This window comes from Chelonoidis abingdonii, chromosome 2, assembly GCF_003597395.2.
Source record: "Chelonoidis abingdonii isolate Lonesome George chromosome 2, CheloAbing_2.0, whole genome shotgun sequence".
Lineage (NCBI taxonomy): Eukaryota > Metazoa > Chordata > Testudines > Testudinidae > Chelonoidis > Chelonoidis abingdonii.
Window position 1 is genome coordinate 254,180,885 of NC_133770.1, and position 72,089 is coordinate 254,252,973.

General features: G+C 42.3%; 1 protein-coding gene across 1 annotated transcript; it reads left to right on the top strand.

The window, feature by feature from the left end:
* The first annotated feature begins 17,064 nt into the window (after positions 1-17,064).
* LOC116838976 (small ribosomal subunit protein mS40-like) lies at positions 17,065-17,910 on the top strand. The gene is given in 2 exon segments (XM_032804587.2): positions 17,065-17,261; positions 17,264-17,910. Coding segments are annotated over 2 exon segments (642 nt in total). The 5' UTR covers positions 17,065-17,095; the 3' UTR covers positions 17,740-17,910.
* The last annotated feature ends 54,179 nt before the right edge of the window (positions 17,911-72,089 follow it).

Sequence of the window (72,089 nt, forward strand, 5' to 3'; positions counted from 1 at the left end):
CCCTGTTTAATAAAATGTTTGATGTTTTTGACGCATTTCATTTTGTGCCAAGTGAGTTTCAGAGAGAAGTGAGATGGCCAAATATCAGGAAATTATGTATATACTGATATTTTTCATGCTAATTTTATATTTTTTTTGTGTGGTTGGAGAAATAGTTTCTTCATAGACTTTAAAAAAGTCCAGGTATTGTCCCTGTAAAGACTATAAATGAGAAAAAGGTGGGATAATTTTTTTCCCCAAATCTCAGTACTCGGGGCTTGTCGTTGCAAAATTCATGCCAGCTTCTAATTAAGTCAATGGAAAGGTTCCCACTGATTTCAGTGGGAGTTGGATTAGGCTTTTTGTACTCAGGAGCCAAAAGCTTCCCATGATTTCTCCATGAAATACCTGTATCTCACTTCTCTTCATAGCTGTAAAGTGGTGTTGGGTGCCAAAGATTGTGGGCAAGGGTGTTGATGGCATTGCTGGATGATGGTCATGTCCAATCATGCCAAATCATATAAAATTCTCTCACTTGGAATTTAAATATTAGATTGACTTATAAATTGTTTATGGTGCACATGAATGTAGAGATGACTTCATTTATGTACTAGGAAAAATAATTCAAAAAAGAGGGTGCATATAAAGTGAACACCTTCCTTTCAGTCTTCCAGTATGTCCTGCCTATCTGCATCTGAACCCTACGGCCTAAGATTGTCATATATCCTCAACAATCTTTTAAGTCAATCGGAGTTGAGGGTGCCGTACATTTCTTGAGAGAGATTCAGCAGCTCATAGGAAGGGAGCCTCAGACTATAAACGCGCATCTCGGGTTGTGTTTGCTCTTGTACATCTCAAACCCCAGAGCTGGTACTTAATAACCTAATAAATAGTACTACTGAATTTGATAGAGCACAACTGACAGTGTGTCGTATAGAGATAATTGCATTTTGTATTTAAATCTGAGTGATTTATAAATCCCATTTCATTAATGTAACTGATGGACACCAGACATTCAACCAGATGTAAAATGAGTTAGCAGTCTCCATGCAGCTCTTATTGGATAACTGTCTGTGTCACGGAAACAACCTCCGAAAGGACAATGACTGGCTATCCCATTGAAAGTCTCAGGAGACAGGCCAAGGACTGGATGGCATTCTCACGCCCAGGAGTGGATCCTCTAGAACTGCCTGGGGCATACTGATGAGGGCGGTGTACAGAACAAAGGTGGGCAAATTACGGCCTGCAAGCTGTTGTAAGCCGGCCTGTGAGCTCCCACTGGGGAGCAGGGTCTGGGGCTTGCCCTGCTCCAGCACTCCAGCTGGGGCACAGGGTCGGGGCCACACCATGAGGCTCCCGGAAGCCTTGGCATGGCCCCAATCAGGTTTCTACATGCTCCAATAGCCCCCTCCAGCAGTCCAATGGGAGCTGCACGGGAGGTGCCTGCAAATGGGGCAGTGTGCAGTGCTGCCTGACTGTGCCTCTGCATAGGAGCTGGAGAAAGGACATGCCACTGGTTCTGGGAGTCACTTGAGGTAAGCACCGCTGGCAGCCTGCACCCCTGAGCCTCTCCCCACACCCCAACTCCCTACCCCAGCCCTGATCCCTCTCCAGCTCTCAAAATCCCTTGATCCCAGCCTGGAACACCCTCCTGCACCCCAAACTTCTCATCCCCAGCTCCACCCCAGAACCTGCACCTCGAACCGGAACCTGCGCGCCCACCCCAATTTTGTGAGCATTCATGGCTTGCCATACAATTTCTATTCCCTGATGTGGCCCTCGGGCCAAAGTTTGCCCACCCCGGGCATTGTTTGCACTCAAACTGTCCCTGTTTAGTGAATAAACCAATTTGTTCAGTATTGTCACATTTCAGCAGGACAAAATTCAGCATAATAAAAAACCCAACTAAAAACCCAGAAGGACAATTGGTTAAAATGTAATAAAATTAAATGAATGAATGCTATTCGTCCGAAAAAACTGGTAATGAAAATCCCCTGGGGTGAGATCAATGTCTAAATGATAGTTTTCCACAGTATAAAAAGGTTTGTAAGTTATTACTACTATATTAGTTATTAGAATAAATAATAAAGAAATCAATATGTAAACACTTAGATGTGGACATTATGTATCATAAGCAATACATGTTCATAAAAATCAGACTATCCTAAACAATGCCAATCGTTTCCTTTAATAAAATTATAAGCTTGATGGACAAAGGTGATGCAGTAAATAAAGTTTACCTATACTTTGGTAAAGACTTTGTATTTGAGTTCTAGGCTAAGATCTAAAATTAGAGGGATGCTGAGCATGGATACAAATGTGTCTCATAAATCAGTAACAAAAAGAGTAATTTCAAATGAGGAAAGGTTAGAAGCTGATTAAACAGAGGGTTCTGGGTTAGGATTGATATTCCTGCCATCTTTGTTAATGATTTAGAGGACAAAATAATATATATTTAATCTATGGGTTTAAGTCTTCTCTCAAACACAATGGTGTAAATCAGGAGTGATTCCAATGAAGTTACACTGGTGTGAAATTGTGGGATCAGAATCAGGTCCTGTCTTCTGGTTTCCAGGCTACGATGGCATAAGAGAGAGGGATGACAAGCAGGACTGATGAAGTGAGAGGAGAACTTCATTATCTGAGGGGGATGATCTTTTCTTCTGCCACTGAGAAGATGTAGAGTTACTTACATTTTATGTGTTTTATTAAATTATGTACTTGTGCCTCAAGTCATACAGAAGGGGATTTTTTTTTCCACAGAGGATCTAAAAAATAAACATTTGCAGATGATACCAAAGTAGGAAAGACTTCCAGAGACTGTAGAAGTTAAACTGAGATGACAGCATGATCTGGAGATCTGTTAGAGATGGCCTTATATAAATAGGTGAAGATTTCATTGAGATAAGAGTGAAATATCATGCTTAAGGAAAAGAAATCGCCTACTACAAATTCAAAATGGGAGAGTGTCATAAGATGCCCCACCTTCAGCATCCTCCTGAAACAAACTGTGACAATGATATGCATACCTACCTCAGTTTCCCCTTGCAGAGTTCCTAGAAATAGTTCTTAGATTTTAAGTATATATAATCCTTTTGGAGTTAACATATTACCTCCCAGGCAAGCTGTACCTAGTGATCTTTGGTTGCAATACACCAAAGATCACAAAAGATTCAGGTTGCTTCCAGTCTCAAGAGACTAGTCACTTACCCCAGATCAATTTGTACCTCAGATCGCACACCAAAGATAACACTTGTAGCCAATCCTAAGGCTTTATTAACTGGGAAAACAAAATGACAGCGCTATTTACAGGTTAAAGCAAGCAAGGATATATACATAAATCAGTTACACCCTATGGTTCCAAAAGGTGACAGAGTTGTAGCAATCTATCAGCGCTGAATGTCTTTTAGGGCTAACATATGGCAAGATGTATGGGGATCTCTTGCTGCTGTTTAGCAATCTTTGCCCCCTGAGTCCAGACAGCCTAAAAGATCCAGTTTCTCCTTGTCAGGCATATTTACCCTCTTCACCCCAGGGTCCAAACTGATGGCATGAGTTCATGCATAGGTCTCTTCATCCTGGAGGAAGTTAGGAATGCAGTCAACAGGGCCTCTGCCCTTGATGCTACACAATACCTCATTAGCCTTCAATGGGACATCTTATACAGGATGAGCATTTTACCTTGGTTACCGTTTCTCTTCCTGTTTGGTGCATTACACATAGAGCCCTACCAAATTCATGGCTGTGAAAAACATGGCAGGGACCGTGAAATCAGACCTCTGCTGTGAAATCTAGCTATTGGAGGAATGGGAGAAGGACAGGGCTGGGGTCTTAGAAGGATTCACAGTGTGGAAAATGGAAAATGGAAATTAGACAATCTACGGGAAAGATGTGGAAACAACCAGTGATGAGCTGCCAACATCTTAATAACTGGTTCCCTACCAGGTCTTTGGCGGCACTTTGGTGGTGGATTCTTCGGTGCTACTGAAGACCCGGAGCGAGTGAAGGACCCACTGCCGAAGACTCGGAGCACCGCCCAATGAGTACAAGCCCCAGGTGGTTTTTTTAAGTGTTTTTTTTTTTAGTCATCCCTGCTGGGGCCCCATCGAAACTGTTTGAATTGAGCATCGCACTTCCTAAAGCTGGCCCTGGCCGGGGGGTGGTGGGGGCGAGCCTCAGCCACTCTCGTGGGGGCCCCTGCAGGGCCCAGAGCCTGGGCCAAATTGCCCCTATTGCCCCCCACTCTGGGCAGCCCTGGAGCAAACAATCAATCAGTCAATTGCCCCTTGCAGCCATGCCTACCAGCAAGTGCAGGGTAGGGGTAAGGGAACTTGTGCCCATGCTACTCCACCAGACTCTGACCCAGACCCCTATGAGGCCAGTAAACTCCCTAATGGAAGTTCAAGTATCAGCTCCTGACAGATTCTCTGGGTCACTTCCTACCACAAAGCACATCGCAGACATCTCCTTGGCCAGACATGGCTCAGCATCCCCATCATTCTTTGCGGTCGGCTGGTCCTGTCCAGTGCAGTCAGAGTCCACCACCTCTCTGGTCTGAAGAGTCAGTGATTCCTCTGTAGGAGCCTGGGGTACACATCCATCCTCTTCCTCAGTCCACCCACAATGAGCTGAGCTACTCCCTTTTATATCCAGTTGGAGCATGCCCAGCAGAGGTGAGGGAGTGGGGACTCTTCCACCCACTGTGTGCAGTTTATCTCAGTTGGACTGGTACAGAGTAGATACTCCCCATCACAGTGGTGTTCAGGAAAGACAGAAATAAAGGGGAAGGTGGTTGAGTAGCACTGTATATTAATGATGAGGCAGACTCTAAAGAAATTAGAAGTGATGGAATGTATGAAACAGAATGTGGGAATTAATATGAGAATTGAAAGGTGGATAAGGAACTGGTTAAAGGGGAGACTACAATGTGTCATATTGAAAGATTCACTGTCATGCTGGAGGGAGTTCTAATGGAGTCCTTCAGAGACTGGTCTTGGAACCAGTCTCATTTAACATTTTTCATTGACGACCTTAGCTCAAAAGATGGGTGTGAGCTAATAAATTTTGTGGATGACACAAAGTTTGGAGGTATTGCCAATATGGAGGAGGACTGGAATATAGTACAACAAGATCTGGATGACCTTGAAAAGTGGAGTAAGAAATAGGATGAAATTTAGTAATGCAAGGTTATGCATTTAGGGATTAACAATAAGATTTTCTATTACAAACTGGGCCCTTATCAGCTGGAAGCAAGAGAGGAGGAGAAAGACCAGGGTGTATTGGTCGATCACAGAATAACTATGAGCTGCCAACGTGAGGTGGTTATGAAATAGGCTAATGCAGTCCTAGAATGTATCAGGCAAGGTATTTCCAGTAACTACAGGGAAAAGTTATTACCATTATACAAGGGACTGGTGAGACCTCATCTGGAAGAGGTGCATAGAAGCTCTACTCAGATGATCAGAGGAATGGAAAGCTTACCTTCTGAGAAGAGACTCCAAGAGCTTGGTTTGTTTAGCCTAACCAAAGGAAGCCTAAAGGCAGATATGATTGTGCTCTATAAATACATCAGAGGGATAAATATCAGGGAGGAAGAGAAGTTATTTATTTTAAGCACCAATATGGACCAAAAAAATGGAAATTAGACAAATGGAAATTAGGTTTCTAACCATCAGAGGAGAGAAATTCTGGAACAGCCTTCCAAGGAGAGCAGTGAGGGCAAAAAACCTACCTTGTTTCAAGACTGAGCTTGATAAGTTTATGAAGGGGTTGCTATGATGAATCTGCCTATAATGGCGTGAGGACTGTCTGTGACTGCCAGTACAAAATAGGCCTAAAGGCTGGAGACGGGACAGTAGGTGGGTTACTACAGAGAATTTTTTCCCTGGTTTCTGCCTGGTGGGTCTTGCCAATGTGCTCAAGTTTCAACTGATCACCATATTTGGGTTCAGGATGGAATTTTCCCCTAGGTTAGATTGGCAAAGAGCCTGGTTTTTTTTTTGCCTTCCTTTGCAGCATGGGGCACAGGTCACCTGCAGGTTTAAACCAGTGTTAATAGTGGATTCTCTGTAACTTGAAGTCTTTAAATCATGATTTGAGGATTTCAGTAACTCAGCCAAAGATTAGGGGTCTATTACAGGAGTGGGTGGGTGAGATTCCGTGGCCTAAAATGTGCAGGACTTCAGACTAGATGATCATGATGGTCTCTTCTGGCCTTAAAGTCTATGAGTCTGACTCTATATCCTTCAATCCTATATTAATATCTATTTTGAGGCTATTTGAGCTAATAACTATGCTGCAGATCTATCTGATTAAGTTAATGCAAGAAAAGATCTGAATAAGAAATTTGATATTTGGATAGTAGCATACTCTATGCATAATTAGAGAGCAAAACTAACTCTTTCTTCTTGTTTTATGTGTGTTTTTCATTTTCAAAATCTTTTATCATCTTAACCTATTAAGAGCAGATGAAAGTCACCCCAGGCCAATGCATCTCTTATGTTTCATTTAAGCACTCAAAAAAATCTTAAATGGGAGTTTAGTGGTTCATAAGCTTTCTGCTGGCCCTGTGCACAAGGATGAATTTCATCCAGAGGGCAGAGCCTTTCTTTTAAAAGCAAAGCTTGGCAAACAAATAAATGGGATACTCACAATAAACATGTTCCACTCAGTTTCTGTTTGTTTGTTCCAGTTTGGATTTTATATTGTTTCTTCTGTTGTTGCTTTTGAAAGATGTGGAGTGGCCAGGGTCCAGTGACCTGCTGGTTGTGAAGATTCAAAATGTTCTTTACCACGAAAGTCTAACTGAATTACAGTTCCCAGCTAAGTATCAAACATTGATACATATATAATAGGTAGAGCTGGTAGCAACCCTTTTAGTTTAAAGCAACCGAGAGTCCTGTGGCACTTTTAAGACTAACAGATGTATTGGAGCATAAGCTTTCGTGGGTGAATACTCACTTCGTCAGATTCATGTGTCTGACGAAGTGGGTATTCACCTATGAAAACTTCTGCTCCAATACATCTGTTAGTCTTAAAGGTGCCACAGGACTCTCAGTTGCTTTTTACAGATCCAGACTAACACGGCTACCCCTCTGATACTTGACACCTTTTAGTTTAGTTACTCTAACATTTTTCCCTTATAAGACCTCACTTTCATTGCTTATAACTTTGCGAAACTTTAATCATTTGGGCTGAAACCCTGAGGAGACCAGGACTGAGAAGGACTTACCCTGTAGTTGCTTCTCCTTTCTACCGGGGCTGTAATGGCATGGAGTCCTGGAGTTAAGAGCAGGAAGACTCTATCCTGTGTTTTCAGTGTTCCCCAGGAAGAAAAATTGAAAGGAGTGTGAGAGAAGCTATGGGAGGTGGAGAAAGGAGATGAGAGATGAGGATAGGGGGAAGACTGGCACAGGAGCCAGGGTTCGGACAGAGGAGGAAGGAAGATCCTATAGCCACTAAAACACATTCCTCTTCAGAACTTGGAATTGAACCCAGATTTCTTGAGACTCAACATTCCTCTGCTGTCAGCAAAAGCTGTGAAAACCACTGGCAAAATGTGTATCTCATTTCTCTTCATTGGTTGGTGTCTACATGAAAGATCATAACATTTTGTTATAGGTTACTGCAATAGCTCAACTGGCAGAGGTGTGTGTTTTATATGTAAAGGTTCCAACCCTGCAGATGGGTTGACAAAATGGAATTTCTGGATTTTTTTCCATGCCCTTTAAAAAAGACAAAAACTTAGGAAATTGCATTAAAAAACTACATCAAAAATATTTATGTTGCCCCCAACATGCCCTCTGCACTTGATGAGGGCTGAAAAACAGGTGACATAAAGCCAGACATGGAAAAATCCTCAGCTGCCTGTGTAAGCAGCACAAAAGGAGACTCAGGAAGCCAAGGACGTGGCTCCTTATTTTCAAATGCACACTTACAAATTACTGTAAATAGGGTCCAATTTCCCTGCTGGTGTAAACTGGCACAGCTCCGTTGATGACCACGTTTTTTTCCCATTCTGTCTTTATTTCTGATTGCTGCTAAAATAATGTGAAAGTTTTATAACATATTGATGAAAATGCCCAAAAGAACACCAAAGAAGGGATGGGAAGGGAGCTGGGAATATTAGAAGAGTCTGAGGGGTCTCTTACATGGGACTGTGCTATTAATCACAGCAATCCTGCTCACTTTGGGCAGTTGGTGGTGAAGCATCCTGGTACCACCTGTACTTCTGCTCCTCATAAGAATACCAATTTTCCTGGGAAATGGCATTTATGCACCTCATTACCATATTGTGGGCCACAGCTCAGTATTATTATTCATGAAACACTCAATCTCTTCCCTACAGCATCCTCTTTGGGGTGCTTTACACTCAGGAAGAAGACAGGAAAGGCACAGACTCCAGTACATTGTGTGGAACATGGTGCTCTGGATTTTGAATGCACTTGCTGGCTGCCCATCTACTGATGTTGCATATGCAGCACTGCACATCTCTCTTCCACATAAAGCAGGATTGTGCCTTAGATTAACATGCTGAGGTAAAATTTTAAATGTGAAGTAAGTGAGTCAATTACAATTTTTTTACTTTTCTGTGACACTGCTGTGATTTGAAACCCAGAGACTTCATCCCGCTTTTCTCTCTGAAAGCTGGAGACTTCATCCTGCTTCTCTCTGAAATACCACGTAGCCAGAAGAACTGCATTCACACCAAGGGATTTAGAACAGTAGTTCTCAAACTTTTGTACTGGTGACCCCATTCACATAGCAAGCCTCTGAGTGTGACCCCCTCTTATAAATTAAAAACACTTTTTAATATATTTAACACCATTATAAATGGTGGCAAAGCAGGGTTTGGGGTGGAGGCTGACAGTTTGTGATCCCCCACGAAATAACCTCACAACTCCTTGAAGGGTCCCAACCCCCATTTTGAGAACCCCTGAGAACAAGAAAGCAGACTACGGCAGCAGTGACAACAATGCTGACAATTTGCTGCTGTCCCTTTATACAGTAATCAGCACTTTCTTGCAAGGCTTTTATTGTCTTGTTTAGATAGCTTCAAATTGCATATTTGCTATTATGGATCAAAAGGATGAATTCATAAATATAGATATTTTTTCATTCTGTTGTTTCCGCAGTAAAAGTTAGAAGCATATCAGATACCTTAGATATGAATATTATCAGTAAAAAGATTTAAAAAAAAAACTAAAAGCTCATAAGTAGCTCTCTATTGTTGTAATTAAAATAAATTATGTAAGAGAATGACAGACTTCTTTTTATTATCAGTTATGCATAATATTATATTTTCCTCATAAGCCATTATATAGCCATGATGCTGTATTTTATATAAACTCTAGTAACATTTTACATGTTTCTCTTTAGAAATAAAATCAAACTTCCTATCTCATTGTGTAGAATATATATTAAAAAAATAGAACAAATGATCCTGAGAATTATGTATCACTGGTTGTACACTACACTGAAAATTGCTTTCCTGTCATTCCAGTATTCTCAACAAACTTTGTCTTGGTGCTATATTGTTTCACCACAAAGTAATTCCAGTGGAGCTATTGCAGTATGAGGAACCCAATAACTAGCATTAATTCAAATAACTTATTTTTTTAAATATGTTAACTTCCCCCTGTTTAGTTCAGAGCACTCCATACTGATCTTAATCTTTGGAATCCCTATTGTTTTATTCACTTTAGACTTCAAATCCCATCACAGAGAAGGCTACATCTTCTGGATGGATGGGATACTCTCCAGAAGCCATAACTGATTAGATATTGGAGCAAATTGAGGCTTAGCATCTCACCAACCTAGTTAAGAAAGGTAAATCCAAGAAACCAAGGGGAATCTGTCATGTATCAGTGAATGCACTTTTTATCTTGCAGTATATTTCTTGTCAGTAGATCTCAAAAATACTTTATCTGAATTGTTTTACAAATGGGAAAAATGAAGCACACAGCAGGGAAGTGACCAGCCCAGTGTTACCCAGCAGGCCAATAACAGAGCTGGGACTAGAACCTAGCTCTTGTGGGTCTAAGGCTAGCGAGCCATCTACACAGCCTATCTGCAACAAATTCTATATATCCAAGTTAACTTTTATATAGCACCTCAGTATGACCCCAGATCATACTTTTGAAGTGTCTGCCTTGGACTATAACTTCTCAAAATAGAGGATGAAAGCCTATAATCAGACAGCTCAGGCAATTACGATAAATCTAATAAATAATGGCTGCTATACTTATGCTGATCTTAGCTATTCAGATAACATTATTTAACACTTTCTATTTCTGAAAGGCTTTACCACCTTGGCTAACTGCCAAAGCAGCTGGTATTAGTGAAGGTTGAGATTTTCAAGGCAGTGTAGTGGATTAATTTTAAGTGAAGATGTGTGACTAACTCCCCTGCACTACTTTGAAAGACTCCGCCAAAGCATATACTTAACTATGTCATTTAAAATAGAGTACGCTGAATCCAAATGACAACTCACAGTAGGACTTTCTCAACTGGAAATCTGCTGGCGTCTCCCTGGTCTCACTTATCCATCAAAGACAATTTTTACTTATGTGGGCTATGGTGCTCACAGAGTTCGCTCAGAAAGTACTGTCCCACTCAAGATGCACAGCAATAGTCATTTAATTTTTAAAAATGTACATAATCCTTATTTATATTGGAAATTGAATAACTGCATGTAAATCATTGGTTACCATGATGGAACCATTTCAGAAAGTTGTTATACAATGGTGCCTTCTCAATACTTCTTGCTTACATTCTTGCAGTAAATACATGGGATGCTGAAATATAAATGTTGATCTTTTTTGCCTGCATAGGTTACAGACCTCTGCACCGACAGTTACAGCTCATGGCAGGTACAGTTGCTCTATTTTTTCACTATACCCAGAGTAGCATCTAAAGGAAATCAGTTGCTGCTCACTTGTCCTCAGCTACCCAGCCCTATCAGATGTTAGAGCAGCAGAGGGCCTCTTATCATCTGGAACAGGTATAAGCTCTGTCTCAGAAGACAATAGGTGGATGGAAGAATCATTCAGCTCCTCAGCATCCTGCTGGAGAAATGGAGTCTAACTGCTTGTTCTTTTACACCCTTTACAATTGGGTTACATCAATTCACATTTTCAAGGCTATCTTTTCAAGGAAAAAGGCTAAAAACTTAATTAACTTGTTTAACAAAAAAGGAAAGATTATAGTCTCCTTCTTGGGTCTAATGGCCAGCTCTGTGAACAAAAGAGGCTCACAGTAGCCTCTTATGGCTCATTCATGCTCAGTGGTATTTATATGTTTTATCCAACTCTCTGCCTAAATGTGAAAATCCAGAAGGTAATCTTTGTCCATTGTAACATATTTCAAATTGCTTTATGACTATAATATATTAATAAACCAGGTCTCGACAGAGCACTGCCAATCCTCAGTATAGACCCATCAGTAAGTGACAGCTTAGCAATGCAGAGTCGCAGGAAAAGTTGTGTTCAGCATTTTTTCCCCCTGATCAAACATCTGATATAGCAATTTCAAGTGAAGAATGAGAGATCCATATGCCTGGAAGGAGGCAGACAGCAACTTTAGAAGATTTTCATAAAGTATGATTTTGCTCTATACAAAAGTAAGGACGGAATGTTAAAATACTAGCAGTTGTGATTTTTATGTGTTTGATATTTCTTGCAGCAAGAATTGTGGTTACATTCCCATTTCTTTGTTTAAAATTTGCCAGTATGTTTTTCAAAAATGAATGAGCCCTCCCTCCACATTTTAGCTGTCTGGCTTAATTCTTTTTTTTTCCCCCGCTCTAATGGTTAGTGGTAATCTGGGAAATAAATGTATGCTCTAAAAGCTGATTTAAAATGAACTAAAAGACTAAAACACCATTTTAGTGATACAGACAAATTCGCCTTATTTACTGTTTTCTGAACCAAAAGTTATGGCCTCCCTTAATAGCAATTTCTCTAAATTATAAAGGAATAACAAAGAAGCCCAAGCAATAAATATACTAAAAGCAAAAGTAAAGATGAAGATTTGTTGAGCCAAAACATTAATCAAGAGTGTTAAATTATGCTGTATATTATCAGTTCGAGAGAAGAGACTACAGTATGTTGAAAAAGAAACATTCTCACATAGAACCAACCCATGGCACCACTGTAACACATAAAAACCTTAGTATCTGACTGACTGAGAGATAAAGGATTATGGGTATGTAGGATCTCTTTTTGTAGACTAAACTTAAGGTAACCCACAAATGTGTGTCTGCAAACACAAATCTGTGCAGTGTCTAGACTAGCATTTACAGTTCTGTTACTTGACTTGAGTTAATTGACAAGCTTTTAATTCATGTTAAAACAAGAACACAACTCAAGTTTAAAAGAATCTTAAGGGCAAAACACAATACCCATTAAATCTCCACACTAAAAAAATAAGGGTTTTTTAAGGGTCTTCCCCCATGTAATGAAATATAATTTAGAAAATTGTTGAATTGAGAGAGCCTGATCTCGGAGTCCTTACTGAGGTGGAAAGTACATTGATTCAAATGAATTAGGACTGAAGGATAGGTGCTAACAGAAATTAAAGTATAATGCTCAAGAAGATCAAGTAATTCCTTTTGGGATTATTAAGCAAGAAGTGATCACATAAGCACATTTACATCATTGCTAGGCTGCAAAATTTGCCCTCCCCTCACCCAACAAGTTTCTTTATTGTTGTGATTCTCCCAAGACATGCTCCTTACTTTTGAATGGTCTGATTCTCACAGTAAATAATTGTGTCTGGCTGCAAGGAGCTCTCATTTTAGTACTTTCTGTGGTGGATATCCCCAGAGTTGGCATATCTACCCCATTTCCCCTGACAACATTAGACTTTTTCGATGGCTTTGTACTGGTATAACATTGGAATGTGTAGTGGGGAATCAGGCCTAATGTCTGTTCCATGTGTCAGCAGTTGAATTCATTTAGGGGAGGTAAATTTCCTGATGAAATGTTGTGATGTGATAAGAAAATGAGTGGCAAGTTGTGAAAGCCAAAAGTTACCACCATCAGGTTTGACAAACTTCTATTGGAAACTGTTTCAGATACCACAGTAAAGTGTAAGTTCTCTGAAATATGTTAAGTGCTGAAACACAGAGCTTACAAAATACAATGATCTCAGCGGATAAGAAAATTAAAACCACTTCTACTAAAATGGATAAGTGAGTGACAACTACTGAAAAACTTCATGGCACTGAAGAGTTTACTCAGGATTTAAAGAAAATTATGCAAAAAACAAGATATAACCAGTTACAGATAAATCATTTGACCTTTGAACAAAGAATGAAACAGCTCGAAAAATCAGATCTGGACAAGAAATACAGGAATGGGGAATTCCAACTGGCAAAGTGTTACTGGACCCAGTGACTTTTGCCAAGCGTTTAACTAGATCCATTTTGAGACATATCACAAGGATGTGTTGCACTTCATGACTTAAATTATTAGGTTTCCTCCCTGCAAAAAGTGTAGAAAGGGAACTGAAATAACCACAATATCTGACAGTAGGGTTAGGGTCTGAGCTCTTTAAGGAATGAAGAGACAAGGAACTCCGGTAAAAAAACTTCCTTCCTGATTTTAGGCCCAGACACCAGGCAACAAGATGGAACTGGCAAGTGTTAAGTTACTCAGTGAAGACTGCACACGAAAACTAAATATTTATATTCATTGTGTCTTCTTTCATACATGCCACCACTACCTTCTCTCTCCCCCAACAAAGAGTATGGAGTTGACATCAATTCTGTACTGAGCACTGGGTAATGGTCAGTTTTCACAATGGAAAGAGGATCCTCCAAAGATCTGTATTGGGATTTGTGCTGTTCAGTATATTCATAAATCACCTGGAAAAGGGGTAAACAGTGAAGTGGCAAAGTTTGCAGATGATATAAAATTACTCAAGACAATTAAGTCCAAAGCAGACTACAAAGAGTTACAAAGGGATCTCACAAAAGAAGCTGAATTGGCAGCAAAATGGCAGATGACATTTAATATTGGTAAGTGCAAAGTAATTCAAATTGGAAAACATAATCCCAACTATACATACAAAATGATGGGGTCTAAATTAGCTGTTACCACTCAAGAAAGTGATCTTGGATTCATTATGGATAGTTCTCTGAAGATATCTGTTCAGTATGCAACAGGTCAAAAAAACATTAGGAAAAGGATAGCTAATAAGACAGAAAATATCATCATGCCACTTTATAAACCAATGGTATGCTCACACCTTGAATACTGCATGCAGTTCTGGTCACCTGAAAAAATATATATTAGAATTGTAAAAGATACAGAGAAGGGCAAAAAAAAAAAATGATTAGGGGGGCAGAATTTTCCATATGAGAAAAGATTAAAAAGACCAGGACTGTTCATCTTGGAAAAGACATCTAAGCAGGGATATGACAGAGGTCTATACAATTATGAATAGTGTGAAGAAAGTGAAGAGGGAAGTGTTGTTCACAGGAGTAACATTTACATAACACAAGAACCAGGGTTCATCCAATAATATTAATAGGCAGAAGGTTTAAAAATAATATAAGGAAGTACCACTTCACACAACATACTGTCAACCTGGGAACTCATTGCCAGGGGATGTTGTGAAGGCCAAAAGTATAATGGGGTTCAAAAAAGAATTAAATAAGTTCAGGAGGGATAGGTCCATCAATGATTATTAGTCAAGATGCATACAGTCCCATACTCTGGGTGTTCCAGGTCTCTGACTGCCAGAAGATGGAACTGGATGACAAGGGATGGATCACTCAATAATTGCACTGTTCTGTTCATTCTCTTTGAAGCTTCTGGCACTGTCCACTATCAGAAGACACAATACTGGACTAGATGGACCATTGGTCTGACCCACTATGGCTATTCTTATGCTCTTATTGGTGAGACCATTCCTGGAATACTGTATCCAGTTCTGTAAAAGCAGCAAAGAATCCTGTGGCACCTTATAGACTAACAGACGTTTTGGAGCATGAGCAGTTCTGGTATCCACAAGCCACCGGCATGCAGTAGAATATCCAGGCCATCTCATTAGAGATAATTAATTAGAGGTCTTTTAATCTAGGGAATAAAGGCATAACAAGTTCCAAAGTTTGGAAGTTGAAGTAAGAAAAATTGAAACTTAAAATAAGATGCAACTTTTAAATAGTGAGGATAGTTAATCATTATTAATGAGTCCGAAGGATGTTGCAAATGCCCTTAATCTTCTTGTCTTTGAAGCAAGAGTGGGTTTCTTCCTAAAAAAAAAAATACTCTCTTTAAGCCACAACTTAGTACGCTTGATAATGTTCATTTATATAGCAGGGAAGAATAATTCTCTAGACTGAAGAAATTACTAGGTGAAAAATCTATGGCCCGTATTATGCAAGAGGGCAGTGGACAGTTATAGTGTGTCTTCTATTATAAGAATTCCATTGCAAATGATACAGTTTAGAACTCTCCAGCTGTAAGCACCTGGCAACTTTTCTTGTTGGTAAGCTCAGCAGAGGTGACAGGTGGAACCTCGACTATTCTTTATCATTCATTATTGTAGCTATGATTATTGCTTCATGTAATTTAAGTCTTGACAATGGGCTTGACATTGTACTAGGCACACATAGAGACAATCCCCATCCCTGAGTTAACAATACAAACTCCTAGACATTGTTCTGCCAGATGAGAGCTGAGGCACATTGCAAATCATTGTGGAGAAATTTTCATTACCGGTGCTCTACTGGATCAAAGGACAAATAAATTACTTAATTCTCCATGACTGTTTGGCTGGCACATTTCATGTTCATTACATTGACATATGCACACAATTAATAATTAGAAAGTAGCAGAGCAACTTTATTTAAAAATCCATAACATCCTCTTATGAGCTAGCATTCTGGAGGTTGAGAACATAAAGAAATAAAACATTAGAAGATTACAGTTGTGGATCCTTTTTTTCCATTCTATGTAATTTTTCATTCATCTTTTTCTTGAATTTGGGTTTGGGGGCAGTTAATTTTGGGGAGTTTGCTATGTCGATGATTGTAAAGAAACATCACAAACAAAATAAAGAGGTTTTCACATGAAAAATCAAAATATCGAAGTTCCCACTTATCTTTCCTTAGAGTCTGAATTTCTATCTGCTCTTACTGCTGTTCCCAACTAATATTACACTGTGATCAGAACTGAAAAATCAATATAGCACTTATTGCAGAGAACGGCACATCTACTGCCTTCAACTGAATATACACTGACTATTGGAGATACATGGCACAGTATAGACATTCAAATGGTTAAACTTTTTATAAAAAAAGGTATTTAGTGAACCAAAAGAAGATAATGGTGCCATCTCTTCTCTATTGATAACATTACAGATAAAAAAACCCTAATATCTAATCATTTAAAAAGAAATCAACACACATTATGGGCTTTATTCCCCTCCTGCCTTGTATCCTGTGTGTGAATGATTGTAAATGTGCTACCATTTTTTTGGTAGTGTTTGCATTCACTTCACACTACTGTAATATCAGGGCTTTATTATTATTAAAGACGGCGGCATGATTCACACAGCAATATTAATGGTGGAACTGAATGAATTGATAGATTAATAGAATACGTTTATTTTCATTTGTCCTTGACATCACTGCAGAAAATGTCACCAGGATTTCAATATTCAAAAAAGGAAAGTAAAAGTACAAAACATAACGGCCTTTGTCACGCCAATTATTCATCTTTTCTCTAGAAAGATTGAAACAATGTTTAAATAATAACATGTTTTTGCCTCCAGATTAAATCTTTATTCCTTATGGAATGAAAGAGGGTTTTCTAAAGGGATATTATAGCATGCTCAGAAAACTGCCACTGAAACAAGCCTTTGAGTATTTTAGAAATATAAAATATAAAAGACTTTTTTTTTAAATGGAGTGCGATAGTCTTGGTTTTCCGATTTGTCATCCTTTTATATCCAGGGTTGTTACTGTGTGAGTGCTAGGGTGCACAGCTGAGCAGGACAGATCAGAAAGAGTTCCTTAAGGGCTCAGCAGTCACTGTGATGTGTAGGCTATGAATAACTAGATACAAGAGTTGCCTTGCTCCTGCGGCTCCAGCGCCCGCTGCTCTGGATGTTCAGCACAGAGATGGACCCAGCTGCGGGAGCAGAGCCAGTTGCCTTTGCCACCGAATCGTGCTTTAAGAAGAAACCCTGGGAGTATCTAGAGATGGAAGAGTACATAGAGAGATACGGCGACAAGCCCATCTGGTTCGGCTATCGGCGTAACCACAAGGGACCCACCCCCCTCAGAAGACCCGCAAGACCTGCATAAGAGGAAAGAAGATTGCGGGGAACCCCTGCCTCATCTGCCGAGACCAGAAACTCCATGTGGACTACAGGAACCTGAAGCTTCTGGAGCAGTTCATCTGCTCCCACATGTGTGTCATCTTCCATCCCACACGCACAGGTGTCTGCATGAAGCAGCATAAACGCTTGACCCAGACAATTAACCAGGCTCGTGACCATGGGCTCTTGAGCTTCCACATTCCCTTGGTGACGCTGCAGGGCAAAGACTACACCAACCAGTACCAGGCTGTGACCAAGATGCCCCCCACCCCCTCCATGCAGAGCCAGACACCCTGGTACCTCTGGTATGAGTGGTAGCAGCCACCTGAAAAGGACATTGCCAGGATCTGCAGGATATACAAGGACTATCTGAAGGAGGAAACCAGCCCGGCAAGAAGGCCCAGGGCAGAACTGGATGGAGTGTCCTAGGGTATGGGGGATGGGCAGCTCCTGGGGGAGCTCAGGCCTTCGGCCTCACCTGATGAGCTGGCCCTAGTCCCAGCCCCTGCAGGGATAGCACTGAAGCTGCCCAGCTCCCGGCCATGACTTGTCCAAACCTTCAATGGGGAATAAACTGGAAGATGCTGAAAAAAAAAAAAACCTAGATAACTTTAGACAGATATACACGTAGGGAGGTAGCTAGATCTGATAAATAACTTGGACTTCTGAAAAGAGTTGGGGAAGAAATCATGTATGCCTCATTTTCAGAATCTGCACAAAATTTAGGCCAAATGCATAGCTGGCATAAGTCAACATAGCTCTGCTGACTTCCATGGAGATATGCCATTTTACACCATTTTAAGAATTGGCTCTCTCTCTACCCCAGACTATTCTGCAATACTGTATCCAACCAGCCTTTGAACATCTCTACATTCAACACCCCTAAAATGTGCTTAATTTCTACATTATGTGAATGTAACCCCTATACCTTTGCACTATTATATCAGAGACTCAACTGCCATTCAGAGTTAGGATTAATACGATATGTTAGGTGCTCTCAAAACACTAAAGAAACAATTTGTGTGCTAAGACACTCATCATCTAAGGACCAGGAAGTAGACAGCCCTTAGGGACAAATGACCTAGAACAAGAATTAGCAAATTATGTATAATTTATACACAAGTCCACTACATTAATTGTTTTTAAGAGCATCTTAAACATAGTCAGGGTAAGGGCCATGTGGATGAGCTCAGGTGGTCATACTAAGTATTACAGAGGCTCGCTGGAAGAAAGCATTGACGTGATTCTGTGAGAAGCTGCTGGCAAGCAGGTGTGCAGGGAAAGGCTGGGAGCACGTGTGTGTGTGTCTGAGGAGCAACATGAAACTTGAAAACACTGGATAAGTAGAGAAAGGCTGAATTATGCTGCATTTTGAAGACAATGAGAAGCTTAAAATTTGATATGATGGTGGATATGGAGCTGCGGAGAGATTCAAAGATGAGCTGTAAACTGACAGTTTTACTACCTGCTCATTTTTTGTGCAGTGTGTTCAGTTTAGAGGGTGGTATAGTCTGCCCATAATAGCACCTATCCCGGGCTCAAGGCACCTTTACAAAGAATTAAAAATATAATCAAATCGAATGTAAAGCCAGCAGCTCCTTCTCACTCCCCAGCCAAAAAAAAATGAACAATAACAAGGAAATCAAGTCCAGAGACTTTCTCCTTCCCCCATAGACACCAGCCTTCAATGTGCCCTTATCTCCCCAAAAGAGATGGGCCTGCAGCATGCCCTGAAGGCTGTCAACTATTAGGATGTCGTTTCCTCAATGCAGATGCCAGATGCAAATGAATCCAGCTGATTAAAATACTTTACAGAAAGGTGGAGGGGAAAATTTGTCTCCATCCCAGGAAAGGCAAGATGTGGAGCCTTAATTGCTGGATGGAAAGGATGCCTTTCCTCAGGCAGTATGAGTTTTGTAGTTGTAGAGGAGGGTGGGGGTTGTGACGCTGCATCCCACACTCTGCCTCTCCTGCAATCTGTTCGTACTAGGACTTGCCATCTGTTTAGTCTAAACAGCCCTCCAGTTGCTTATATGTTTCTTCACAGATGTAAGTAGGAGGTTGACTGCAGGTTTCCAAAACTCAAATCCAAGATTATGAGACACATTTGCAAACATGCTTGCATACAGCAGAGTCTTATCTTTGTTCTGGGAAATGACCTATTGTTTGACTTGCTAATCTTTTCCATTTAAATTGAAACATGGTGGTGATACATAAACCTATAAAATTAAATCTGCACATATCTTTTTAGTTAGGTCAAGAACCACAAAATATACAATGACATAAAACTTTAAGGACAACATCCAGATAATCATTATACATAACAGACGTTTGAAATCAAATTTATTTGAGTGGAAATGAAATTCTGCAGGGAGCAAAGGAAAATTTGCATTACAACAAACTTGGTCTTCCTCCAAGGAATCTACAAGACCTAGAAATAACACTGTACTTTTCAGTTGACTCCCCAATAATACTTTACATTAAATCAATTACTGTATGGGGGGCATAGATCAATGTTCATGTCACACTCCCCATTAGTACCCAGCCCAGGCCAGGGAATCTAATGATCCAACCAGTGGACCAAGGAACGTGCCACTCGAGGAATGTTGTGCATATGTTAAATACAATTAGTGCATTTTATCAATGAGTCAAATCCTGAGGCCCTTTCTCTGGCAAACTCTCACTGATTGCACCAAGGAGGCAGCACTTTAATTCCCATCAGGACAAATTCTGAAGTCCTTACTCAGTTTCTCTCAGTCCTCAGGCAAACTCCCAGACCATCTTGTTTTTCCTCAGACAAGCCCTGATTGGCTGGAAAGTAATCAAACACAACAGAAATGTTACAGAACAGAATGCACCAAAACCAGACTGTCCTGTTTTGGCATGAAGACAGTTAGATACCATAATATTTTGCATATGTAAAGCAGAAGTTTCTCCCCACTCTACCAACGGTTGTAGATTATAAGATTTCAGTCTAAAAGTAAGATTCAGGACCACTTACCTTCATGGCTGTTCCAATAAAGTTTTTGAAGTTTTGCAGGAATAGCCCTTAGGCTAGGTCTTTGATTATTATTATTTTAGATCACATATAGACATATTTCATTGGGTATAACTACTTGATCACTGAATCATAGAAACGTGGGGTGTCCAATTCATTCCTGGACATAAAGACTGTGTCAGGAATGAGGGCCTGCAGCTGTGCTGGCCCTGTCCAATGAGTGCAGCTGGGTCACAGAAGAACCACTGAATTGGCTAAGGCAGTCAGATGACTTGCTCCTAAGCTCAGCAGCTGCAAAGGGCTAGTGGCTGTTCAGTATGTGTAGCTGTGGGCTCTCTGTCTTGCTGTGCTTGCCATATTCCAAGCCCTGCACCTCTGCTGCTCTAGCCTGAACTCTGACCTCCATCCAGCCTTGCTCTGGCGTGGACGCTGCCCTGCACCTGGCCTTGTCTCAATCCTTGTCTCAACTTTTGTTCCTGCTTTTATTTGTGCATGGTGGCTGTCACCCAAATGGTATCACAAAATGAGTGCAATCAGGGTGACCTAACTAATTACTGTTATCCACAACAAATCATCTTATACAGGAACTGTGCATGATTTTTTGGGTATGAGGAACAACCACAATGGCGTAAGAAAGGGTAAGGCCTTTGAGAGACTTAAAAGCAAATAACTAACCTTGAAAATTAGTCCTATAATAAACAGGCAGCTGGAGTTGGCATTAGAAGTTTTATTGAATTTGGAAAATAAAGTGGAGCAGAGGGAAGTTGAACTTTCAGGCAGTCCAAAGAAAAGTCTGTTAAGGTAATTAAAGTGTATGAAGGCAGAGCACAAGTTTTATAATATAGTCCAAATGGAAGAAGCAAACCTTGGCAACATTCAAGCGTGGTCCTACACTGAAATGTGACTTTGCAAAAATTGCATTTGGACTAGTTCAATATTTATATTTCATGAAATCCAGATCAAATCCAGATCAAATTTCCCTGATTTAAATTAGAAAAAACAAAAACAAAAACAAAACACACACACACAAAACGTATTCCAATTCCAGCCCTGAAAATTCAACCTGGAATCTATAAGTCAGTCTGAGTACCTTCTGGCTCCTGCATCACCAACATTAAATGGAACTTTGGTAATGTTTCTTTTGATATTGCATGAACCAGAATAAAATTTGCTTCAGTCTCCAATAAGTGTTGCTTCTGCAGTGTTAAGAAGAGTAAAAAGCAGTAACAACTTATTTTAATCAGTGAAGTAGGCAGATGTGACTGTCAGTATGCAGCAGGAGCATATCAGTTAAGTATACACCAATGGTAGTTGCTCTTTAGGATAAAACCACATTTTAAGAACATATGGGACAGATCCTTAGCTTTACCTTTACACCATTTATTTCAATAAAACTGTCAGCTCATATCTGAGATCCAAGCCCATATGTTTTTAAAGACAAAGATCTGAATTTCTCATGATATCCTAGTTTCTTAACTTACAGCTGTCAAAATGCACCTTAATATCAGGCATCCTTTCTGAGATCTGTAGTGACAGTCAGGCTTCTGTTTAATCTGCATTCACCTGGAGGAAATTTTCTTAAAATGCAATAAACAAAATCAATGAATAAGCGTAATGTATGGTAAGTTTTTTGTTGCAGAGATATGTGGAAACTTTTACAGTTAATATGCCCTGAAAACCAGTAAAATTTGCATCTCTGAAAATAGTGTTCTTTTTGTAAGAAAACAGTGTATATTTCACATCAGAGGGAAGGGCTAAAGGTCAGTGATGAATTCTGCTTTCTGAAGCATATGGTCTCAATCTGAATCTTAATGACATGATCAGCAGAGTACATGCTGCCAACCAGAAAAGTTAGGAGGTAGCTATGAATCCAACAGGATAATGGAAAAAGAAAATGGTAAAAGAGACTATCAACAGTGAATTGATGAAAATCAACTTCAAGATAGGTTTTAACTTTATAGGGTTTCTCTCTGCTTCCCCCTCCCTCCCCCGCATTCCCAGATGGAGTTAACAAAAATCTGAAAAGGAGATTGAAGTTGGATGTGATTGTGGCAAAATGGAAGGAAAGAGAAACCCAAGAACTGGTAAGAACAATGTATTTTCTTTACCAGTGCTAATCATGGCCTCCAGAAGAAAAAGGTGTGCTTTCAATTTTATGGAGACACAAAAGGCAGGCAGGAGCAGATGCCAGCAAATAGAAGTAAAGTAAAGGAGTAGTTACACTGGTGGTATTAACCTGAATGCTGTTTTGGAATCAGCATGAGCTGATAACACCTTTCCTGGCTCTTGTACCTGTGCAGCTAACAGTGCACAGGTGAAAGCTAGCGAAGATTGGTCAAGTGTCAGTTTCCTCTCACTTGAGAGTTGGAGGGAAGAATCATGGTGTAATGTGCTGCTATTATATGAATGAGGATGCCCACCGAAGATATTGGACCCACTAGAATTGGGTGGGAGGAAAAGATAGGAGTTGGAACTTGAATACAAAAGTTCTAGTTGTGGTGAGTGTGTGATGGTTACAACTGACCAGCAGAGTGCAGGACTGGAAATGGCAGAAATATGAACGTGTAGGAAGGCAAGACATTAGTTGGAAGACTTGTGAGAAGTCGGGGTAGCTCTTATTATCTGTTGCTCTGCCTTAAGAGTCAGGCAGAATTTAAAGAGAATGGAAGGAAACAAAACCTATACTTACTAATAGAGCTAGATTAATGCCACAACTTTTTTAATGACTACTTATTCAAACAAAACTCTGAATTAGCCTCCCCTGTGCTCATGTCCCTCTTTACATTGGCTTCCTGCAGATATTTATTGCTAGAAAGTTTGCAGAACCAGTGCACTGTAATTATATTTTAGACAATGTTTGCTAGGAGTGAAGTTTGGATTTATAAAGGTATTTGCACCAGAAATTGTTATGCTCATATTGTCAGGGAACAGAAATCGACGGAGTTTGAAGTTCAAATTCTGAATAGCACATTTTTGGAACTGCCTACAGGTTACAATCCAAAAATTTATTTGTAAATATTATTAGGTTTTCCTTAAATGTATTTAGAGTTACCAAAGTTTCTTCCAGACATTTTTGGGAAAGTAAAATGAGAATTGGAATAAACTATGCTATGAATTATTCTCTCAACTTATTTACCATTTTATATTCTAAAGACTCCCTTGCATGGGTTGTCAGCAGGGTTTGAAAACTGGACCTTCATCATTTCAGTAGACCTGCATCACTTGACCTAAGGTGTAATTCCTTTACCTGGTAGCAGTAGTAGACCATTATCCCCCTTACTGGTTTGCTTCCTAGAGGATAAAACATGCTTTCAGATGCTTTGACATAGAGTGGCACTGCTAGAATTAACTTAATCCTCTGAGAAATGTTAATATGGATGTCTGTATGGGTATCCTGAAATGTAATGTTGTCTAACTTCTGTACTTGTCTTCTAATCTTTATAATAGAGATATCTCAGTGGACAGGGGACAGATAGCTCAGTGGTTTGAGCATTGGCTGGCTAAACCCAGAGTTGTGAACTCAACCCTTGAGGGGGCCACTTAGGGGTCTGGGGCAAAATCAGTACTTGGTCCTGCTAGTGAAGGCAGGGGGATGGGTTTGATGACCTTTCAGGGTCCCTTCTAGTTCCATAAGATATGTACATCTCTCTCTATATATATTTTAGCACCTCTGATGTCGCCATGCACATTGTGTGTGGGGGGGAGCAGTTGATGTGCATTATATTTTAGTGTTTGTTTTTAAACAGATTTGTAATTTTCAGTTGGAACTTCACTTGTAGAAACTGTTCCTACTATAAGGCATGAACTTAATATTGAAATTTTCTTGGTTTCTTTACCTTTAGGTAATTAATAATTTAGGTTACAGGAAGGTTTATATTTAAAATCTTCAATTGTCATGTCTAATACACATAACTATAGAAATTTAGGTAGAGTATGAAGGATGTGCAGAACTTATTCTTCAATATTAAAACTACTGTCCTTATCCTGTCATACTGTAAGGTGAATAGGTGCGTTCATTAGCACACATGTATGGTATACTGCTGATTTTGTTTGGAACAGCTCAAGGTTGAATCAAAACATCAGTACATACACATATAAAGTGTCTTTCATCCGAAGGCTCTGCACAAGAAAAAAGTAATACACAGCTGGCTGTGAAGGTTATATTTGTACGTCTTTGGTAGCCTTCTGGAAACATCTATTTGTTAGTGCCTTAGTGGTTAACACATTTTTGTATAAATGAAGCCATCAGCTGATGCCAACCCTACTTAAAGTGCTTCCTTTGGTTAGTCAATAACATAGAAATGTCCAGGAATCAGGACATGAGAAGACTTCTGAATACAGACCTGGGGATGAGAAATTAAAACAGACAATGTTTACTTAAAGCTGTCTACAATAGCTGTTTACTGATTTTACCTATTGGAGCCACAGAAGGAAACAATGAGAAATGCTTTCAAGAAACTTTATGATAAGAATGCTGCACTTACTGTCACTTACTTAATGGAAGAGCAGGAATGTTATACTGTGTGTTAAACTGATTGTTCTAGGAAATGATTGTCATTCCTATCTGTAACCCTCATGCTTAAAATAAACTGATTTTCATTGCTATAAACTGCACCTCAGTCTTGTATTAAACATTTTGGTACCTAATGTAAATTAATTCACAACTGTTAAAAAGGGCTATTGTACAATAATCTGTACTTTCCCTAAAGTGTTCTAATGGTGATACACAAGGGAGTGCTGCCAGGGGCCATTACTGTACCAAACAATAAGGTATTTGTTAAAATAAAGGGTGTGACCTACTGAATCATCAGTACCCACCTTCCTGTAGCATCTAAGGGCCTACACCTCACTTGTGCAAAGTGAGCTTAAAATGTTGTGGCCCTCATTGTGGGATGGGTTCTAGCTTCTTACCCTGTTCTAATTGGATAGTTAGGGAAATGCCTGGCCATTTTCTGAAAGCATAGGGATGGCATAATGTCAGGTGGTGCCATCCAGTATAGAGTTGGCCAGAGTATTCTGCTCTCCAGCTATTCTCAATTGCTTGAGTGGCCTCTAAGCAGCTGTGTGGAGCCACTGTAAATTAGGATGGACAGCCCCAGGCAGCTGAGCAGGTCCCTACCATAGCTCAGAATTCAGGAGTTGCACAGGTGTTCCTCCTGGGCTGGTGCACTCCTGTGTTGTATCTCCTGAGAGGTGCAGCTCAGAATCAGGTCCACTCATTCTGGTTAGGTTTTCTTTCATGTAGGTATAAACGGCTACACAAGGTGCAAGACCCGTGGAGAATCAAGTCCTAAATGTTTGTCGCCCACCCATCCAAGTACTGACCAGGCCCTACCCTGCTTAGTTTGAGATGTGGCAGGATCACTACATAGGTCAACGTGGCTGTTCGCTAATACTGATACAAACAATGCTATGCAGAACTAAATATTAAGTAGCACAGTTCTGTTAAAAATGCATTAATTTAAAAGCATGTAGCCTATGACAGCAATTTTTGTAGAATTCAGTGGTCTCTTCTTTCTGACTTGAATAAGCTAAAAACCTGTGAGTAGGCGCTGGAGTCTCAACTCTAGCATGCAGCTCTTTCACAAACTACATCATGACAGTGACATGATGATGCTTTTTTAAAGAAAGCACAGGTGCAGAGCACAGAAACCTTCCACCATTCAGCTTCTAAATAAAACCGATATGTTTGGGAACTAGATGAAGCCAACTTCAGCATGGAGTCAAACAGCCTTTACATTTTTCTTGACTACACATCTTCTCTCTGTAATAAAAGCAAACCTGTTCCAAGGCACCTTGGAGGGCAAACAATGAAAGAGGATCTGAAACTGAGGCCAGGTCTACACTACAGACCTATATCAGTATAATTACATCACTTAGAGGTGTGAAAAATCTGCATTCCTGAAGCAATGTAGCTATACTGATCTAACTTCCAGTGCTGTGTTGACAGGAGAGCTCTACCACCCACATAACTACTGCCTCTCGATTAACTACAGTGATAGGAGAAGCGCTCTCATTGGCTTAGTAGCATCTTCACTAAAGTGCTTCAGCAGCACAGTTGCGCTGCTGTAATGCTGTATGTGGAGACAAGCCCCAAGTGACAGAGGCATGAAACAGTCAAGGATTATTTGAGGAGATATGTTTACCTCCCACATTAAAATTTCTAAAATCAAACTGGGATCCAAAGACCATGTAACAAATGGTCAAACACATTGTTCCCGGGCAACTTTTCCTTTCACTGTGTACTAGGACTTTTATTTTTCACTTACAGAAAACATTTTTAACTACAAGTGCTCCCCGACTTATGCAAGCATTCCATTCTGGAACAACTTGCGTAAGCTGAATTTTGCACAAATCGGGGACGTATATCTAACAATTACACACAAAAAAAAAACAAACCCAAAACCACTTATGAAACTTATGGAACTTTTTCTGTAAGTGCAGGTTTATGTAAGTTGGGTTTGCGTAACCCAGGGAGAGTCTGTATTTGAATGAAGATTGGCATATAGGCATGGGACAAGTAGATGTCTCTACGTTTGCTTTTTTTTTTTAAACAGTAATTAGCAATGCTGTAAGCTCAATTTATTTTCTTAGATGCTCTTGGACCAAGAGGTCTTTACTCAGGACCCCATGCTTCCTCCACAAGAAGAAAGGTGTCTGCACTAGATGAGTTCCACCACTGAGGCATGTCCCCCAAGCCCACCAATCACCTTTCTAGTTGATCTGCAGTATTTCAGCTCTATGGAGGTGGAGGGAGCAGTGAACCCAGTAAAGTGTTGGGTGGTGTGTGTGGTGATCCAATAATACTGAGTATGGACCCCTCAAATTCAATAGGTTGCTTTTAAAAAAACAAGACAAAAAAACCCAACCAAAAACAATTATTTGCTATTTCCATTAAGCAGAAAAGTTACCTATTTGACTAGGCATTGATGTGTGCTCTTGTTACATACACAACACTGCTCTTCTTGTTGTAAGGCATCTCTACGCTACAAAATCAAGTCGACTTAACTTGCAGTGGCATACAGCTGCCACAGTAATTACATCACTTGTGTGTGTCTACACTTTGCTTCTTGTGTTGGTGGTGCACGTCCTCACCAGGAGTGCTTGCACTGATTGAACTGTCAGTGTGTGGCATTGTGGGATGGCTTCTGAAAGCCAGCAACAGCCAATATAAGCCATGCACTGCCTACACTGACACTGCATCGACCTAACTACATCAACATTGACTATATGGCTCTTATGGACTTGGAGTTACTAAGTTGGTGTAGTGGGCAAGTTACACTGGTGGGAGTGAAATGTTAGTGAAGACACTGACATAGGTCAACATAAATTTCCCTGTGTCAACCTAACTTTGTAGTGTAGACCAGGGCTTAGACACCTTTGCATTGTTATAATTATCTCTTCCATTTGTTTACTCTTATCTGTATGCCTTGGTATATTTTAATTAGATGCATTTAATTTATTTTGCTCCTTGCTAACACTTTCTTTTGGGAAGCAGAGTTTCCACTAGTCCTCTACTTATTGACTTTTTTGAAAGAAACTGAAGTTTTCCGTGTCTTTGTTTTTCCCTGGTTGATCAGTTATACAACAAATAACATAGTTGCTAATTAGTCCATATGGTGTTCCTGTGTGGATCTCACAGTGCTTGAAATGTTAGCATGGCTTTGTCTAGCACTTTTCAGTCCCCTTCATGCTCCCATTGGAAAATCCTTTAGATCTCTAATGCCTTTTTGCTGAAGATTTAGTTTTTGTTCTAGCACCATGTAATAAAGGGGTGACACACAGGACTCCTAGTAAAAGACTGTTCATTACTTCTTGAACTTTGTCATCAGTCTGGTGGCATGGGTTACAGAAGACTGTAAATGGGATTTTCAAAGCAGGCTATGTAAGTTAGGAGTCCAAATCCTTTACAAACTACTGGGATTTGGGTGCTTAAATCCCTTCAGTATAGGCTGGGATTTTTCAAAGAAACCTCCCTTGCATGAGAGGAGTCAATATCTATTGACTTTAGTGGCTTCTCTTAGACGGTGCTTTTTTAGAGTCAAGAATGCTGTTAGACCCTTACAGTTCAAAATGAGCAGAAGCCAGTTGGTGCAGCAAAGAAAAGGGACACCTGTGCCAATTTCATTTGCTTCCTAAAAATCCCTGACATCCACTGAGGTCATGGAGATCTGCACATACAGGAGGGCAATCCCTAATTTCTTCCATGGGGGCTGGAGTGTTTGGCAGCCTAGCCCCAGAACAGAATAAGTCAAAAGAAACTTTCTACATTGTAGGATAGAGAAAACTGAAAATACACACATTTCAAAGTTAATTCTCACGTAGGAGTGCATAGAAACCTTGTTTTAATTCCATACTTACTCAGGCTATGTCTACGCTACAGCCTATGTCTGCATAACTTTTGTTGCTCGAGGGCGTGAAAAAACACCTCCCTGAGAGACATAAATTACATTGACATAAGCACTTATGTGCACAGCACTATGCTGGAGGGAGAAGCTCTCCCGCTGACCTAACTTCTGCCGCTTGCGGAGGTGCTTTTATTATGCCAATGGAAAAGCTATCTCATGTTGGCATAGAGTGTCTTCGCCAGACATGATATGGCTGCGTCACTGCAGTGCTGTATGTATAGACATGGTCTTTGTCCCACTAACTTCTTTAGGAATGTGCCAGAATAAAGACTGAATAAAAATGATACTGGAATTTTCAAAAGCAATTAAATCACTGAGGTGCTTTTGCAAATCCTGCCCTAAGAAAGAATTTTAGGCTCAGTATTACAATCTGACTAAAATATTGGAGTGTTTCATGGGTTACTAAGAGGAACCAGGGCAGGAATAAATAAAGATGGTATACATTTATTATAGAAGCAAGGGGTTCAGAAACAGTGGGAATCATCTAAAAATAGGGGTGGGGGGAACTCAGAACTTCTTTACCCCAGAGGTTATGGCTGTCTCTTGTAATTGACAGTGATGATACAGCTTCTTGTGGGTTCACTTGTGGCTGTGTAGTTCAATCTGCAAGGAGTAAGGACATAACATTTTTTATGGACATGACATTGTAACAAGGATGTTATAATGGTATATGTAAGTGCCAAATGAAGACTAGGAAGGATGATTTGCCCTGTTTAAGATGTGTTTACACCATGGGCGGCAGGGGTGGCTCTAGGTATTTTGCCCCCCCAAGCATGGCAGGCAGGCTGCCTTTGGCGGCTTGCCTATGGCAGGTCCCTGGTCCCACGGATTTGGGGGTGCGCCTGCGGGCGGTCCGCCAAAGCCGCGGGACCAGCAGACCCTCCGCAGGCATGCCGCCGAAGGAAACCTGCCTGCTGTCCTCGCGACAACCGGCAGAGCATCCTCTGTGGCTTGCCGCCCCAGGCACGTGTTTGGCGTGCTGGTGCCAGGAGCTGCCCCTGATGGGCGATGATCATATAGAATAAGTAACCTAAGATAAGAAAATCAGATTGAAACAAACTTAAAGAAGAAGATGGCTGAGTTGTGGTAAAAAATTAAAATAAAGATAACCAAAAAAGGCCATCTGTTCCTAAAATCTGAATTTTCCTGTATGTCATAAATATATACACACAGAGATATTCTGAGGGGACTGCCTGGAAGACTGTAGGTAGAAATACTTTACATACTCAGACTGGTGATACGGTGGCTGCTTGTAATTTTTAGCATTATCATTCTATGCAATGACATCACAGCACCCACCTATGCTGACTGACAAACTCTATTATCACATATGGAGCAACCAACCAATGAATGTTTTTCTGAGCCTGACAAAAACTGAGTGTGGCCTTCTGCTGTCTGGTGAGCCATTAGGAAAGGATCATAGCCATTAATGGCTTGAATAATGGAGAGAAAATTATGCTTATAATATTTGCACATGACAGCAAGGTGGGTGGGGTTGCAAGCACTTTGGATGACAGGATTAGAATTGAAAATGACCTTAATGAATTGGTCTGAATTCACAAAGATGAAATTCAATAACGACAAGTGAGAAGAAAAATCAAATGCACTACTACAAAATGGGGAACAACTGGCTAGGTTATAGTACTGCAGAAAAGGACCTGGGAGTTACAGTGAATTACAAATTAAATGAGTCAACAATGAGATGCAGTTGCAAAAAAAGGCTAATATCCTTTTGGGGTGTGTTAACAGGAGTGTCGTGTGTAAGACACAAGAGGTAACTGTCCTGCTGTATTTGGACCTGGTGAGACCTCAGCTCAAGTCCTGTGTCTGGTTGCTGGTGACATAGTTTAGGAAAGATGTGGACAAATGACAGAGAGTAACAAAAATGATAAAAGGTTTAGAAAACCTGATTTATGAGGAAAGATAAAAAACAAAACTGGCCATAAAGAAGATTGAAGGGGAGGGACCTGATAAATCTTCAAATGTGTTAAGGTCTTCTATAAAAAAGACAGTGATCAATTCTTCTCTATGTCCACGAAGGTAGGCAAGAAGTAATGGATTTAATTTGGAGAAGGGGAGATTTAGGTTGGATATTAGGAAAAACTTTCCAACTATGTGGGTAGTTAAGCTCTGGAAAGGCTTGCAAGGATGATTGTGGAATCTCCATCACTGGAGGTTTTTAAGAAAAGGTTTGATAAACATCTGCCATGGATGATCTAGGTTTACTTGGTCCTGCCTCAGCACAGAGGGCTGAACTAGATGACATCTGAAGGTCCCTTCCAGTACTACATTTTAATGATATTTTAGAGGATTTTTTGGTCAGTCAGGGAAGATTGTTAATTGGTCCTAGCCCATTTTGGGATTAGTCACACATTCTTTCTACAGTGCTGATAGCAGTGGGAAAAGAGGCAATGGACCATCCAATAAAAGAAAGGACAAGACGAAAAAGAAGTTCTGGTTTCAAGGCGGGATAGAGAATCTCTCTCTCTTGTTCACAAGTCTTGAGGTGAGGCTGGTTGAGGAAAGCATGTTGTCCAACCCACTTTTCCCATACATTGGAATACTTGGTAGCATGACTACATGAGTAACTGTGAATTGTAGGTTACACATAGCATTTTACACCCACCTTGCACAGCTGACATTGACTACACATGATGCAAGGAGAGGTAAAATCAAGCCTCTGATCTCTTTAAAGATATGTATAGATGGACAGATCATGGAGTAGAAGTGGATATCCTTCTAACTATGACTATCGACTAACACAGTAATGCATATCGCACTGCTAGGGTGACCAGACGTCCCGATATTATCTGGACAGTCTCAATTTTAGGGAACTTGTCCCGCGTCTCGACCCTTACATCGGTCAGGATGCCCTTTGTCCCGATATCGGGGACTGACCGCAGCCATGGCACAGCAGCCATGGCGCTGCCGCTCACTGCTTCCTGGGGCAGCTCCTGGCATCTGCCCACCGGCAGGAGCACTGTGTGCTGCAGGGGCGGTGTTTGCAGGTGTCACGAGCAGGCAGAGAGCCCTCTGCCCATCCCCCAACCCAACCCATGACCCTAGGAGCCAGAGGGACCAGCCTGCCGGATGCTTCCCGGGATGGGAGCTGCCCCAGGTGAGCACCACCGGGACTCCCCATCTCGCCCCCTGGCAGGTCCCTCAGGCTCTTGGAGGGGTGGGGCTCTGTGTGCTGCTGGCACCTACAAGCCCTGCTTTTCCCAGCCAATTGGAGCCACAGAGCTGTGTTTGTCGTGGGCGCAGCTCGTGGAGAGTCTGGAGACTTCCCTCGCTGCTCTCATCCTAGGAGCCAGAGGCCTCTCAGCAGGGCTGGTGAGTGTGGCCAGGAAAGGGGGCAGGGTGAGATGGAGTGAGTGTCTGGGAGGTGTGTGTGGGGTGCTGGTGTGTGATGGTGTGGAGGGTGCTGGGCGGTGAGGGAGGTTTGTGTGTTTTGGGGTGCTGGACAGTGGTGGTCTGTTCGGGGGTGCTGGGCAGTGGGGGAGATCTGTGTGTGTCAGGGCACTGAGCAGTGTGGGTCTATGTGGGGCATTGTGTAGTTGTGGTGGTGGGGCTGTGGGGAAGAGCATGGGGATGGAGGAAGGAAGAGAAGGAGGGGAAATCTGTGTGTATTGGGAAACTTATTTCTTGCAATCCAGTCCCCCTACACACTGCAAACTGTGAAATGGAAATGAAAGAAACCGTGGTTCCATTCTTATTTCTGGGGATCAGCATGGGGATGGAGGAAGGAAGAGAAGGAGGGGAAATCCTTATTTCTGGGGAAGGGCACGGGGATGGAGGAAGTGTCCCTCTACACACTGCAAACTGTGAAATGGAAATGAAAGAAACCATGGTTCCATTCTTATTTCTGGGGATCAGCATGGGGATGGAGGAAGGAAGAGAAGGAGAGGAAATCCTTATTTCTGGGGATCAGCATTGGGATGGAGGAAGGAAGAGAAGGAGGGGAAATCCTTATTTCTGGGGAAGGGCATGGGGATGGAGGAAGGAAGAGAAGGAGGAGAAATCTGTGTGTATTGGGAAACTAGTAAGTGAGAGGTTCTGTGTTGGGTGCTGGGCAGCTGTGGTGGGGCTGTGGGCAAGGGGATGCTGGGCGGGGTGTGTATGTACAGCACTGTGCATTTGTGGTGGAAGGGTTTGTCATAGGTCTCACCCGCACTCTGAACTTTAGGGTACAGATGTGGGGACCTGCATGGACACTTCTAAGCTTAATTACCAGCTAGATCTGGTCTCGCTGCCACCATCCAGAATTTCTGAGTATCTGGATTACTCCCTTTCCCCAAAAAAACCTTCCCCTCCCTGGGTAGCCTTGATAGACTCCTCCAGGAATTCCCTAGTGGACACTGATCCAAATCCCTTGGATCTTAAAACAAGGAGAATTTACCCACCCCCCTCCTTTCCCCCCACCAATTCCTGGTGAGTCCAGATCCAATCCCCTTGGATCTTAAAACAAGGAAAAATCAATCAGGTTCTTAAAAAGAAGGCTTTTAATTAATTAAAGAAAGGTAAAAGAATAAAACCTCTGGGAGACAGCATACAGCTGACCTCACAGACAAGAGATAAAAAACACAGGATGTTCCCCTGGGCAAAAATCTTCATACACACAAGAATACCCAATTTGATAATTCCCTTAATGGCACCAAGACAAGTTACAAAGAAAATAAACATAAACCTATTTATTCCTTTCTAAAACGTACTACTCTGATAAGAGGCTGGTTCCTTGATCTTTTTCACTCCTGCTGAAACTGCAAACTGACTAAACAAAGGAAACTTCCCTCCTTCCTTTTGAAACATTGGTTCCTCTGGTCAGGTGTCAGCTAGGCTAGGTGAACTTCTTAACTCTTTACAGATAAAAGAGGCATTAACCCTTAACTATCTTTTTATGACAGGATTCTAGGGGGACTCTGGGCAGGGGAGCTGTGTGGCACATCATGGGCCCACCTCCAACAGGAAGGGGTACGCTGGCAGCACGGGGCCAGGCAGCCCAGTGTGCCTCTAGCTCCGATAGGGGCTGTTCATCTGTGTCAGTCTGTTTCCTCCCACTGCTCACCCAATGTGTCCTGATATTTCACTCTTGCAATCCAGTCCCCCTACACACTGCAAACTGTGAAATGGAAATGAAAGAAACCGTGGTTCCATTCTTATTTCTGGGGATCAGCACTGTGACTTGAGAGCTTCACAAAGTTTCCCTGTAACAAATTAGCAGGAGGAAAAAAATGTTATGCTGAATTGTTTCCAACTGTTGAACTAGACAGCTCTGACTCATTACATACTCAGAGCATACTGCTCAAACATCCACCATATCATGGCTAAACATTAACTACAACCTTGCAATCATCACAGTCATGACCTTAATCCATTTTCATTACTCTCTTGATAGAGGATGTTGAAATGCTTAAAGATCTTACACTATATGGATTATTAAGTAACACTTTAGATTTAAAATGAACATTTCCTCTTCTTTAATTATGTAGAGAACTAGACTAGAGTAATTCTGGGGAAATTCTGCACCAAAAAATTCAAAATTCTGCATACAAAATTTTAAAATTCTTCAAAATTCTGCATATTTTATTATTTGAAATAACACAATATAATCACTCTGGTTTCATTTATTTCAGTAATTTATTTAAACTACAATACAATGGATGGATAATGGGAGCAGGGAGCACTGAAGAAAATCCCCAGAGCCTGTCCCACACATACCTTCATAGAAACATCCTGAAGCCCAGCCCCTCCATGCCAAGCATGCTGAAATAGTGAGCGAAGGGGACAGAGTGTCTCTCTCTCTCCAATGCATGACTGTCCAGCCTCTCCCAGTAGTAATTTACATTTCCACCAGGTACTTTGGGCATCCAAACCAACCTGCCTGCACTGCCAGGGAGGGCATGTGACTGCTTTTGTGTCTTCCCTTTGCTTCCCTGTCAGAAGTCATTTTTCTGCAGGGCAGCAAAGAAATCTGTGGGGGACATGAATTCTGCACAGGCACAGTGATGCAAAATCCCCCTAGGAGTAACTCCTGTTTGGGTGAGAATGCAATGGTGCTTCCCCTGTCAACACTTCCTTACCAAGATTTTTCCCCTTCTCCAGGGCTTACCGCAAATACAGTCCCTATTAATGTCCACTGAGGTGAAAAACACCCTTAAATGTGTTTATTTATGCACATTTCTATTGTGAAATCATTGACTATAATAGTCATTTCTCAATGTATAATGTTTTAAGTCTTGCATAAGCTAACTAAGTTGTTCTGAAATTAACCCTTTGAATAAAATCCTAGTTTTAGAGAAGCAAGTAAACTTCTGATGACTTCAAACTGATTATCAGAATTTTGGCAGTGTCAATTTATATAAATATCATAGCTGAGTCACTCTACTTCATGAAAATGTGTCTCAGCATAATAGCCTACCTAATTTTTAATTAAATTTGTACTCTTGTGCACTCTTTTCTTGACTAACTCTGTTTTATCTGGGTATTGCAGGGGACTTTGAATGGTGAATAATCATATATACTGTACAATCTAGTAAAGCATATGCTGCAAAGCAGACTTGGATCACTAGTGTGTTTTCTCTTAAATGATCACTCATGTCTGCTTTACACTACCAGCCTTCAGCCTTGCGGCTTTATGTGCAGCTACCTTGTTCTCTGTGCACTACTGGAGGAGACTCCCATTACAATCCACCAACACACCTGCTGCAAGTTGTCACTTTTCTGCCCACAAGGTGATCAGCATTTGTAGCTTCAGCAAGTGAGAGTGGGAAGTGCATTTGTATCTCCTGCATGGAAGTGCAAAACACTGCTATTTGGCTACTAAGTTGGTCTGCTGATGCTTGTGTTTATTGTCTTTAGAAGCAGTGATTCCCATAAATATGATGAGCTACAGGAGTAGTCTGACCACAGATTCACTTGCAGTTAACTATATTCTAGCCACCTGAGTTAGTAGAACTAATGAGAAATGAAATTGTGAGTTCTTTTGTACAGATTTTCTAGTGTATGTTATCAAGCATCACATTTGAAGTTAATCATGGTTCTCTTAGCAGAATCATAGACCTGCCTGAAATCTCATGCAGAAGTGGGTTGTCTGGACCTGAGCAGTGTTTTTGCTGCAGTTTCTTCTTCCATCTATTAGATATTGTTGTTTCAGTTGCTGCTGTGTTGTAGATGGTGCCTTTTTCTCATGATCCCCACACCAGATCCAGTTTACCACTTAGTGCCTTGAATACAACACAGTGGAGAACAGGTGAGAAGGAAAACTGAGATAGCATGAAGGATGTGGCAGACACTGGATGCATCATTCAACTGTCTCCCAGCCCTTGACAGTATAAGCAGAATAGGTTGTAGGGTACACTTTTTAGCAGGAATGAGGGGGAATGAAGAGAAGGAGAACTGTAAGACTGATGGAGAAGATCAATGTGGAGGAAGGTAAGTTTAGAAAAACTGGGCAATGGAAGACAAGATTTGACCATTTGGGAGAATAGCGAAGGGGAGCGAGGACAAAACGTGTCAAAGAGATATTGAAGTACAAGGAGTTCGGAGAGAGACTGGGACTGAGAAAGGAGGAGAAAATAACTGAAGGGATTTTTAAAAAATCAGTAAGTGAGGCCAGATCAGAAAAGGAAGATGTTCTGAAGAGAAAGGTTTTCCCTTTCCAACCTCTTAATTTCTCTAACACAGTTTAAAAGAAAATAAAATTAGGTCTTATCTACAGTAGGCCTTTTTGCCAAAAGGTTTCCTAGCAGTGATCAGCGAGAGCATTAGTACAGATTTAGTTTTTGGAAACTAAAAGTGTGTTCCAGTCAGCCACCAGCATTTTAAGCTCAGTATTGCACAAAATGTCTCTGCACATTTGTTTCTTCTAATTGCATATTGCTATTCCATTCTGCAGAGATCCTTGAATGAAATTTCCTCCACTTGCCATCTATGTGCATTTTTAACAATGAGGTATGGAACATCTTGGAGTCTTGTATAATTTAGTCACTTGAGCATTAAGGCCCCAATCTTGGATGGAGCTCTGCGTGGGCAAACCCTTGTGCCTGGGCAGAACTCTTTGCAGGTTTGGGGCCTTGGTATGGTGGACACCATTTAAAATCACAATATCATCTTGGAAAAAAGGAGGAGGTAATCATTGATAAATGCTGATGACACTAATCACAGCCACTGTAGTTATCTACCTGCTAGTAGCTTGCAAATATTGGCATGTCTCATGAAGTTTAATGCAGTAACAACTGTCTAAGTAAGCCATTGCCCTCTGCTAGAGGAAATGTTAGATTTGCTCACAAGTGTGCAAACAGAGCCAAAGGTCCTGTGTTCTCCCTTGTCACTGTACATGCAGTCTGAATGGGTGGTATCAGAGCTGATTTGCAAGATTTTTTTAAAATATTTTCATCAATTTAAACATTTTTGAAAAGTTTATAAATGTTGTGGGTTTTTTTTAAAGCCACCTTAGAGAATGGCCATTTAAAAAAAAAATCTCAAAATGTTGAATGTTTTCATGCAAATATTCAAACATGGTTTGTTTGCAAAAAATACTTCCTTCAGTTTTCAACCAAGTCTGTGAAAGTTGGTTTGCATGAAATCCTGTGGGGAAGTTACTGGACTTATTGAAATAGATGCTAGAAATCAAACGTCCTTGAGAGAGAGAGCTTACTATACTGTAGCTGAGAAAATATGGAACCTACTGGCAGAAAGTAAATGATAGTCATGCCTTTCCTTCAAAAAATTATGAAATGCCACATCTTCTGTCTCTCTCTCCTTCCTCTCTTTTTAGCTTTCTTATATATTCCCTTTCATAACCAGTTTAAATCAAGAAAGTGACACATGGCATATTCTGCAGATGGATCTTCACCGTTGTGCAGACATAGGGCTGTAGTTCCAAGGAGTGTCTAAGTACCTGCCAGGAAAGTTTTTAAATTATTTTAATTGAAACATTGCTATTCACACTGCAAGGCTGGTTACTTGCCAGCTGCTACAGTATATAGTCAACTCAGAAGCAGCAATATAATACTCTGCAATTTGCAGGAAAAAGAGACACCTAAGAAATTAGTTGTTTACTACTTGCTAGGAGAAATTCTGCTTTTCAGCTGATTTGTTGGATTTAGTTGCTTAACTTTAGCCATCCAGGTTTGAAAATTTTGGCCATAATTCTTATCTTTTAAGTTTGGCTGTATGATTGTACCATATTTTGGCAGAGGCTCATTTCCCACAGATCAGCATCTATACACAGCTTTCATCTGGCTCAAAATAGGTTTTTTAATGGCATTATGCAAATCACAGGAGTTAAGAATCAGTTAACTTCTTATTCTTCTGTTCTATAAACCTTCTATATGGCTTGAGACTTACAGTACAAGTAGGAACAGTAGTAATTAACTTTGCTTCAAAGTAGTGGGGTTCGCTAACTGTATTTCTAGTTGAACTAAGCCAACACTTATTTCCATAAAGCCTCGGGCACTAAGCTTTGTGGTAGAGCAAGTGAAACCTGTAAAAGAAAAACATCCTCTGAATGTTTTCCCCTATGCTTTTAATGCTTCTTGTACCTGGGCACTCCATGCATTCTTTTACTGTAAAGGAAAACAGCATGCTGCTGACCAGAGACAGCTCAGCCTCTGAGCAGTGTCAAATCAACAGTGGTTATGGGTATCTTAGCATTGTGTGTTTGGTTTGCACCCCCAAATCCCAAAATTAACCAATATTCCTACATGTTTATTATTTTTCAAAATAATTGCTAGATGCTTTTTGACTTATTTACACCTCCAAGGTCCCACCAGGCTCTGTGACAAGCCTTCTTTAACAAGACCCTTAAGGACCTGGCTATCACTGAGTTACTGTGTTGTATTCTTTTGGAAGTAAAGAGACCCTTGGCAGTTCTTAGAGCTGGTCAGAAATGTTAGAGTGGAATAGTTTTATGCCAAAAATGCTGATTCAATGTAAAATTATACTTTAGTGTTGTGTCCTGGTTTGGGACAAGTAAATAAATACTGTGAAACTTTTCGTGGGAAGGAATTTCCATTTTCCCCACTGGCACCAGTGGTTTAATTTCCTACACAATTGAAGCAAGCAGGAACTTGAGTCCCTTATTCAGCTGTCAAATTTATTAAAAGGGCTGCCTGCCTAGCAGCCCACTCACTTCAGATAGATTTGTCAGGACACTACCCTTGGGGAGCAGGTCATGGTGGGTCTGGCTTTAGACTCTGCTGCTGCCTCTTTTCCCCCTGTTAACCAGTCTTTATGCTACAAGTTGTTCCTTAAGAACCTTCCCCTTTAGGAAGCCTGGTTTATTAATGTAAAATTCAAAACACCACAGATCTTTCACCCAGCCTCCTGCTGGGTCACAACCTTCAGTGTAGGGTTCTTAGTCCTGTCCTGTCCTGGCTGAGCCTTTTCTCCTCCAAGGCTTAGTCTCTCCAGCCTTCCTTGCTGGTTCTTGCTCTCTGTAGGCTTGCTTCTTACTCACATGACACCCTCCTGCCCCAGTCATGTAGGCCTTTCATTCTCTCCCTCCACCTGGGGAGATCGACTAAATCTGACACAGGAGATTCTAAGCCTCAGACCTCATAAAGAGCCAGTTCCTCCTCCACCTTGATTTGGCACTCCAAGATTGCGCTAAAGACATATTATCTATGTCTTGATAGAACACTTGTTCAGGACAAGCAATTTCTAGGAAGGACTTTTCGTATAACAAGAGTATTGGAGCGTTTTGAAAAGACTGATTTTATTAGTTTGATTATTCCATATTGTTGAAACCTTTCACACAGTTCTCAGACTAGTTTGGTCAGTTCCAGATGGGGCTTTGGGTCGGGGCCCACTCTATGCGATTTGGCCCTGCTTCAGCGCTCCAGCTGGGGTGAAGGGTCAGGGGCTGCACCACGTGGCTCTCGGAAGCCATGACATGGCCCTGCTCCAGTGCTTTAGCTGGGGCGCAGGGTCAGGGGTCACTCCACGTAGCTTCCGGAAGCCGCATCATGGCCATGCTTTTATGTGCTCCAATGGCCCCCTCCAGCACTCCAAGGAACCTGCAGGGGCAGTGCCCGCAGACGGAGCCAAAGAAGGGACATACCACTGCTTCCAGGAGCTGCTTGAGGTAAGTGCCGCTCAGAGCTTGCACCCCTGTGCCTCTCCCCATGCCCCAACCCCCTGTCTCAGCCCTGCTCCCCCTCCCATTCTCCAACGCCCTCAATCCCACCCAGGACCACCCTCCTGAATCCCAAACCTCTCATCCCCAGCCCCACCCCAGAGGCCGCACTCCCAACTGGAACCTGCATCCCTTCCCCCACCCCTTCCCCAGCCTTGATCTCCCTCTCACCATCCAAACCCCTTCATTCCAGCCCAGAGCACCCTCCCACACCCCAAACTCCTCATCCCCAGCTCCATCCCAGAGCCTGTACTCCCAACCAGAGCCCTCATCTCCTCCCGCACCCCAACCCCAGTTTTGTGAGCATTCATGGCTTGCCATACAATCTCTATTCCCCGATGTGGCCCTCAGGCCAAAAGGTTTACCTACCCCTGATTTATATAGTGACATATTTTCTGTCTTAATATCCATCCCTTTCCAAATGCAATAAAAGCTGTTTTATCTGGCACTTCACCAACCAGAAAGCTCTAAAAACTGGCATTTCTGGTCTTCATTGAAATTCTAGTTTATAGTCCAGTTGGCGTGGGCTCCGGGAGGGCATTTGGGTGCAGAAGGGGGCTTAGGGCACAGGAAGGTATGTGGAGCGCTGAATCTAGGGGCTGCTCACCTGTGCTGCCTGCTTTTAGGAAAAGGCGCGGCAGGCGGCTCTCCACACTGCCTGCTCCCCACCCCGAGCACTAGTAACACAGCTCCCACTGGCTGGAAACCACAGCCAATGAGAGCTGTGGGAGCGGCGCCTGTGGGCCGAGGCAGTGCACAGAGCTGCCTACTGCGCCTCCATGTAGGAGCAGCCAGTACAGGTCACTGCTTGTGGGAGCAACCAAAGGTGAGCGGCCCCGGGATATGGCACCGCTCTCCCCGTTCTATGCTTCAACCCGCAGCCCCGAGCCCCCTCTCATACTCAAATTCCCTTCATAGCCCCCTCCTGAGCCCAAACTCCCTCCCTCTTAGTTAACTGCCATTTTTCACTTACTGGCACCCCCCATTCTCCCAGCATGCTCGATAAAACAGCTTTTTCTGTAGTTCCTGGTATTGTTGTCTTTTTTTTTTTTTTACTGCTGTCACTGCACATAGAGTGGATGTTTTCAGAGAACTATCCACAACGACTCCAAGATCTCTTTCTTGAGTGCTCACAGCCAATTTAGACCCCATCATTTTATATGTATAGTTGGAATTATGCTTTCTAATGTGCATTACTTTGCATTTATCAACACTGAGTTTCATCTACCATGTTATTGCCCAGTCACCCAGCTTTATGAGGTCCCTCTGTAACTCTTCACAGTCAGCTTTGAGAAATTTTGAGTAATTTGGAGTATTTAGAGTAATTTTTTGTATCATCTGCAAATTTTGCCACCTCACTGTGTACCTCTTCTTCCAGATCATTTATGAACGTTGAATAGTGTTGTTCCCAGTACAGATCCTTGGGAAACCTCACTATTTATCTCTTTCAGATTGGGAAAACTGACCATTTATTCCTACCCTTTGTTTCCTATCTTTTAACCTGTTACTGATCCAAGAGGATCTTCCCTCTTGTTTAATGAATGCTTAGTTTGCTGAAGAACCTTTCTGAGAGTCCAGATACACAAAATCCCCTGGATTACCTTTGTCCACATTTATTGAACTCCCTCAAAGAATTCTAATAGATTGGTGAAGTATGATGCCCCTTTACAAAAGCCATGTTGACTCTTCCTCAACATGTGTTGATTTGTGTGTCTGATCATTCTGTTTTTTACTCTGTTTCAACTAATTTGCCTGGTACTGAAGTTAGGCTTACCAGCCTGTAATAGCTGGTATTGCCTCTGGAGCCTTTTTTAAAAATTGTTGTGATATTAGCTATCCTCCAGTCAAAGCTAATTTAAGTGATAGATTACATAGCACAGTTCTGCAATTTCATATTTGATTTCCTTCAGAACTCTGGGATGAATACCATCTGGTCCTGGGGACTTATTACTGTTTAATTTATCAATTTGTTCTAAAACCTCTTCTATTGACACAGCACTGTGCGACAGTTCTTCAGATTTGTTGCCCCAAAAGGATAGTTCTGACATGTTTATATCCCTCACATCCTCTGTAGTGAAGACTTATGTAAAGAATTAGCTTCTCTGCAGTGGTCTTATCTTCCTTGAGTGGTTCTTTATCACATTGGTCATCTAGTTGACATAGTCTCTGTTTGGCTTCTAATGTACTTAAAACAAAAATTCTTGTTTGTTTTTTTCATCTTTAGCAAGCTGTTTCTCAAATTCATTCTTGGCCTGCCTTGTTATAGTTTTACATGAAACCAGTTACAGTTTGTGCCCCTTCCCATTATCTTCACTAGGATTTGATTTCCAAATTTTAAAAGGTGACATTTTGCCTCTAACTGCTTCCGTTACTCTGATTTTTAGACATGATGGCATTCTTTTGGTCCTCTTATGGACTTTTCTGATGTGGGGTATGTATTTAGTTTGAGCCTCTTATTTCAAATAGTTCCCATACTGCTTGCAGATATTTAACCCTTGTGACAGCTCCTTTTAACTTCTGTCTAACAAGCGTCCTCATTCTTGAATAGCTACTCTTTTAAAAATCAAATGTTAATGTAGTGAGTTTTTTGGTATCCCCCCTGTAAGAATGTTAAATAAAACTATATTTTTGTCATTATTACTGAGTGGTTCAGCTATATTCACCACTTGGACTAGATCCTGCACTCCACCTAGGACTGGAGCAAGAATTGTTTCTGTCTGAACCGTGAAACCATTTCTGTTTCTGCTCTTAGCACCCGTTGGCTTTCCCCTAGCCTTAGTTTAAAAATACTATTACAACCTTTTAAACTTTGTGGCAGCAATCTGGGTCTGTTTTGGTTTAAGTGGAGACCAACCCTTCCTGATAGGCCACTCCTTCCCTAAAAGGTTTCCCAGTTCCTAATAAACTTAAATGCCTCCTTCATACAGGGTTTCCTTAGCCATGCATTTTGATCTTGCAGTTCTGCTACTGTTCCTGGCCCTTCACGTGGTACTGGAAGAATTTCAGAGACTGCTACCATGCAGGTCTTGGACTTTAATCTCTTAGCCTAAATTTGGCCTCCGGGACCTCTCTCTTACATTTCTCTGTTTACTGTTACCTACATGTACAATACCCACTGGCTCCTCCTTAGCACTAAGTATAATGCTATCTAGATGTTTTGTGCTTCTATTTTTGCACCTGGCAGACAATTTACCATATAGTTCTCCTAGTTACCACAAACCCAACTATCTATATTTCTAATAATTGAATTCCTCACTCTAATAACTGGGGTCCCAGCCCTGGAGGGATATCCTCGGTGCAAGAGGATATCATAATGTCACCTGGAATATGAGTCCTAACTCTGAGACCATTTCCTTTCACTCCAGCTTGATGTTCTCCTGCTCTGAGACTTTAATCCTCCTAATCAGCATGTGGGCTCTTGGACAGGAGGCTGGACCATGCTACTGTGTCCCTGAAGGTCTTCTTTATTTGCTTCTCTGTCTCCCTTTGTATCTCCTGTTCACTCCACTGCAGCCATGAGTTTCTTGCACTGTGCGCGCGTGCACACACACACACCCCACCTGCTCATCAGGCAGATATTCATACACGTTGCACTCAGTGCAATAAACTGAGTAGCCCCCACATCCTCCTGCTGGTTTTCAGCCTGCCTTTTTACTCTTATGGTGTTTGTTTTGATAGCTTAAGTTTCTTAGGTGTATTTGGTTTTCTTTATTCTGTCAGTACCTTTCCAATTGTTAAAATCCCTCAGCTGCACTCTGACTACAGCCAGACTCTCCTTACCTTGTCAGCTCAGCCTGTCATTGTGCTCTCTGTCTGCTGCAGGCTCTCTCTGCTCAAAAGGGCTCTGATAGGAGACTTCTAAAATTTATACCTGTGGCTAGGTCACTCATCCTTCCCACCTCCTATACATTACATGAGTCCTGGTCTTTACAGTCTATCCTTTTGATCCATAAGTATCGCTAAAGAGTCACTTACTCAGCTGCCACAGTGCCCAGGCCCTCCCAAGAGTCTTTGAATCACCAGGCTTGGAAGTTAAAATTTTGATCTAGGTAAGCCTTTAGATTTTAAACTAGAATAAGGTACAAAAGATTGTCTTCTTTCAGCAACGCCCCAGTGTGATGGAGTATGAGTAGTCTAAGGCTGCCACCACTTGGCAAGTGTCTCCATGTGGGCCAAAATGAGCAGATAAGTTGTTAAAGACTGGATGAACCAGAGAAGCCTGCAATCTCAGGGATGTGCGATATCTGCCTACGGAGAAGGTAAAAGTCTTATTGTGGGGGAAAGGACTTATATAAAATACTATAAATGAAGTACTTGGTGTTGAAGTTGCTATTAATATGAGTCCAGCAGGAAGGAACCCTGTCTTGTGACACCTATTATGCCCCATTAACACACACAACTTTACTCTGCCAATCTAAGGTCACTATATATCAGGTTCCCGAAGGGAGGACACTGCTGAAAGTGCGGGGGGTGGGGGGAGAGGAGGTGAAGGGAAAGGAGAGGTGCTGGAGGGAGTACCTGTGGTGGTGGTACTCACTGGAGGTAGGGGGCAGTGTCGCTCCTGGTCACAGTGCCAAGGCAGCTGGGACACACCCAGGACAGTGAGAGCCGTCAGCTAGTGCCTTCCTGCAGGACAACCTCCCCAGAGTTGGCAGCTGGGGCCTGGGTGGGCTGGGTCTGGCAGTTGTGGCTTGCAGGGGAATGGACCGATCAGATGCATGGGAAGAGACCAATCAGGAAGTGGATCAATTGGGGCTCTTCCTGGGCTGCAGATTCTCTGCCCTGCAAAAACCCAGGATATTTCCTGTTTGAAAAATTTGCCCAGGAAAAAAAAGGAAGCTCAAAAAAGAGGCTGTGTCCAAGAAAAACCCAAATGTATGATAACCGTACGCCAACCCGCAGTTAATGAAGTACGCAAGCTCTGCCTCTCCTCTTACAACTCATTCAGTATCATCCACAAGATTCCATCAAACCCTACTAAAGGACCAGAAGGGGAGGAGCAAAAACAAACCAAGAAAAGATTACCCTCGCCACCTTCCCTCTCTTCCACTGGAGCTGGCAGTAGCCAATGGGAGTGATTTGCAAACACTCCAGGTGCAGTCAGTGTGTTGGGTCTACCTGTGCCAAGCAGGGCTGCCCAGAGGAGGGGGCAAGTGGGGCATTTGCCCCAGGCCCCACAGGAGCCCCCACGAGAGTTTTTGGGGCCCCTGGAGCGGGGTCCTTCACTCGCTCCAGCAGCCCCGGAAAACTCTTGTGGGGCCCGGGCCTCCAGAGCTTCTTCCGCTCCGGGTCTTTGGTGATAATTCGGTGGCAGGGGGCCCTTGTGCTCGGAGACCCACTTCTGAAGTGCCCCGAAGACCTGTGGCAGGGGGCCTCCTGCCGCCCAAGACCCCAGGCCCCCTGAATCCTCTGGGTGACCCTGGTGCCAAATGGTGGTGGCAGTAGTTGGGCCTGCTTGGTAATGGTGTTTTTGTGATATAGGAGATGTGTGGAATACTATGAGATATATGACAGAGCTGTGATTATGTGAGGAGATCTATGTTTTGTACCCTTTGATGTGAGAACAAAGAGAAATGCTGCATGTGCATCTTCAGGATCCAGTATGGATCACTTCAATGCAGAACTGCATATGTTATATAATTAGAAGTATGTAGGGCTTTTATTACAAAGGGCATTGTCATTAGTGGACTGTGATGTAAGAGTACTGTCAGTGTTTAGTATATCTGCATGCTTTCTAGGTAAAGTGAGTGTGGCCAGTATCAGGTGTAACTACCCTGGAAGCAGTAGTTAGCTCTGCTTGGCAGAAGTGCATTTGTAAGATCGATGGATTACAGGTCAGTCCCACACTTTAAGGTAATAGTGATATGAGGAGATCTGTTCTGCATCCTCTTACATGAAGAAAAAGAAGAGGTTCATATGTTCCTTCAGGATATATTGTGTCCTACATAATTTAACGTAGAAATGATGCATAAGTGCCGACTCTGTGGGTGTTCCAGCCCTTGAACACTCCCAGAAAAAAAAATGTTGGGTGCTGAGCACTCACTGTCAGCCTCTCATCAATGTCTTTCCAGTGCTTCCTGCCCACCCGCAGCCCCGCTGATCAGCACCTTCCCCTCCCCTCCAGCGCCTCCCGCCCACCATGAATCAGCTGTTCTGCGGTGTGCAGGAGGTCCTGGGAGGAGCGGGATGAGCAAGGACAGGGCATGCTCAGGGAAGGGAGTGGAATGGAGCAGGAAGAGGTGTGGCAGGAGTGGGGCCTTGGGGAAAGGGGTGGAGTGGGTATGGAGCAGAACTAGGGGGAGCCTCCCCCCACCCCCTGGCACATCAGAAAGTCGGGGCCTATGGTGTAGGCTATGTCAGCAATGCACCGGGTTTCCATTACAAAGAACACTGTGAGAGGTGAGATGGAGTATGAGAAAATTCTAACACTTTGATGGGGGTTATGTGAACATGCAGGCTGTGCTGGAATCCTGTCCGTCAGTATATAGGAATTGTTAAAGGCTGTGAAGAGGTTCTTAAACTGTGTGGCATTCTGCCTGCGGAGCTGGCTAAGGGTGGAATTGTATGCAAGGATCTGGAACCTCCTGAATCTGATCTCACATATGGATGCTGGCCCTTGGCACTATGTGTTTTGATGCATTTGTCAAAGAGGGTAGAGGGAATGTGGTGTGGGCAGCCTCTCTCTTTTTGGCCCTTTTAACAGTGTTAAGTAGAATCCTGGTGGGTGAGAGTGACTGGGTTGTTAAAAGAGATGAAGAGCTTGTACATTTAATCAACTGCAAGTGTGGGGATGGCAGAGTAATGGTATCTGTGTTAATGGGTTGCATTGGGGCATTGCTGAAGGAAGGCCGAGTTAAGGCAGCATGGAGCAATCCTTAACTGTGCATTCCCTGGTTTTCAAAAGTTTAAGTCTTGCTCAATTCAGCATTCTTCAAGGGGATGACATACCACCAACCTACCTTAGCTCTGCATAAACATAGGGTTAGGGGGGAGGGAAGCGGTTTGCCACTGATTATATCATTCCCTCTAGTTCCTAGCAAGTTTTATTGTTCTCTGAATTTTGGTTTGGAAATACCTTTGTGGTAAGATGGTGGTCATGAATGAATGAAATATTCCAAGTGTGGTCACACCACAACTATTTAAAGAGACTATTACTTCTCTGCATAGTGACCTGATGACTTTGTGTATGATGCTCAAAAATTTAGTGGACTTTATATTTGTTTTTGAAAGTATATGAGAGTTCAAATTCAGGTTGGATTTGCTGTCTAATAATTTTCTTTAGTCTCTTTAGTCATTACTTTTTCCCAGGTTTTCTTCTTGTCACAAAAGTACATTTTTTTAAAATTCTTCTTCTTCCCCAAATGTATTAGCTTATTATTTCTTCCCTGACCCAAGCTGGAATTACTAAGGAAATACCAAATATTAGTGTGATTTTTGTTTTGTTTTGCTTTTGTTTTTGAGAGCCAACAAATACCTCATGGAAAATGAGGCCAGATTGAGAAATGTCTTGCCTCTAAATTGATCAGAATTCGGTTCTTCTCCAGCAACTGTTGTTGGAGAGACAGACATGTGAAGAGACAACGCTGCTAGAAACTGTAACAGAGATTTACTTAGATGAGTTTATATGCCATCTCCACTTTGACTGAAAGAACAAAACTGTGTAAAAGTAATGAACATTGACAAGACAATGCAGTTCTTAGGTTAGATCCTTTGGGGATGAAGCCAAAGAAGGAAGTGTATTCCAGTGGCTAGAGCAGGGCACTGGGAATCAGAGACTTAGATTCCCCACAGTCAGACTCACCTTTTGACCATGGGCAAATCATCTGACCCATCTTGGCTTCTATTTCCCTGCCTGTAAAGGGCATTCTCACATTTAAAGCACACTCTGATATCTAGAGGAAAGGTGCAATATAAGTGCAAAATATTATTACTACCTTATCCAAGTACTGTACCATGTACAGTATATGACAGCCAAAAATCTCCATGATTCTGCTGCAAGAAAGCTTTGATCAACTGGCACTCTAAGAAGTTTGCAGGAAGGAATCTATTAACAAAGTAGTGAGACCCTAAGGTGATGACATAAGAACGGCCATACTGGGTTGGACCAAAGGTCCATCTAGCCCAGTATGCTGTCTTCTGACAGTGGTCAATGTCAGGTGCCCGACAGGGAATTAACAGAACAGGTAATCATCAAGTGATCCATTCCCTGTTGCCCATTCTCAGCTTCTAGCAAACAGAGACTAGGGACACCATCACTGCCCATTCTGTCTGTTAGCCATTGATAGACCTATCCTCCATGAATTTATATAGTTCTTTTTTGAATCCTGTTATAGTCTTGGCCTTCACAACATCCTCTGGCAATGAGTTCCACAGGTTGACTGCATTCTGTGAAGAAATACTTCCTTTTGTTTGTTTTAAACCTGTTGCCTATTCATTTCATTTGGTGACGCCTAGTTCTTGTGCTATGAGAAGGAGTAAATAACACTTTATTTACTTTCTTCACATCATCATGATTTTATAGACCTCTATCATATCCCCCGTTAGTCATCTCTTTTCCAAGCTGAAAAGTCCCAATCTTATTAATCTCTCCTCATATGGAAGCTGTTCCATACCCCTAATAATTTTTATTGCCCTTTTCTGAACCTTTTCCAATTCCAATATATCTTTTTTGAGATGGGGCAATAAATGAGGTACAAAAACTCAGCTAAGAACCATCTCCATACAGAACCCATTTTCATACCTGAGATGAGTTACAAATTGGGTGAAAAATAAAATTACATTAGTTTTCAACTATCGATTTAGAAACTGGTGTATATAATGTATTCTATGTGATGTCTCAAATCTGTTAGAGGCTAATTCCCAACCTGTGCTAAACCCCTTTCTTACACACAGTCATATATTCTAATATGTTAACATCCAGTAAAATGCTTGCATCACTTCTTATAAAACATCTAGCTTCTTCTCACAAAATCACCATACACATCATTACTGCGACTGCCTGCTTGTGGTTAAATTCCATTATGTTTACAAATCAGTTCTTCATTAAACTTTCAGAGGATATCTGTTAGTCTCTTAAAATGCCTATAACACTTCTGTCACATTTAAATAGAAAGAATTTCATGAAATTCTTTCTATAAATCTAATGTCCTGACACTGAAAAATTCATGAAGCTCTGTCTTCAGGTAATGTCATACTGATCCAGACAATGGTTACTGGACTTCAAAGATACCTTTATCAAATCTATTGTTAATTTTTGGCAGGCCTTTTGGCCCCATGACCTGTTTCCACAGACTAGGAAGAACCTGGTGTCCATTAATATATAACTAGAGTGAATATTTATTGTTATGGACCTTCATTTTTAACTTAGCTGCTAAAATGTCAAAGTATTCATTATAATGAGACTTCAAGAAACTTCTTCTGGCAACACAGATTTTATCATAAATATCAAATTAACTGATACAAAGGGAGAAGTATGCTAATATACAAAGGACAGCTTTTAGTTTCTCTTCTGGGTAGGCTAATACTGCAATAAAACACCCATGGCTGGCCCATGTCTCAGGCTCATGAGGCTTGGGCTGCAGTGCAGATGTCCTGTCTCAGGTTGGAGCCCAAGCTCTGGGACCCTCCCTCTTCATGGGTTTCCAGAGCCTGGGCTCCAGTCTGAGCCCAGACATCTACCCTGCAATTTAAAATACACCCATGAGCCTGAGTCAGCTGTCCCTTGTCAGTTGGTGTTTTATTGCAGTGTAGACATTCCCTACCAGAGTATTGCACATGACTATTACTGCATAGTTCTGGGTCCCTACAGTATCTCCAAGATATTTATTTACTTTGGGTCTAATTTTCATTTACAAGGCTCCTTTTCACTGCAAAGGAACCTTAATATTAATTAGAGTCAGGCTCAGGCCCTTTTTCTTTTAGATTATCTAGGAAGTTTCTCAGTTAAACCGAATCCTTGTCCTCCCAAGCAATAACTGCAAGGTACTAATATTGCAATTCAACAGAGCGTAATTTGTACTAACGCCAACATAAGGTCAAGAATGGAAAAGAGCCCAACACACAAGATTGTGTTTTGGATCCCGACTCTAAAGTTTCCGTGGTATTGGGATGTAAAGATAAAAATATGTGATTAAAGTTCTGCAGCGTTGTTGTGGTTGATAGAGCCTGAAGCTCTAGCAAAGTATTCCACCCCCGAGCAAAGCTTTCACCCTTAGCTTCACAGAGATTATGCAATGTACAGCACGCGGCTATGACCATAGGAATATTATCCTCAGTGAGATCCAACCTGCCATACAGGCATCACCAGTGTGCCTTTAATCTGCCAAAGGCACATTCATTTGTCATCCAGCACCTACTGAGCCTGTTATTGAACCACTCCTTACTGCTCCAGGGGTCCTGTGTAAGGTTTCATGAGCCACAGCTGTAAGGGGTACACAGAGCCCCCCAGGATCACTATAGGCATTTCAACACCCCCTCAATGTAATCTTCTGGTTAGGAAAGAAAGCTGCCATTTTAAGCTTTCTGTACAGGCCAGTGTTCCGTCATGCACCTTCCCAGACAACCCCACGTTAATGTCAGTGAAATGCCCACAGTGATCCACAAGCGCCTGCAACACCATAGAGAAGTAACCCTTCCTATTGATGTACTCTGTCGCAAAATGGTCTGGTGTCAAATTGGGAATGTGTGCGCCATCTATTGCCCCTCCACAGTTAGGGAAACCCATTTCTGCAAAGCCATCCACTATTTCATGCACATTTCCTAGAGTCACGGTCCTTCGTAATGCGTCCAGTTTTGGGCTCCCATTACAGAAAGGATGTGGACAAATTGGAGAGAGTGTAGCCGAGGGCAACAAAAATGATCAGGGGCTGGGGCGCATAACTTTTATGAGGAGAGGCTGAGGGAATTGGGCTTGTTTAGTCTGCAGAAGAGTGAGGAGGGGTTTGATAGCATCCTTCAACTACCTGAAGGTGGGATCCAAAGATGATGGAGCTCAGCTGTTCTCAATGGTGGCAGATGACAGTACAAGTTGCAGTGGGGGAGGTCTAGGTTGGATATTAGGAAAAAGTATTTCACTAGGGGGGGTGGTGAAGCACTGGAATGGATTACCTAAGGAGGTGATGGAATCTCCACCTTTAGAGGTTTTTAAGGCCTGGCTTGACAAAGCCCTGGCTGGGATGATTTAGTTCGTGTTCGTCCTGCTTTGAGCAGGTGGTTGGACTAGATGATCTCCTGAGGTCTCTTTCAACTCCAAACTTCTATGATTCAATGAATGCATTTATAGAACATCAAATAAATCCTGCATTTAATACAGAATTAATTTCCTCATGAGCTTTTCCATGATGTATTTACCAAAGTATCAGAGTGCTTTGAAAAGATGAATGTATTTATCTTCACAACAACATATGAGGTGAGGGGATATTATCCCTATTTTATGCCAAGTCAGTTGTGAAGTGTCAGTGAATTTTGGGTGCCCTATTTGAGATGAGGACCTGATTTTTCAGAGTATTTAGCTTTTTATAGTCCTTTATATGTTTAGAAGAGAGTTCCTATTGACTTTGGCTGCAGCTGTGCGGGCTCAGCACTTCTGCAGATTGAATCCCAGATGGCTCAAATCACATACCCAGAAAATGAGGAATACACAGTAGCTACCTGTGAATATCATGCTTGAAGACATGTACCCAGCATCACATGGGACCACTGTAGCAGATGCAGAGAGAGAAGCCAATTCTCCAGAATGGTATTCAGATATCTTAACCAGAAGAACGTCTTTTCTTTTCCTTCAATTCCCTGCCTTATTCACTGCATGCCTTCTAATTTCTGCAATAAATGAGGGTTCTACGGATAACAGTCTCATTCACTATATAACCCTGATTCATTCCCTGAGCATAGTCTGTCCTGTGCACTGAATGAGTCAAGGATCTTGTGGAAAAAAATAGCGCAATATCATGTAATTAAAGACTATCATAATATTTTAGCCCATTTGTGTATATTTGCACCAGCAACCTTAATTCTGGCCTGTCCTAACTTTTGAGTACTTGACGTTGCAACCTTAACATTGTCTTTAGAAGTTACATTAAAAAAGTTAACATGTTTAAAAAATTGGGAAAAAACCCAAACATTTCATCATGTGGAACCATATTGACAACCCACGTGTGTTGTCACCAGGATTAGGATCTTTAGATTCAAATCATGGTCCTCTACACTTTAGCATTAGATCTACCACTACAGAGGGCTGGAGACACATACTTTACCAATTATCAGAGGGGTAGCTGTGTTAGTCTGGATCTGTATAAGCAGCAGATAATCCTGTGGCACCTTATAGACTAACAGATGTTTTGGAGCGTGAGCTTTCATGGGTGAATACCCACTTCAAGCTCACGCTCCAAAACGTCCGTTAGTCTATAAGGTGCCACAGGATTATCTGCTGCTTATACTTTACCAATGGTTTTCACAGCTAATTGCTAGAGAGCAAAGGAACGTGCAGACTCAGGAATTCCAGGTTCTATAGGGGAATGTGTTCTAGTGGTTAGACATCCCTCCCTCTGAACCCTCAGTCTCTCCTTGTCCTGTTGTGCTCCTATCCTTATTGTCTCATGCCCTGCTCTTCCACACTCTCACTTCTCTTGTTTCCCCTCCCAGCTCTTGTTCTAACTCTGTCTCCACCCTGAGCTCCTGCTGTCTGTCCTCTTCCCCCAGCCCCCTTTCCCATCCCTTTGCATTCAAGTGAGGCAGTTTCCTCCTCCATGCTTTGAATGCTAGAAGAGAGAGCATAGGAGAGATAGTGACTCTACTCTCAGTTCTGAACAGTGGCTCCTGGGAGAAGCAATTGCAGGGGAAGTCCTGCTCAGCCCTTGCAACCCTGAAATGGAGAATGTGGACACAGATAGCACTTTATAGTTTGTTACATTAGCAGAATGGAGGGTAATGATTTCTGTTTAAGTACAGCATAGTGATTGTCAGTATTTATTTGCTATAATGGTTTAAATATGTTGTACTAAAACTATTTTCCTATGTTTATAACTGGTAACTTTTTTAAAAAATCCATTGTGTTTAAAATACTGTGATTCGGATTCTGCTATCAGTTACGCTGGTGAACTCCAGAGCAACTACTGAAGCCAATATTAGTAAAATGGAAGTGAAGTAGTCAATGTACTTACACAGTACAAATGGATTAATATTTGTATTATGGTCTTACCTAGAGGCTGCAGTCAAGATCAGGGTCCCCTTGTTCTAGGCACTGTACAAAGACATAGTAAGAGACAATCTATGCCTTGAAGATTTTACAGTAGATAAGACAAACAAAGGGTAGGAGGGGAATCAGAGGCAGAGAGAGGTAAAATGACATATCTCAGGTCACACAGCAGGTCAGTGGCAGACAGAGCCGTAACTAGGGATTTTAGCACCCAGCAAGCATATTTATGTCCCCTGCTGTTCTTTTCATCTTTTTTTCTGCCCCCACAGCTTTGCACCCTGGATGGCTGCCCTGTTCACCCCACCCTGGTTATGGCTCTGTAACTCTGCCACTTGCCTCCTCTGTGATCTTGCGCAGATCATATGTTTCAGTTTTCCCTTATACAAAAAAAGGATGATACTTAAAGGGATGGTGGGCGGTATAGTTCACTGATGAAGTGAAGGCATTATAAGAGTGCAAACTAGAGTAGTTCATCTCTCCAGAATATGTGCATGGGAAATAAAGGGAAGCTTCCCTCCCATAAACCAGAGATCATGAGTTAGGAGCCTTTACAGAAAGCAATATTCCAATGCTCTGCAATCATATCTAAGGTTAGAGTTTATAATGGAGTCACTACAATGGGATTGTAGTATCTATTTTATAAAGATTCTGTAATATCTATTTTATGAAGTTTTCAAATGTGCCTCTCTGGAATTTAAACCTCCCCCCACTAAAATCCATGCCAATGTGTGGCTTCCAGAGAGACAATCCTGCCTGGTAGTACATGTCCTGGTAACTGGGATCCACCACTGTAGCTGGACTCCAGCTGGGTCCCTCCTACTTTGGTCAGTAATCTATCTTTCCCACCCTAGCTCATAAAAGTGGTACTAAACTCCTTTCTTCTGGGGGACATTCCCACTCTTGTGTCCAGCAGTCATAAAAACCTCTTCCATCAGGCAAAATCAGATCAGTGTTTTGCTTCCAGCAAAGAAAGTGAAAGTTTTATGATGAAAGCAATTTCCCTGTCTCTTGATTAACAAGAACAAACCAAGGCCCACAGGCTGGGGAGGAGAAAAGAGCTTAATTGACTCTTAGTTGTGAAATGGCTTAATGACTAGGTTCAAATTAGCCAGCATCAACTTTTCATCCTGGGGAATCAAAATGAACTGCGATTTTCTACAGCAGTCCAGCTCCACCACTGTAGGGCCTCAGTTTTCTCATCTGTAATTACACTTACACTTGTTTGTGAAGTGCTTTGAGATCTTCCAGTGAAAAGTGTGATGTAAGTGTTGAATATTTATAGGTAGATAAAAAAAGACAGGAATGCTCCCTGGAGGAGCTTACAAAATCAGAAGGAGTGTAAAGATGCCAATGGGCAATGGTCTAGGGAGGAAGAGGACAGCAAGAGGCTGATATAGAGAACAACCCATACTTGTTGCACTAACTTCTTCCATATTACATTGGTTGCCCTAGATTTCTGTTAGCCTGGATATGCTTACCAGGTTTAATTCCAGCAGCTTTGCACCTGACCAGAGAAAAAGCCTTTTAACTGTGGTATCCCGGGGCAGCACTTTCCCTTATGTCTGAGACAAACAGACAGCCCTGCACTGATAAAAATGTTAAAGTCCACAGACACTGATGCTGTCACAACCAAGCTATCAATCCTTGGGGCTTTTAACCTCACTTGAGGACATGCAGGTATCAGTCCATTCCCCTCCTACACCCCCCTTTGCCCCTAACTCCTGCACTCCCTTGTGGTCCTAGCTCCCTGAACCCCCTTCCAGCACAGTGCCCCCAGGCACTTGGTGCAGCTGACCTCCTACCTCCAGCGCATGGCTGCATGCACAGTGCCCTTCCCACCAGCCAGGGCACCCAGAGCCCTGTCACTGCAGTCCTAGTGCTGGAGAGAGCTGTACCCCCAGCAGCTGTGCACCCTGAGTGCCTGTCCTGCTCACTCTGCCCTAGTTATGGCCCTGGTAGCAGAGCTCAGAACAAAACTTGATCTCTTTACTCAGTCTAGGGCCAATGCTACCTCTCAGAGTAGAATGTGAAAGGATTTTTTTTTAAAAGGGGAGAAGGCCAAGGGCAAGGAAGAAGAAGGTCATTATTCTATATTACACTGATGGACCAGAATGCTCAGTCTCTTTCAAGATATTTATAACAACAAATCAACTGACTGTTGAGAAACCATTATTAAAAAGGCATTTTAATGTCTCCAAATTAAAATGTAGATAGCAATAAATACATTGTATAAAACTGCTATATTAGTACTTAGTGTGACAAAGTTCCTCGTTTACCTTGGTGGGTCCTACGCTTATTGGCAGATTTGTTCACCTCAGTGATCTTCCCTTCTTGTGGAACCCACAGTCTGGGTCAACTCCTACTGTGTCTGATCAGGAGTTGGGAGGTCTGGGGGGGAACCCGGCCTGCCCTCTACTCCAGGTTCCAGCCCAGAGCCCTGTGGATTGCAGCTGTCTATAGTACCTCCTGTAACAGCTGCATGACAGCTACAACTCCCTGGGCTACTTCCCCATGGCCTCCTCCAAACACCTTCTTTATCCTCACCACAGGATCTTCCTCCTGATGTCTGATAATGCTTGTCTCCTAAATCCTCCAGCAGTACACTCTCTCACTCTCAGCTCCTTGCCTTCTTGCTCCCAGCTCCTCACTCACACTCCTTCTCCTCTGGCTCCTCCCTGCCTGACTGGGGTGAGCTCCTTTTTAAACCCAGGTGCCCTGATTAGCCTGCCCTGATTGGCTGCAGGTGTTCTAATTAAAGTAGCTATCTCCACTGCCTTCTAGAAAGGTCTTAATTGGCTCCAGGTGCCTTGATTAACCTGGAGCAACTGCCAGTTGGTTACCATGGTCCTAGGGATTTGTTTAGCCTGGGGCTAACATACCTGTTTCTCAGTACTTTACTGTAGCCATCTGGCCTTGCCCCATCACATTAGATTTTACAGATAAAACCCTTTTTGGTACATGCCATTGTGGATATCTTCACTCACACAGTTTATTGTAATATTCTTCTGGAAATATATCCTTTACATATTTTATATAAGGAACAGGTCCATATTTTACATGCTGATTTCTCAGTGATAAGAGTTTTGAACTGATTTCTTATCTTTCTTTCCTCTCTTCTTTTTACCTTTTAATCTCCACTGGTTCCCTCTTGCCTCGACACTGGAGTTTTATCCTGTTTATTACTTGGAATTCTCCTCTCATGCGCCCTCATCCCCTCAGGCTTATTTATGTGATCTTAGTAAAGTGCATCAAACTCTGCCAGAAAAACAGAGGCAAAACCTTCAGACATATCTCCACTGCTCTGATGATGAGCAGCACCCTCAATGCATCTTTAGTCCATGAGCCCTACCCAAACCTATCACAGCATGCGGTGTACCTCATCCAGTGCACTAAATGCCCCAATAACTATGTGAGTGAAACCAGACAATCACTAAGCTCTCAAATGAACTCACTCAGGAAAATGACAAAAGACAAAAACACCACATCAGAAATGGGCGAACACTTTTCACAAAATTATCACTCCATATATGACATCTCAGTCCTTGTCATCAAGGGAAACCTGCACAACACATACAAAAGATGAGCCTTTGAGCTTAAATTCATAACTTTATTATTAAAAATACTGGTTTTAATAAAGACAGTGGTTACTACAAGAATCTGTAAACCATTAACCCCCCTCTTTTTTGTCCTTTGATTGCAGGGATTTTAACAGGTCACTTCACCTAGAATGATCCCTTGAAAACTTATGCTAAACAATCTGTTCCACCTTGTATTTGGTTGTAATACTCTGAGCTCGTCTTCACATACAGTGCTGTAGTACTTTAGGTAGTACTACCGGATCGTCAGGTAGTGATCGATCCCCGAACACGCTCCCATTGACTCTGGAACTCCACCAGGGCAAGCAGCGGTAGCGGAGTTGACAGGGGAGCCATGGCCTTCGATCCCACACCGTGAGGATGGGAGGTAAATCGCAATATGTCTACTTCAGCTACGCTATTCCCATAGATGAAGTTGTGTATCTTACATCGACTCCTCATCCCCATCCCAGTGTAGACCAGGACATAGTGAAGACATTACAATAGTTAATCCACCTCTCCAAGAGGTGATAGCTATGTTGACAGAAGAAGCCTTCCTGTCAATGTAACACTGTCTATACACAGAGGGTTCGGTTGGTATAACTGTCACTCCAGGGTGTGGATTTTTTACACCTCTGAGTGATCTAGTTATACCGAGATAGGTCTATAGTGTGAACCTGGTGGCAGAGTACCTTTCCCAGGCCTGAAGAAGAGCTCTGTGCAATTCAAAAGCTTGTCTCTCTCATCAACAGAAGTTATTTCAATAAAATTACCTCACCCATCTTGTCTCTTGAATATCCTGGGACCAACATGGTCACAACACCACTGCAAACAACTCAGTAAAATGACACTTACAGAATCCCTACTAAAGTAGAGCTTTTCCTGTGATATTTTGTGGCTTATAGGATGTTTTTCTTTCAGTTATGCTGCTCGTACACTGAAGACATTGAAGTAGTATCTCTGGTTAGATTTCAAAGTATTGTGAAACCTTGCCTTTGTGGAAGAAGTTTAAGATGTTAATTCTATACTATATGTTTTGCTATTATCCATCTGTTCCTTAGAGTTTATATATGGATGCTGGTTAATTTCCATCGCTTAAATTAGCCAATTATGTTTGTTAGATGGTGACTCCTTGGGGTTGGTTGAAGGGGTACCAGGTCATGTGCCACTGAGCACCAAGCCCCTTTGTGGGAGGCAGGCGACTAACCCCTAGAAATGGAGACTACGCTTACCCATAGGATAACACCTTAATCTGAGTTGGAGTGAGCCCTCCTTCAGTACCAGGAATGATCTCTTAATGACTCCTAAAGAGAGTTACACATGTATCTTCCTCTAAAAATAGGGCAAAGGGTCCAGTCCCCAATGCCTAAATATACAGATTAATGCTCACTGCCCTGATCAATTGTCCAGCCAACCCAACTCAATTTAGCATGTAAGTACCTTTTAATCCCCTTTATAGTACACATTCTGGTGCTTTCTAGAGAGCAATGTGAACTCATATGAGTCATCCTGCCTGCTGCACAGGGTCATCCTGGTCTCCTTGCTGTAGGGTTGGTCTTTGCATCCTGGGCTCTGCTCTCTGCTGCTCCGTCCTCTGCTGTACTGGCACAGCCCTTCCATTGCTGCCAGCTGTGCTGTTCCCCTCTCCTGCTGCACTCCTCTTCCAGCACAAAGTGAAAGTCCATATTAGGACAGGAGAAAGTGTAGCCTTTCTCCTCACTCCATACCACTTGTTTGAAGGAGTCAGTTAGCTCTATAGAGAAGTGTAAGCTGCATTGCCTGAAAAGGTGTATCTGTGGGCATGCTCAACCTTGCACATCTGAGAGCACTGGGAAGCATTAGACTCCGCACTGTCATGAGTAAAGGGCTATTTCAGTATCAGACACTTCAATAGGTTTGCACCTTCTTTCTTTGTATCCCAGAACATCTGCTGAAATCTAGTGGGTGTGTTGAGGGCCCAAGGAATGAAGGATGGGCCCAATAATGGCAAATATCTGCATAGATTTGTGTTCTCTGGATACATTCATATTTCTAAACAATGCGACTATAATTAATTAAATAAATAATAAAAATATTTTGAGCACACAAGTTCTGATTTAGTTTTCAGACTGTATTCCTTTTTGGAGTTTTTGTACTAATGGCTCAGGAGCAACTAGAAAACATGAATCTAGCCTAAGCTTCCACCTCAGTCTTGACTGTTTCTGCTTCTAGCATTCCCCTTCAGGCCCACCTCTGGTCTAGTTCCTACTGCATGCAGAAACACTCCTTAATAGGCTGGTTGGAGTTAATAGGACACAACAGCCAGCTTAGCTGAGCAGTAATTTCTCTGAAACTTAATGCAGGGTTGACTTAACAGCTATGCATTCCTATTCAGGATCTTTAGCCTTGTTATATTGGGGGAAATGACACACAGACATTCAGGCTACTTCTAATACTGGTTCAGCATGTTAGATTTAAAGGGATTTTTTTGAGTAAATAAGTGCCTACAAATGTATATTTTCTTTGGTGTTTTCCCTTGCTGTTTGCTTCTGGTTGTGTTCAGGGCCAGCTCTACAGTTTTCGCCGTCCCAAGCAGCACACCGAATTGCCACCGTGGCGGGGGCAGTCCGTGTGCCCTAAGGGCTGCAGGAGCGTTTCCACGGCAGCTGCAATTTGGCAGCAGCTTCTATGTTTAGCTGAAGCCACCGCGGACAGCTGAACATAGAAGTTGCTGCCGAATTGCCGCCACCATGAAAACATACCTGCTGCCCTAAGGGCGCACGGACTGCCCCTGTTGTCTGCGGCGGCAATTCGGCACGCTGCTTGGGGGCAAAACAATAGGGACTGCCGCCCCTTGCAGGTTGCCTCCCCAAGGACCAGCTTGGAATGCTGGTCCCTGGAGCTGGCCCTGGTTGTATTCTCTTGCTTCCCTTCTGTAGTATTAGAACCAGTCCTTTGGCCACATTCAGTATGTGCTTAATAGCTTTATTTCCCTGAAAGTAACCTGGAGAACATATCAATTTTTCTTCCCAAATGGTACAATTGTAGATATCTGGTGTGCTCCATCTCTGGTTTCTCTGACTCTACTCTTGATTTGATTTCATCAGCTGTAACTTTCTGGCTGCAGCTTTGCCTGGGATCCAGTTGCTGAAGGGCTGTCCTGTCCTTTTGAATGCTATTTAGCTTTTGGTTGTGTTTTTAAAAAAAAATCAGTTACATGGTGTTCTACAAATACCGCATTACATCCATATTCAATGCCCTTCTATCGTGAAACTCTATACGGCTCCCCTATGTCTGTATTTATTCTAGTAAATGTGTGCACTTTTCTCTACCCATTGCATGAGTTTTCCATATTAGTAAATCAATTAATGACATATTTCTCAGCAAGTCAGAATTTAAAACCATATTCTTCCTTCTGCAAAGATATAGATGTCTGAAGACACAGTCATGAAAGCTCGCCTCCCCATTCCCCAATAGGTTCAAAGAATTGATAGAGCTTGCTTCCTTATTTAAAAACATATATGAAACAACCCTTGCACCATATTTCCATGTTTAATCACACTCCGTTGTTTTTATATGCTGCAGTGGCAATGTTTTACTGTGGAAATAGTGTATGGATAGCTCTGCAGGCTAGAGAGGCTACAATATAAACATATATTTTGATAAAAATTCTAGAAAGCAGAATGTCACTTTCTTTTCTCCAAGTACCAAATCACTATGTGGAAGGCCAAATTTGTATGTTTTCCATTATCAGAAACAAACCCTTACCAGCCTTTTAAAAACAGCTGTTCCTTAAACAGTGGGGTGGGGGCGGTGATGATGATAACAAATGAGGGTGAATTATTTTCCTTTCCAAAAAGGGGATAATGAGAGAAGAAAATACACTTAATTATGACACTTTTACTCAATTATTGAAAAACACTAGATAGTTTATAGTCTTGCCTTGTTTGTATAGCCCAGTGTATTCATTTCTTTTAAAACTAACCATGGACATGTCTTTGTAAGTCTTCCTTCACTTCTTAGTTGTGCTTTAAATAACCATCCAGTTTAACTCAATTCAACAATTTAACTCAATTAAATTGAAGTTTTCTGATTTCAAAGGTGAAAAAAAGCCTACTTTCCTCATGGCAACATAACGCTATGATCCTGCCTTTGATAATGATTTACTGTGTAATCTTAAATCACTTTAAACTCAATGTGTCTACTGGTACGTCTACACTACAAGATTATTCTGATTTTACATAGACTGGTTTTGTAAAACAGATTGTATACAGTAGAATGCATGCGGCCGCACAAAGCACAATAATTCAGCAGTGTGCGTCCATGTACCTAGGCTAGCATCGATTTCTGGAGTGTTGCACTGTGGGTTGCTATCCCATAGTTCCCGCAGTCTCCCCCGCCCATTGGAATTATGGGTTGAGATCCCAATGCGTGATGGTGCAAAATCAGTGTCGCGGGTGATTCTGGGTAAATGTCGTCACTCATTCCTTCCTCCGTGAAAGCAATGGCAGACAATCATTTCACGCCCTTTTTTCCTGGATGCCCTGCAAGACGCCTATACGCATGGCATCACAATGGAGCCGTTTTGCCTTTGTCACTGTCACACGGATGTGTAACTGGATGCCGCTGACACAGCAGCATTCATTTGCCTTGCAAGTAGCAGAGATGGTTACAGTCATTCTGTACCGTCTGCTTGTGCCATATGTAAATTGGTGATGAGTGACGGTTATCAGTCGTTCTTGTACCGTCTGCTGCTGTCATGGTGCTCCTGGATGGCCTTTGTAAGGTCGGCTGAGGGCGTAAAGACAAAAATGGGAATGCTCCCAGGTCATTCCCTCCTTATGTTCTTATTTAAAAATAGTCAGTCCTGCCTAGAATATGGGCAAGTGTTCAGAAACAGTGTATCAGAGAACAGAGGCACAGCTGTTCCAAGTCAGATCCACAGAAATGATGAGCTGCATGCCATTTCTAGGGGTGCCCTTGCAACAACACCACTGTTGCTTCCCCTTCTCCCCCAACCCTCCTGGGCTACGGTGCAGTGTCCCCCCATTTTTGTGTGATGAAGTAATAAAGAATGCAGGAATAAGAAACACATGAGTTTTAGTGAGATAAAATGAGGGGAGAGCAGCCTCCATTGTGCTATGATAGTCAGGCAGGACATTAAACGATAGTGGGAGAGGAGCCCAGCATCTCGCTGGTAAGATAGTCCAGGCAGTACAAAACTTTTCTTTAGACATGAAAGGGGACGGAGGAGCTAACGCCATTGCTATGATGGACGTTTACCAGCCATTCTGTACCATCTGCTGGAATGACTGGGAGTCATTCCTATTTTTATCCCGGTGCCCCGGTGACTCACTGAGGCCAGCCAGGAGCACTCACGGGATGATGACGAGACGACTATCAGTCTTTGTACTGTACTAATCTGCCACCGGGAGGGAGGGGAGGAGGGAGAGAGGATGCTGCTGTTCAGTGCGCACACTGCATCTACCAGCAGCATACAGTAGACATAGGGTGACATGGAAAAAAGTCAAAGAAATGATTTTTTCCCTTTCTTTCATGGGGGTGGGGGGTAATGTGACGAGATATACTGAACCACCTGGACAATGTGTTGACCCTACAGGCTTGGAGCTCAGCCAGAATGAAAATACTTTTGAGATAATGCGGGGACTGTGGGATGGCTGGAGTCCTCAGTCCCCCTCCCCCTCCATGAGCCCTTTTGATTCTTTGGCTTTCTGTTATGCTTGTCACACAGCACTATGCGTGGAATCTGTATCAATAGCCTGGAGATATTTTAAATGCTTTGGCATTTCGCTTCTGTACGCAGCTTGATAGAACAGATTTGTCTCCCCATACAGCGATCAGATCCACTATCTCCCGTATGATCCATGCTGGAGCTCTTTTTGGATTTGAGACTGCATCGCCACCTGTGCTGATCAGAGCTCCATGCTGGGCAAACAGGAAATGAAATTCAAAAGTTCGCGGGTCTTTTCCTGTCTACCTGGCCAGTGCATCCGAGTACAGATTGCTTTCCAGAGCGATCACAATGGTGCACTGTGGGATACCACCCGGAGGCCAATACCATCGATTTGCGGCCACACTAACTCTAATCCGACATTGCAATACCGATTTCAGCGCTACTCCTCTCGTCGGGGATGAGTACAGAAACCAGTTGAAAGGTCCTTTATATTGATATTAAGGGCCTCGTTGTGTGGACGGGTGCAGGGTTAAATCAGTTTAAAGCTGCTAAATTCGGTTTAAATGCGTAGTGTAGACCAGGCCTACGTGTCCCAATCTGTAAAATGGAGATAATGTTACACATTTTCACAATGGTATTGTGAGGTTTGCAGTTTGGACATTTCTTCAAAATGTAAATTGTCACATAAATGTTTAAATATCATTACTAAAATGAATGATGCCCTTTTGAAAGAGTCTGTTCAATCTGACAGCATGCATGAAGTCAAGTACCAGCATAAATGACCGAATGTGTTCTGAATATTTGAAATTCAGGAAAGGGTCAAATCTCAAAGACATTCAAAATATTAAAAAGTACATTGCAATGCTGTTTCCCAGTTTGGCTTCCATATCTTATATATTTATATTGCAATGTCCTTGTAAATTCAGGAGGTAAATCTGACAAATTGTTTTATCAAATATATGCCTGGCAGTCTGATATTACCATGGAGGTGAGCTAACTCTACAATCTTTTTGTGAATAGCAAGATTTATTCTTAAACCAGGAGTTTAATATATGCAGTCCATCTTGCAAAGAACAATGGAGTGAAGAAAAAGGGAAGTGTGTGTTAGGCTATAGTTTATGCTTTTGAAAGGATCTCTGCTTCAACTGGCTTACCATATGGGGGGAAGAGCAAATAGTTCAAAGTATGACTTCCCTTGAGAGATGCCTGGCAGCTGTTATATGATCACTAGCTTTTGTGCTGTTAAAGCAACAGTCTCTTCTCTGAACCATCTAGTCTCTTATTATCTCGCATCTGTCACATCTGCTGTAGCAAAAGAGTTTGGGTTAAGATCAAGCTGTAAGTAGCAGTGGTGGCAGATGAAAGATATGCTCTACTCTTTGGTGAACTAGTTTCAGTTCTCTTTCTATAATGCTATTAACGAAATTTCCAGGACTTAATGAGTGCCAAATAATTTCTTTCTCTGCAATGTTATCTAACTACAAACGTGCTAAGTGAAGCCTTTTACTTTAACCATTTTCCAGTTATTCTTTAGGAATTCTTCAGGCACATGTGATCCTGTGGTAAAATGCAGCTGTGGTCAGTCTTTTCAGGAAATTAAAAGAAATTTAGCATCAATCAGCAACTTCTTTTTCTTCTACATTTGGGCAAAACAGTAAGTTCCAGACTCTCATAGCCTGGAGGGTACAAGTCCAACAGGCCCCAGCTCTCAGTTTCTTTTATGTGGCACATGAAAATGAAGTTCTGCTGTATATTGAAGCTTCATTTAACTTCTGTTAAATTCCTACACCTCAACATTTTTCAGTGCTGCTTCAATGCTCCACAGATTATGGGCGACTATTTCTAGCAGTGACTAATTCTTCCAGATTGTCCTGAGGCCTTGATCCTGCATGACTGAGGCCAGCATATAAACCTTGATATTTGTTAAACCATTTTTACTACAGCCCTAATTTTCAAATGAGCTTTGCTTTGCCTCAGCCTGCACCCACATGGAGCTCATTGCAGGCAAGGTTGGAGCCTTAATGAAACAGACTAGATGATGAACAAACCATCCCGATGTACAGAAAGAATAGCAAATATGGCAGGCGACCAGCTTGGCTTAACAGAGAAATCTTCGGTGAGCTTAAACAGAAAAAAGAAGCTTACAAGAAGTGGAAACTTGGACAGATAACTAGGGAGGAGTATAAAAATATTGCTTGAGCATGCAGGGGTGTAAGCAGGAAGCCCAAAGCAAAATTGGAGTTGCAGCTAGCAAGGGATAACAAGAAAGGTTTCTACAGGTATGTTAGCAATAAGAAGAAGATGGAAGAAGGAAAGTGTGGGACCCTTACTGAATGGGGCAGGAAACCTAGTGACATGATGTGGAAAAAGCTGAAGTACTCAATGCTTTTTTTGCCTTGGTCTTCACAGACAAGGTCAGCTCCCAGACTGCTGCACTGGGCAGCACAGTATGGGGAGGAGGTGAGCAGCCCTCAGTGGTGAAAGAACAGGTTAAGGAATATTTAGAAAAGTTGTACATGACATGCTGAAGTCCATGGGGCCAGATCTAATACTGAGGGAGTTGGCTGATGTGATTGCAGAGCCATTGGCCACTATCTTTGAAAACTCATGGTGATCAAGGGAGGTCCTGGATGATTGGAAAAAGGCAAATATAGTGTTCATCTTTAAAAAGGGGAAGAAGGAGAATCTGAGGAACTACCAACCGGTCAGCCTTACCTCAGTCCCTGGAAAAATCATGGAGCAGGTCCCAAAGGAATCCATTTTGAAGCACATGGATTCACCAAGGGCAAGTCATGCCTGACCAACCTGATTGCCTTCTATGATGAGATAACTGGCTCTGTGGATATGGGGTAAGTGGTGGACATGATATATCTTGACTTTAGCAAAGCTGTTCATACAGTCTCCCACGGTATTGTCAACAAGTTAAAGAAGTAAGGATTGGCTGAATGGACTATAAGGTGAATAGAAAGCTGGCTAGATTGTCGGAGTCAATGGGTAGTGAGCAACTGCTCAGTGTCTAGTTGGCAGCCGGTATCAAGTGCAGTGCCCCAGGGGTTCATCCTGGGGCTGGTTTTGTGCAACATCTTCATTAATGATCTGGATGATGGGATGAATTGCACCCTTAGCAAATTTGAAGATGACACTGAGCTTGGGGGAGAGGTAGATATGCTGGAAGGTAGGGATGTGATCCAGAGTGACCTATGCAAATTGGAGGATTGGGCCACGTAAATGGGTTGGGACTCACCACCCACGGCGCCTCTTGCTGGTGATTTTGGGAATTAGCTCAATTCCAGTGAAGCACCCCCTCCTGGTGGTGTCCCATCCATTCTTCTGCCCTCTGCTTTCCGCTGCTGTCGCTGGACCCACGTTGCTCCCTGCTCGGCAGCGTCCTCTTCGAGGCAACTGCCCTCCAGCAGTGTCCCTTAGTTCATCTGGACCCCCTTCCAGGGATCAATGATCAGCAGTCCAACATTCCAGCCACCATATGCAACCACACACCCCAAAGTCTAATCCCTCTTGTCAGGGATCGGGCGTAGTCTATAATGGCAGCTCCCTATGGCTAATGGCTGTGTGTACTGCAAGGAGGAAGGAGGGGACCCAGGCCCGCCCTCTAATCTGGGTCCTGGCCCAGGGACCCTCTGGCGTCAGCCTCGCTGTCCTCTTTCTCTCCTCTCCTCTGTCTGTTCCCCTGGGCTGCTTCCCCTACGGCCCCTTGCACCCGCTAGGCCCTTCCCTTCAGAGCCTGCAGCCTGGCAGCTATGGGCTAGAGCCTTCTAGCCTCCCTGAGCCTGCCCAGCACTGCGCTGTCCGCGGTGCTAGTCTCTCCCTTGGAGACTGATGTTCCCCTGTCAAAGGCCTGGGACAGACTGACCGCTCCTGCTCTGAGCAGCCTTTATATATGGGTGAGCCTGGCCCTGATTGGTTCCCTCCAATCTGGGCCATGATTGGCTCCCGGGCTGCCACAGCCCATCCTCCCAGGGAGTGGGGCAGTCCGTCCCACTACAGGCCAAAAGAAATCTGATGAGGTTCAACAAGGACAAGTGCACAGTCCTGCACTTAGGCCATAAGAATCCTATGCAGTGCTACAGGCTGGGGACCGACTGGCTAAGTGGCCATTCTGCAGAAAAGGACCTGGGGATTACAGTGGACGAGAAGCTGGATATGAGTCAGGGGTGTGCCTTTGTTGCCAAGACAGTTAATGGCATATAGGGCTGCATTAGTAGGAGCATTGCCAGCAAATCAAAGGAAGTGATGATTCCCTTCTATTTGCCACTGGTGAATCCACATCTGGAGTGTTGCAACTAGTTTTGTCCCCCCTGCCCCACTACAGAAATGATGTGGACAAATTGGAAAGAGTCTAGCGGAGGGCAACAAAAATGATTAGGGGGCTGGGGCACATGACTTATGAGGAGATGCTGAGGGAATGGGGGTTATTTAGTCTGTAGAAGAGAAGAATGAGGGGGGATTTGATAGCAGCCTTCAACTCCCTGCCGGGGGGTTCCAATGAGGATGGAGCTAGGTTGTTCTCAGTGGTGGCAGGTGATCAGACAAAGAGCAATGGTCTCGAGTTGCAATGGGGGAGGTCTAGGTTGGATATTAGGAAAAAGTATTTCACTAGGAGCGTGGTGAAGCAATGGAATGGGTTACCTAGGGAGGTGGTGGAATCTCCATCCTTAGCGGTTTTTAGGGCCCAGATTGACAAAGCCCTGGCAGGGATGATTTAGTTGTGGTTGGTCCTGCTTTGAGCAGCGGGTTGGACTAGATGACCTCCTGAGGTCTCTTCCAACCCTAATCTTCTATGATTCTATGATCCTTGTTTATTGAAAATAGATTTATTTCCTTGTGTAATTTATTGGGACAGGGTCACATTTTAGCCAGTAGTCATTGATGTGGTTTTCTATTGGAAAATAATATTTTGCCATTGCAGGGGAAAATGAATTTGATTTTCCCTCTTTAAGTAATATGATCATATGACCTTCATGCCAGTACCATGATTTGGTTCTAAAAGATGTAAGTAAAATCAGTCATGAATATTTACTCAATGTTAAATTCAAGAGTATAATAGTGAGGTATATCTATTTCCAATTCTTAGCAGATTACAGGACCTTATTAAGGAAGGAACAAATTTTGAATAGAAATGCTGGATGTAACCTGTGACTTTCTGAGGCAGGTACTGCCATTTACTATGTGTCTGATGGATATGGATGTACTTATCGTTGGTAAGGCAAGCAAAAGGTGAGCACAAGGCCTTCAGTGAGACTGAAGTGGTGCATAGATTTTGGGCTGACCTCTGGACAGGGATGAATTTTGTCTCAATGCAAGACATCCCTGTGGGAGAATAGGTATCTGCATAGCTCTCTTGTTAACTGAACTCGGCAAACATGCTTAGTGCTGTGTTACTGATTTGTAGGAAATTTCAACTTGATGATCTGGAGTGAAGTAATATAGAAGTATTTGCCTATAATAAACTTGTCCTAAGGTGCTGCTTTACCCCTGTAATAAAATAGCATAAACTGAATCTTTGGATTGGGTTAGTTTCCTTACGCTCTTCTCAAACTGAATGCAACAACAGGTGGCCAAATCTTGTATTAATATATCCAAAGCTGGGAACCAACCAAGGCTTAATCTAGAGACCTCATTTGTCTAAAGGGATCAACATCAGAGGGCCTCAGAGGGCCTTCTGTAACAGAAATCTATTAATAATGAACTGATAAATGTCATTGTGAAAAAATATTATAATTATGTAGAAATATCGTCTTTGTTCAGTCTGCCATATACTGAAAGAATTTTCAAAAGATGATGATTTTAGAAATTTTGAAAATGTTTCTATATTAAAGCATGTGATACTTATTTTTATAAAATTATGTCAAAGACTTTTTCTTAATTTAAAATTACATATACAGCATAAAGGGTAAAGGATATAATGAAAAAGTATCATTAACCACTACAGAGATTTTATATAAAATTTTGAGTCTGTGAAAGTTGCCATCTTGGTTGACCTAAGAGACTGAACTGGAGATCTCCAGATTTTGAAAGCATGAATCTGTACAGCTTGAGCTCAAGAGCTAGGCTCTATAGATGAGAGCTGTAACATACTCATGTTCTCAGTAGATTGGGCACAGAGGGGGACACACTGACCACTGGGTTACATAGTTCCTTGAGAAAGAGGAAGTTCATCCTGAACATCTGAGGCCTACAGTGGTTCATATGTTGGGTGAACCCCTGCTCATGTGATGACTAGCATCTGGATTGACATTCCAGGGACTGAACCAGTTACTGACAGAACTAAAAGCATCAGCTGCTACAGCTTGAGCTAAAGAATCAACTCTCCTTAGTTGAGGCATGTAACAGATCATATCCTGTGTAGATAGAGCACAGCGGGAGACTTGCGGTGCACTTTCCAGTGGGTTACATAGAGGTTTTCACAAAGTAGTGTCAATAGCTAGAGGATGGGTCCTGCTGCTGCTAACAAAGTTCTGCAAATATCAGAAAAGGAAGAGCCAAAATGTTTTTAGAGAGAATGGAAATAAACTGAAGATGATGCCAAATTCATATCTTATGTAAGCAGGAACAACTGTATTGATTTAATTGACTCCTTACTTTCCTCATCCTCCTTGGACATTAGACACTGTAGGAGAGGGATGTCCAAAAATTGTCCAAACAGTCTTTATAAGGACTACACCTTCCAAGGTGCAAAATCCATGATGGAACAGGTAGTCATAATACAATGCAAATTAACTTATAAAATTACCTAACCACACATCTTCTTCTTCCCCACATATCCAAAGTGGGTCACTGATTATCTATCAGTCTCATTTGTTTTTTTTTCTGGTTTTTAAAAACATATACAGTAACACTCCCTCTGTATTGTCCCTGTGCTATTGGAATTACATAGGCACTGACTGTGAATAGCAACGGCCTTAGCAAACATTTAAACTTTTGGCTACCAAAGGGCAAATGTTTCTGAGATGCAAGCACTGTACCTGGAAATCACAACTTTGCTCCTGAAGCCTGTGTCTACTTAACTAAATAGCAACTATCATTTTTGTGAAATTGACCCTGGCTTGCTGTGATCAAGTACAGATATGTTCATGAATTCCAGGAAGAGGCACAAGTATTTCCAGCTCATTTCACACTAAAATGGTAAACAAAAGTTGATATAATGATTTGACTAAAAGGAAGAAACTTTTTGGTTATTGTTTTGTTTCCCCCAGGATGAAATCATAGTCGGATAAGTCTTAGTTGTAGAAAGTGTAACATTGTTTAGTCTCAATAGACTATTTTTTTAAAAATCACAGTAGCCTAAAATCAGAAAATTTGAGGAATCCTGCAAAATATGTACATAACTATTTGATTTTTTTAAGTGTTTACCTTGATTTATAATCAATAGGCCTCTGTTTTGTCACTACATTTTTTGAATAAGAGGTGGTTATAATTAAAAGAGAAAATGATAGGCCATTTTGTTTTCTTATATTTCAAGTAAAAAACCTTGTACCTAAAGTAACTTTATCGTTCTGTTTTGGTATAAATAATCAGTGAATGAGCTGTGGGCATAGTCAATAGCTTTGAAGATACAGTAGGAGGTAAATCTAACCTGACTCTCCAACATTTCTTTTTTTAACTGGAGGGAAACCTCGTGCACCTCTAAGCCTGCTGGCCTGACGCCGTAGAAAGTATGGGTATGTCTATACTGCAATTAGACACCTGCGTCAGGCTTGTGCCAGCTGACTCAGTCACATAGGGCTCAGTCTAAGGGACTGTTTAATTTCAATGTAGACGTTCGAGGTTGGGCTACAGCCCAAGATCTAGGAGCTTTCCATCTCGCAGGGTTTTAGAGCCCAGGTTTCTAATTGTAGTACAGACATACACTATGTGACACAAATTTGGGGCATTTTGGTTAACATACAGTTAAGTTTTGAGTTTGAAGGCAATAAAATGCTACTGACCCTGTGGGGAAAGGAAGGCATGAGAGACTGACACTAAATGTTCTTGGGCTAAGATTGTAGTTAGGCACAGTTGGGCAAGGGAACCGCAATAGCACTCAGAACGAGGAGAGAGGAGAAAGACATCCCTCCATAAAAAGCTGGACAGAGGAAGGTTCAAAACGACAGATGGCACAGAGCTGAGGTGGCTTTGACATGACAGAGAGCACAGTTAGGCAACGATGTAACAGGTCTGGCCCTTTAAGGGAGTCAGATGCCCAGTCTACCTGTGACAGGCTCTACTGAAGGCAATGAGCCAACCCAGCTTCAACTGGGGATAGTTAATTGCCTCTAAGTAGATGGAAGGCAATTAATAAGTAAGGAGCATCTGGACCTAATAATAATAACTTAGCAGAGCTCAGTTAGAAAAGCTCCTGAGGAAAAAAGAGGCTCCCAAGGATCCTGGACTAGGCAAAAGCTCTTTAGGCAGGGAAGCCTAGGAAAGACCCTAAACAGGGGAAATACTGAAGAGCTCGCTAGGCAGCAGAGAAGTCTAAGGCCTTATAGCAGAAGGAGTTGCTGATGGAACCCAGAGACTATTATTTTGGCACTTAAGTTTTGTTTAGGCTCTGAAATAGAGCCCTTAAACCATTGTACAAGTGCTCTTTTCAGAAGGCTTGAGCTCTGTTGTAAAGTGGACCATCTGACTTGCTTCTCCTTGACTGACTGTTACCAGTGATCTGTTACCTCACTGAGGGGGCGTAATGGGATGGACTGGGTCTCAAGGCCTCATGGCCCTGCCACACCCTGCCCCTGTAAAGGGCAGTAGAGAGGGCCTCCAAGCTACTCAGAACGGCTGTATAGGAAGAAGCCAATCAGGGTCCAGGAGGCTAATATAAGAAGAGTTGCAGAACCAGACTGAGTTCAATTCCTTGCTAAAACTGGAGAAGTGTGGATGGTGTGTCTTGCTGAGGGAGCTACAGGTGCCTGGAGACAGCAGTGCTGTTGGGGTGGGGAAGATACAAAGGAGTTCCAGGCTGGCTGCTGGGACTCAAGCAGGACAAGGCCCTGAGATAAGGGCAAAGAATGAACTGGGGCCATGGGGAAGTGTAGCAGCAATGCAGTTTATTTAGTGGGGCATGGTGGATGGCTGCTATCTATAGCATCCATGGGCTGGGACTCAGAGTAAAGGATGGGCCAAGGTCCCCTGAGCCACTGGGAAAGTGGCCTGGACTTTGATACACCCCAGAAGAGAAACTGAACTCTCTTCAGCTGGTCCAGTAATAGCTGGGTCCAGGAAGGCCTAGAGAGGCAAAGAACCTCCAGGGAGGCAGCCTTATGGGGATGTGGCCCCTACGAGGGTCCGGACTGCTTGAGGATCAGGGACAATTTGAAAAAGCACAGAAGGGGCTGAGACACAGTTTGAAGCAGGGTACTGTGATAGCCCCACTGGACTGATTGAGGAGTTAGCCCAGAGTTAAGGCTACAGATCAAATGACCTTACAAAGCGCACTGCGATAGGCCCCCTGTTGGACATACATCCTGGAAGGGGTTTGCTTTCTTTTTTATTTCACATAAAGGGTGTGTGTTAGAATCGACCAGAGGGCTCAGTCAGCAAAAACCCACCACATACACAGGCACACTCACTTAGCCAGGGGGCACTCATGAGAGGTGAGTGCACTCCATTCTGGAGAGAAACTGAGGCAGGCTGCAGCCTGCACACTTTCAACTGAAAGGAAGTGCTTGTGGGTGGAGGAGTGACAATATCCCTTTTACAGATGGATGCTGCAGAGAGAGCAGCAGCCTATCTAAGGGACACTCTATGGGCCTCTCTACCCAGCAATTAAAGATGGAATCACTTAAGTTGGGTCAG